The sequence below is a fragment of the Conger conger genome, chromosome 4 (genome assembly GCF_963514075.1).
Source record: "Conger conger chromosome 4, fConCon1.1, whole genome shotgun sequence".
Classification (NCBI taxonomy): Eukaryota; Metazoa; Chordata; class Actinopteri; order Anguilliformes; family Congridae; genus Conger; species Conger conger.
The window spans coordinates 6,975,550-7,045,781 of NC_083763.1; the positions used below are offsets into that span (position 1 = coordinate 6,975,550).

General features: G+C 41.9%; 7 protein-coding genes across 11 annotated transcripts in view; 6 read left to right on the top strand and 1 right to left on the bottom strand.

Annotated features, from left to right (window-relative positions):
- LOC133127695 (solute carrier family 35 member E1-like) overlaps nucleotides 1–2,218 on the top strand; it is a 10,624-nt gene extending 8,406 nt beyond the window's left edge. The window contains exon 7 of the mRNA XM_061240772.1: nucleotides 1–2,218. This exon is cut by the window's left edge and continues 2,001 nt beyond it. The gene's annotated coding sequence lies outside the window, so the exon portion shown is untranslated.
- A 227-nt stretch (nucleotides 2,219–2,445) lies between these two features.
- Nucleotides 2,446–3,739, bottom strand: LOC133125989 (prostaglandin E2 receptor EP4 subtype-like). Its single transcript, XM_061237753.1, has 2 exons — nucleotides 3,005–3,739; nucleotides 2,446–2,781 (listed from the first exon to the last, which is right to left on the bottom strand). Exons 1-2 carry the CDS (start codon nucleotides 3,737–3,739, stop codon nucleotides 2,446–2,448), a joined length of 1,071 nt encoding a protein of 356 aa, XP_061093737.1.
- Nucleotides 3,740–23,912: 20,173 nt separating this feature from the next.
- Nucleotides 23,913–36,903, top strand: si:ch73-40i7.2 (FYN-binding protein 1). Of its 2 annotated transcripts, none has more exons than XM_061239544.1 (16): nucleotides 23,913–24,045; nucleotides 26,779–27,424; nucleotides 28,628–28,724; nucleotides 30,167–30,261; nucleotides 30,871–30,908; nucleotides 31,501–31,538; nucleotides 31,762–31,879; nucleotides 32,293–32,452; nucleotides 33,439–33,586; nucleotides 33,758–33,774; nucleotides 34,138–34,198; nucleotides 34,930–34,993; nucleotides 35,279–35,441; nucleotides 35,917–35,950; nucleotides 36,261–36,295; nucleotides 36,583–36,903. In XM_061239544.1, exons 1-16 carry the CDS (start codon nucleotides 24,043–24,045, stop codon nucleotides 36,636–36,638), a joined length of 1,773 nt encoding a protein of 590 aa, XP_061095528.1. In that variant the 5' UTR covers nucleotides 23,913–24,042; the 3' UTR covers nucleotides 36,639–36,903. The 2 variants fall into 2 exon arrangements, with proteins under 2 accessions (XP_061095528.1, XP_061095527.1); XM_061239543.1 differs by having other exon boundaries at nucleotides 23,915–24,045; nucleotides 33,755–33,774.
- A 744-nt stretch (nucleotides 36,904–37,647) lies between these two features.
- pex11g (peroxisomal biogenesis factor 11 gamma) lies at nucleotides 37,648–40,447 on the top strand. Its single transcript, XM_061238331.1, has 5 exons — nucleotides 37,648–38,439; nucleotides 38,614–38,802; nucleotides 38,975–39,153; nucleotides 39,255–39,326; nucleotides 39,611–40,447. Exons 1-5 carry the CDS (start codon nucleotides 38,377–38,379, stop codon nucleotides 39,837–39,839), a joined length of 732 nt encoding a protein of 243 aa, XP_061094315.1. The 5' UTR covers nucleotides 37,648–38,376; the 3' UTR covers nucleotides 39,840–40,447.
- Nucleotides 40,448–40,993: 546 nt separating this feature from the next.
- On the top strand, nucleotides 40,994–53,387 carry si:ch73-40i7.5 (amyloid-beta A4 precursor protein-binding family A member 3). Of its 4 annotated transcripts, none has more exons than XM_061238329.1 (11): nucleotides 40,994–41,177; nucleotides 42,356–43,918; nucleotides 44,471–44,501; nucleotides 44,797–44,942; nucleotides 45,768–45,854; nucleotides 46,830–47,003; nucleotides 47,680–47,859; nucleotides 48,553–48,765; nucleotides 49,571–49,690; nucleotides 50,143–50,283; nucleotides 51,540–53,387. In XM_061238329.1, the coding sequence occupies exons 2-11, from the start codon at nucleotides 42,476–42,478 to the stop codon at nucleotides 51,609–51,611; spliced, it is 2,607 nt and encodes an 868-aa protein (XP_061094313.1). In that variant the 5' UTR covers nucleotides 40,994–41,177; nucleotides 42,356–42,475; the 3' UTR covers nucleotides 51,612–53,387. The 4 variants fall into 4 exon arrangements, with proteins under 4 accessions (XP_061094313.1, XP_061094311.1, XP_061094312.1 ...); XM_061238327.1 differs by having other exon boundaries at nucleotides 41,161–41,232; XM_061238328.1 differs by lacking the exon at nucleotides 40,994–41,177 and adding an exon at nucleotides 41,242–41,542.
- Nucleotides 53,388–56,066: 2,679 nt separating this feature from the next.
- Nucleotides 56,067–67,577, top strand: LOC133127493 (calponin-2-like). The gene is made up of 7 exons (XM_061240426.1): nucleotides 56,067–56,274; nucleotides 61,099–61,220; nucleotides 62,539–62,605; nucleotides 63,682–63,819; nucleotides 64,224–64,340; nucleotides 64,530–64,676; nucleotides 65,225–67,577. The coding sequence occupies exons 1-7, from the start codon at nucleotides 56,212–56,214 to the stop codon at nucleotides 65,492–65,494; spliced, it is 924 nt and encodes a 307-aa protein (XP_061096410.1). The 5' UTR covers nucleotides 56,067–56,211; the 3' UTR covers nucleotides 65,495–67,577.
- A 1,469-nt stretch (nucleotides 67,578–69,046) lies between these two features.
- The window catches only part of abca7 (ATP-binding cassette, sub-family A (ABC1), member 7), a 31,653-nt gene continuing 30,467 nt past the window's right edge, over nucleotides 69,047–70,232 (top strand). Inside the window, exon 1 of the mRNA XM_061240843.1 lies at nucleotides 69,047–69,139. The gene's annotated coding sequence lies outside the window, so the exon portion shown is untranslated. The remainder of the gene's footprint in view (nucleotides 69,140–70,232) is intronic.

Consider the following 70,232-nt stretch of genomic DNA (forward strand, 5'->3'; position numbering starts at 1 on the left):
TTGACATGTTTCATTAACTCAAAGGGTTCCTTGTTCTAACCTGAAATCAACAATCTTTATGCTTCCTCCTATTTTTTGTACAAAGGAAGGTTTAATTATCAGGCTGCTTAATTTTTTTTTTTTTACCAATAAATTAGTACAAATCGGTGCAATAAAGGCACCCTGCATGGTGCAATTAGAAAAGCAATGGGATTCTACAAGTCTCAGACTTGGAGCTATAGCTTTAAAAAAAGTAGTAGATTCACATTGAGACTGATTGGTTAGTACTGCAGTAATTTGTCATATTTTAAACCTTATTCACTTTCCTACATTGTCATTGAAGGCCGCTATAACTGAGAATCTGCTCATTGACATGTAAAGCTACAGTACCGGTTTGTGCGCGAGTGTGTGTGCATCGGTATACTCCACCTGCCGCACATATTTTAGGCAATGGCACAAATAAGCAACAGTTGATAAAGGAAGCTTAGACGGGCTCTGTCGTCCAAATTAAGTCCAATGCGGCCTTGTTGTGTTGTTTGTATGCATGGAGTGTATATATGTACAGTTTCGCTCGTGTAAATATGCGGTTTTGCCGATTTTTATTTATTTTTATTTTATTTTATTTTCCCGAAAAAAAAAGATCAGCTTTATTGTCGCGATGTTTGAAGGGTTGACCCTTGGTATAGATATATATTTATTTATATTTTGTCGGCACCAACATTTCAGTGAATGACTGGTTTTCTCGATTTTCAAAGATTTGACAGATTGTCCAGGTGAATGTCTGAAATATTCACAAATCAATGAACTCTAAGGCCAGTTAGTAATGTATACATTTCAGGAATTGTTTCAGACAGACGTTAATCTTTGTGCGCCTTCATTTTGCACGTATGAGGACGAGAATAAATTAATTAAGTAATGCACCCCTCTTAATTACAAACAATACAGGATCCGGCAGGCAGGTCGTATTGCTAATGATATTGGTCTCATTGCTGTTGCAACCATCAATTTTCAGAAGTGAACATCAACATTGCGTACATGAAGCGTTTTCAGGAAAAGACGAGTTATTATTGCTGTTTATATTACTTTTAAATGGTGATCAGTCTCTCTCAATGTGAAAAAAAAAAACACAAAAAATGTGAGTGAACTGAAGCCATTGTTTACCATTATCCTCCCCTCAAAGTTGCTTTTATACCTTTTTTCATGTGAAATGTATTCGGGCGTCCAATGTCCGAGTAAAAAAAACACACACAGACCAAAAAAAAAACGTTTGGCAAATACATTATCTAAACTGTGCATATACTGTTTGAAACCTCAACTGTATGATGTGTAGCTATTTGCAAACATCTTATTCATTGTATAACTGAAAGTTGTATGTTGCAGAACTCTACGATTCCGACGTCTGTTTCAGGACATGGCATACTAAATCTTTTATATTAAAAATGACTATTAAATTAACTTCTGATCAAATGGTCTCATTAGTTCCCTAGATTGATTGCATTGACCACGGTTACATGTACGCAATGTTTCAATTTTAAATGCAAATTCTTATCAATTTCTTACATCGTTAGTTTGAGTCCGTTTTACACATTGTGTAACGGACTTCACCGAGTATCTCCGTCGTGACGTTCCCATTCGCCTACCGCATTATATTTCAACACGTGCGCTTGTGAGCGCTTACTGCAAACGTACTACTGGTTACTCTGATCAATAGACCTATGTGTCGCTCGCTACATGCCTGATATTCCAGGTTATTCTGAGTACGTATGAGCAACATCTCATATTCCACTACTGATTTTAGGGGTACAATACTGCATTATTATTAGTATTGCATTAAATAATATGTTTATATTGTCACTTTATATTCGGAATGTATGTGTAGGAAAAGGCGAGATGGTGTATCTGCATGTAAGCGTGGTTTTTGTGAGAATTTTAAGCATCTTCGTCATTTAAAAATAGCGATTCTGGGACTTTTTTGTCATTAAGTTTGTTTCTATTTCCTGGAATGTACATTATTTGCTGATAGTATGGTTTTTTTTTAATGCTATTGTGCAAAATGCAGCTTTAAGTTTGATTTTGTTTCAAAGAAAAGCAAATAGTATTTTTATTAAACCACAGTTTATAGATTTTTATTTACATTGTCTGGGTACTTAAAGTTGTGTAAACCAGTGCATCGGTGCGCTGATCTCTGCTTCAGTTGAGTAAAATACAAATTTTGTCAAAATAAATGATGAATGCAAAAGGTTGTGTAATTATTTTATTGAATAACCTTAAGAATGCACGTTTCATCTGACTATGTGACAAAAATATATTTACACCGCATACAATTAGTTTATAGTTTATTTCTGGAAAATGGCACCATTTATTTTATACATTACATTCACATATTTGCGCTTGCACGTCTTATCTTTGGGAGCAATGATAGGAGACCTCTATGGCAATGGCGTACAATGGAATCAATTACTGAGCCTATTCCTTTTCCTCCACATGCGAAATTGCACCAGTAGTGGATGGCGTGTCATCCAAGTAAACACGACCCAACAGCTCGGTGGAAAGAACTAATGGAGTAGCGCAGTTTTTCTCCATCAGATATTGCGCGGTCGGCCGTGGCCCCGCCGGCAAGATGGACTTTGCCCGGCCGCGCATAACCCGCTTGGAGAGGCTCAGCACTTTATGGAAGACCGTTCGTCTCAGGAGGATGTACACCCATGGGTCGAGGATGGGGTTGACGGACGCGAAGCGAATCGCCTGAAGATCTGCGTCCCAGTCATTTACCAACCACCTCTGATTGACGAATATGCGAACCTGTAACGGAGACTTAAATCAGTTAACCCTGTAATGTGTGTTTAGCATGCTGTTAACTGAACGTTCTAATGCTGACGTAACACATGCTACGGGTATAACGTGGGGCTGTGATCTGTCGGCGTTACACGAGGCATTGACCATAGTTTTATGTGCATACCCTTTACATTTTGGGTTTAATAAATGCAGCTGCTCTGACTACAAAGTGAATAAAAAGCGCCCTTACCACCAGCGGGGTTGAACAAACTAAAACCACCAGAGATGTGACGATCAGCAGCAACATCATCTGAATTTCCACGCCGGACGAGCGCTCCCGCCAGTGCTTCTTGATGCTCGCTCTTGGGACAAGTTTTCCAATCCTCTGACGCATGACCAGCAGTGTCCAACACAGAGCCACATTGCATGCTATTGTTACTAAAATCAAGAGGGAACTAATACCAGCGTATAAGAACGAATAGAAAACATGTAGTGGAATCCGCGACCTCCAGTCAATAAAGCACCAGGTGTAGGGTGGTTGACGTATACTCCTACTGAACCCCAAAAGAGGGAGACAACAAAAGAGAACATTGCCCGCGTAAATGGCAAATAAGCACCAACGTGCCACATGCTGATCAACGGCCCATCTTTTATACGTGTACGGATGGCTTATAGCTAGGTAGCGCTCAGCAGACATGGTGCAGATGATGCTCAGACCTGCCACTCCAAAGAAGAGAAGAAGAAATGAATGGAACTCGCAAAGAGCTTCGGGCCAGGGACTTTGGAGAACGGTCGCTATGGTTATTGGACTGGCAAGACAAGTTCCTAGTAGGTCTGTAACAGCCAAGCCGCACACCAGGGTATAGAAGGCGGACTCCTTCCGCTCTCGCTTAGTTCTGGAAAGCACTGCTATGGCGGTGACATTCCCCACGACCCCAACCGCGAACATTAGCACCGGGATGGCCAGGACGGCTTCCAGTGCCATTTTTTCCCCATTTGAATCTGATGTCGTATACTGATTGTCGCCCATTTCGCGCATTCCAGCACTTATTAAATGTCTTTTCATTCAAGTTTCATTTGAGGATAGTACATTAACGGTTGATTCATTTTAATTCCGTTTCGGTTGCTGTGCTGCGTCGTACTGCAGATCCATAATTCCATGAACGCTTTTTCAGTCCTTACACATGGGCCACCGGGAAGAACAATCTGGTACCCACGGCTACGAGAGAGCGGGGTTTTACGCATGCTGAAATATAACCTACTGCTGGCAGTTTGTGGGAACCCGCCCCTTTGGTTTGCCTTTCCACATTTGGAATGTAAATATATTACATTACAAGTCCCAGACACGTAGCGCAACATTACCGATTTTAGGACTGTAGTTTCTGTTTTGTTGGAACATGTTGGAGCACTCTTAAATAAAGCGTTTTCTATTGTGTTTTATGACAAAAAGAAAAAAACCCAAAAGTCAATTAAATGAATAACACTTATTTTAGTAGCCTTTTCCCCGCGTAAATACGTCTGTCAATGGGCATTTTTGCACAGATGGAATGTATCACTGGCAGTCTTTTAAAGCGTAATGCTGCCAGGTTACGCAATTGCAGATTTAGCAGTAGTCTGCCCTTCTCACTGACACAGGCACTTCGAAGAGAAATGTTTATTGTGCATGCAGTTGTTAAAATTAGCTTCGCCAACGGATACAGTTCCATTAAAATATAATCTTTTTTTGCATAAATGTAATATTATCTATTAATATTAGGCTATTGTGCTGGTGCACAATACAAAATACATAGACTAGGTTACCTATCATTCCTGAAAGAAAAAAATAATGGTAGATTATGAAAATTCTTACGAAATGTTAGTCATTTACAGCTTACTTCAGAAGAAGTAAGCGCAAACTGAAGACGCACCTCTTCAAGCAGCACCTCTCCCCATCCCTCCCTACCTCCCTGTGAACCTTAATTGTTGTCTCTGTGACTTGCTTTGTGTATCGGTATTTTTAGTTGACTAGGTAAGCAGTGTTTGGATAGTTAACTTCGGTCACAAAGATTGGCCCTCGTCCTTATCTTTGTTGTACAGGCAGCAGTTGAAATTGTACTTCCCTCTAGGGTCTTTCAGCGAACTTATCCCTGGTTATGGGTGTGCACTTTGTTGTACGTCGCTCTGGATAAGAGCGTCTGCCAAATGCCAATAATGTAATGTAATGTAAAGTAAAGAAAAGCTATTCGTTTAGCAAGGCAATCAATAAAAAGTTTTAGGATTTAGAAAAAATGAAAACAAATGAAAGTTACTACAAAGCTTTACAATAACTACTCGAAGATCAAAGAAGACCAAGGAATGCTGGACAATCCACAGTCACCTGACCTCAACCCCATTGAATATTTATGGTGGCACTTGAACACTAACAATGATGTTGCATTCAGTAACATCACAAGATGCTCTTTGGAACATTCTCAAGTAAAGCTGGGATAACGTGAATCATCAGGTCCATGCCAGGTTGAGTGCATATTACCATTAAAGCAAAAGGTGGACATACCAAATACTAAGAAATTCTGAAATGAATGCAATTTCTGAATGTTTAATATTTACCCAAACAATTCACACAATTACCTAAATGTTTTATACATTTAAAGAATAGATCAGTTGCATTCTCCAATTTGTTTACTGTCTTATGATAGAACAGGGCAAATTCTGGTTATTCCAGATTTCCTTATCTCAAAGCAGAATTATGTTCAGAAGGCCAATGTGTCAAAGTATTTTCGATTTTGTGGTTTAAGCAGAACTAATCTTAAGCACATGGTTCATTAATAAATTAAGATTTGTGTCAGTTAATATTGGCAATAATTAAGAGGGTGGGAAAACGCATGTCCCCCTTTGTCCTCAGGGAACTGAAGGCAGCCCAGTCTGGGGAGAAAGATATCTCAAAATTCACAGGAAATGTAGAAATGGTAGGGTCTTCTGCAGTGAGTCACAAGTTGCTGTCCATGTGGGAAAGCCTGATCTCAAACAAATCATGTCAGAGGATCAAAAACTCTGTCAGTGTGTTAAATACGCACAATGCAGCTGGCTGCAGTCAATTTGACAGTTTGGGGCTAAAGAGGTTAAAATTGTGTATTTTGCTTTGAAAATGGCTTTATTTTTTTAAAAGTTTTAATGTCCTGCGCAAACAATCAAACATTTAGGTTTTCCTTAGTTCATCTCGTTGATAAATTCGACCATTTATTTGTCACAGTCAACAAACCGACGGGATTAGCATCATACATATGAAAATATGCGCATGGCGACTTAGGGGAACGGGTCAGAGCTTAAAACAGCTGCGATATGGTTCCTCTCTCATGGGTCATGCAGGGGAAATAAGACAGCATGTTCTCATGTTAGTTTTGGAAGTGAACTTGGCTCCGCAAGCACTTTGCAGGACATGGGAATGCCAATGTGAGGACCCATGATTGAAGTCCCAACCTCCACTTGGTATTATTCATTTCTTACATGGTCTGGGTGCAGTGTGTGTGGCTGTGTATGAGCATGTATGTGTGTGTGTGTGTGTGTCCGCACACATGTGTGCCTATGAATGAGTGTGTGTGTGTGTGTGCACGTATGTGTGTGTGTGTGTGTGTGTGGCTGTGTATGAGTGTACGTGTGTGTGCGCGCACGTGTGTGGCTGTGTATGAGCATGTGTGCACACGTGTGTGTATGTGTGTGTGTGTGTGCGCGTGTGGCTGTGTATGAGTGAGTGTGTGCGCACGTGTGTGTGGCTGTGTATGAGTGTCTGTGTGCACGTATGAGTGTGTGTGTGTGTGGCTGTGTATGTGTGTGTATGTGCACATGTGTGTGGCTGCATATGAGTGTGTGTGCACACGTGTGTGTGGCTGTGTATGAGTGTCTGTGTGCACATATGAGCGTGTGTGTGTGGCTGTGTATGTGTGTGTATGTGCACATGTGTGTGGCTGCATATGAGTGTGTGTGCACACATGTGTGTGTGTATGTGTGTGTGCATTTGTGTGTGTACATGAGTGTATGTGTGTGGCTATGTATATGAGTGTGTGCGCGTGCGTGCATGCATGTGTGTGTGTGGCTGTGGCTTTGTATGAGAGTGTGTGTGTGGGTGTGTATATGTGAGTGTGGAACATGGAAAACGCACTTAGTCACTGGGTTTCCCTGCAGGAGTAAATGCCATGTCTCATTGACAGATTTCCCAGTTTTGCCATTGCTGTATATGCAGTTGCAGCTTCCTTAACCTTTCACATGTGTGTTGTTTAAACAACAGTAAGTACTAGAGAGTGCACTGAACACCTGGTCCAAGGAACATATTCTGTACAAATAAATGAATAGCAGTGCCCTACAAGTATAATTATCGAATAAATGTATTCCAACACGCATCAATCATATTTAAGATTTTTCACATACTGGGCTCATTTCTATGCCCGCTGTGTTGTATGTTTTCACCTGAATGAGCTACATTAAAGACTTAAAACACCTTTTGCTCTGCTATTCATAAAACAGTTCGGCTTTGACAGACCTTTTCACTTACTGCTGCGTACGCTATCATGACGTCATGCGGTAGTTCACCCCTTGAGGCCTCAAAATGGAGGTGGCCGGCAACTTCGTACACTCACTGTTTACGCAACGCGTTCCCTCCCTCTGCGCTCAGATTAAACACAGACATCTGTACATGGTCCTGCAAAGGAAAAAAGTAGCAAGCCACCAACACAGACAGTACATTTCTCCCTCCTGTGTACATACAGTAACAAACTTGGTTAACAGGACGGCCCAAGTCTGTTTATACTCCTGCCTTCTGGTAAGGATGTGCCCATTAACGTAAGCGCAGTCCTGCCCTGCAAAGTAAAACACAGGGCACATCTCTTCAGATATCACTGCTTTATGGGCTTTTGTCACACTGTAAATACAGTGCCTCTCTTCCGTACTGTACGGCTTGTTACAGCAAGTCTTCCACAATTACTCACGCAGCACAGAAGGCAGACTCTGTGGTGACTGAGTGAGTTCAATCCATTTTAGGACTCCTTTGAGTCCTGTTGATCTGGCTGGGACAGACATGGAAAGATGTTAGAAGTCAGTCTGTGCTTTCTAATGGAGTGATGAGCTGTCGTTCTGAAGCGTGCGTGAACTTTGTGAACAGGCATTGCTCAAAAATGCTGTGTAACATTCCCTTAAGAAATAGACATTAGCTAAGCAGGAAAGTTTGGTTAATTAAAAAATGATAATTAATTAAAAAAAATACATAAATAGAAAAAAAAGTTAATGTAAATGAAAAAATATGAAAAATAACAAAAAAATGAAAAATATGAAAAATGTGGAGTGAGCTCCATAATGTTTGAAACATTTTTTTACTATATTTGACTCCACAATTTTAGATTTGTAATAAAAAAATTCACATGTGGTTTAAGTGCATTTACAGCTTTTATTTAAGGGAATCTTTGCCCTATCTATATTTTTACTTAGGTTTCAATATGTAGAAAGTACAGCACTTTTTATATGTTCCGAACAGGCAAGCCTATATCTCTCACTGTTTTCTTCTTATTTCACAGCCTTAATAATGGCTTCCTTGGCTTTCATTGGCACAACTCTGGTCCTCATGCTGACAAATGTCAATAACAGACTCCAGAGGCGCTGAAAGGCCTAGAATCAGGGATAGGGATAGTCTCTGAAAGCTCTCTGATACCTGTACTATGGAAGTGATTGAACACATCTGACTAACCAGAAACCATTTATAAATTCCCATTTCTTGAATAATATGCAGCTGCAGTGTATTTTAAAGTGGGCATATAGTATTCTTCCTCATATTGTGTTCTTACCAGTCAGCAATAATAATAAATCAACACATATATTTGCATATTTATCAAGATAAATTCCTCCTTCCTGTAAATAATATGTATACACAGTCAAAGAGTATGTTAACATAAGTCATGCTGCAGTGATATTTCGAAGAGGAATTTGAAGAGGAAACCAAACTAACTCCATGCCACATTTCAGCTATGAGCGTTTGAAATAAATAAAAGTATTGTTTTGCTTTTGCCTCCTGGGACTAATCCAATCCCGCCACTGCTCTCTTGTGTCCACGTCTTTTGCCAGAGGAATGTTTTGACTTTAGTTCTGGGAAGCTCCGGTTCTCAGCGCGAGGCACTCAGCGTTAACGTCATTGGCTGAGGTTTGCTGTCCTGTGATGCTTCCCGCACTTCACGGACCTCCCTCAGTCAAACTCTCTGAGTAAGAGTGATGTGTCAGCGCGTTATAGACCCCCCTCCCATTTTAGCGCATCGCATAATGTGTATGCGTCACTGCTATAGACTCTGTCAAACACGTTATGAAATGCGCACTGCAAGACATAGTAGGGGTTCTGACCAGAATGCTGACTGGGAAATCCATATGATGTGGGAACTGTGTAAGCACAGTCAGTTTAATGGTATACATTAACTGAATGAGTTAATGACCTCCCCGCCTGTTATACAATGGCCACAGATATTAAGTACAAACCCAAAGGGCAGTAAAATAAGAGACTTTTTGGTTTTCTCTATTGTAATTGTTCTGAAGATGTTTTCTGTTTTCACAGGCTATCTTGTACTGACTGCAGGCTAATTTAATATTAAAAATATTCTAAATTAAGACGTAATCCTAATTTCCTGGTAGCATTCATGTCAGGAAAATAAAATAATCCTGTACCTTATGTATACTCACATATTTCTATTGAAGTTGAACTTCATAAAGAAAACCTCCAACATGATAGTAAATTAACCGTTGCTTTTATAACATTAGACATGTTTTAGTTATGTGGTGTAATGAATAAACCTTTAGCCGGAGATCCATGAAACTGTACAACTGGTGATGACAACTGGAGCTCTCTATCAAACTAAGCAATGGTAACAGTTATTATATATAGAGATTTTTTAATCATGGACTTATCCTTCTCTCCACAAAATGTCTGTTTCTAGGGCAGTGTCCAATGTTTTGATGTTCACGGAAGGATGGGATAAAATATTGTATTTCATAGCCAATATGAAAAAGTAGTGTACTATATGAACTTTAATCACACTTCAAGTATCCAAAAGTATAAAACAACAAACTGCAAGCATAGTTCTGCATATTATTTCTAATACTATACACTGTATAAATACAATTTATTTATACTATCCGTGGGAAACTTGCTGATTCATTGTTTAAGACCATTGGCAATTTTACTATTGACGTAATTTTTTCTCTCATTTTGAGGGGATTTCTTTAAAGCTTGATGAAAACTCTACCAAAGCTCTTTTTCCTGGTACCCCTAGAAGCAGCAAATCTGCAAGGATTTGTCTCAAATCTGTTCAATTACTTGCCTCCAGTCAGATATTTGCCCTGTTAAACATTCTAGGTCACTTTGAAATAAATGCAAATGGCAGCTATTGGCATAGAAGAAGTACAGATGATACTTTCATTATTTTATCAGGAAAGTATTTTTCCAGTTGCATTTAGTTCAACAATTTACTGTTAAATTTACTGTTACATTATTTTTAACTAGGAGTAAGCAGTGTAGTGTAGGCATTTTGAAATCATGGGATGTATGAAATGTACACTCACCGAGCACTTTATTAGGAACAATTTATCTTTATTACACCTACTTATTCATGCAATAATCACACGCACTAGTCTCTAGAGTTTGCAAAGAATGGTGAAAAAAAACGCCTTGTGAATGAGAGATGTCAGAGGAGAAAGGCCAGACTGGTCAAATGCATATGACCACGCATATCAACAGTGGTATGCAGAAGAACATCTCTGAACACACAAAGTGTATATGATACAGCAGTAGAAGTCTAAAAAAAAAAGTCCTAATAAAGTGCTCACTGAGTATATCAATACAAATATTTGGTGGTATGAAGGCCCAACTGGTTTGAACCCACTATAGTTTCGAGTTAGGCTCCTCTGTTGAAGTTTATCACCAGTATTGTTACATTAATGCTAATTCTGGATTGAATGGCATTTTTATTGGAACCCAAGTTGATTGCAAAATTTAAGTAGCTCCCAGTGGCGTCTGATTGTACTGCTGGCTGTGATGGAACGCTTTCTTTCCAGATGATTCGGCGCACGACGAGAAGCACTGCTCGGATAATGAATATAACCTGGAGATTGAAGTTCCTGCAATATGAGGAGCAGTGACCTCCAGTCACTAGACTCTCAAAAACAGTAATTTCACATCACTGGTATGCTAGCAACGCACATACCCCAACACTTTCCAAGTGATATGAAGTATTCAGGCACAAGTCATTCATTTTTGTTATTCCATACGTTCAGACTGATATTAATTTACTCTGACCAAGAGACTTCAAGGCCAAGAGAATAAGGCTAGTTCCACACACAGCCCAAGATACCAATGAACTGGAACACACAGGGATTTGCGTAGGAAAAGCAATTCAACTACTCCTACATTCCCAGGAAAGCAAGGCTATGTTCAGATCTTCAATTTTATAAGCCCCGAATCAACGTCAGCGAAACCCCAGGAGATAAAGTGCCATGGAAAAGGAATCTACAGTCATGTGAAAAAATTAGGACACCCTGTTAAATATTCAGTTATTCATTAAGAAATGATCACATATCGATGTCTAATCTTGTTTTTATTTATCTCTGGAAAAGAAAGTGATTTAATTGCAGGTAAACAACAAAAATTAACCTTGTTTTACTCATTAAACAAAAGACATCAACATAAATGCATATTCTAACTGAAGAAAAAAAAGTTAGGACACCCTACCCCAGTGTTTTTCAACCTTGGGGTCGCGACCCCAAGTGGGGTCCCACGGAATTCAAATGGGGTCACCTGAAATGTGTAGTAATTGATAAAAACATTTTTTTAATTTTTATTTTTATCAAGCCTTGTAGCTTACCTAACTGTACATGTATTTCCTGATCAGGGAAAATAAAATGTCACTTTGTGCACTAATCTGGCTACTCTGTATTTGCAACACAGTATAACAAACATGATCAAGAACTAATTCTAGAAAAAAAAAAGTCTCTGGGGTCGCCAGAAATTTGTGATGTCAAATGAGCCAAAAAAGGTAGCCCCTTTGGCTGAAATAACTTCAGTGAGACGCTTCTTGTAACCATATACCAGTCTCTGACATCGGTCTGAGGAAAGTTTGCCCCACTCCTCAACACAGAATTCTTTAACCTGTGAGATGTTTGAGGGGTTGCATGTACAGCCCGTTTCAAGTCAACCCACAGCATCTTAATGGGATTAAGATTGGGGCTTTGACTGGGCCATTCCAGGACTCTCCACTTAGTTTTCAGCCAGTCCTTGGAGGATTTACTGGTATGTTTTGGGTCATTGTCATGTTGCAGGGTCCAGTTCCGCTTCAGCTTTAATTTGTTTAATAGATGGTCTGATGGTATGTGATTGGATGGGTATGAAATGTGTTGTAGGTATGTGATTGGATGGGTATGAAATGTGTTGTGTGTGTATGTGATTGGATGGGTATGAAATGTGTTGTGGGTATGTGATTGGATGGATATGAAATGTGTTGTGGGTATGTGATTGGATGGGTATGAAATCTGCATGTGTGATTGGATGGCTATGAAATGTTTTGTGTATGTGATTGGATGGGTATGAAATCTGCGTATGTGATTGGATGGATATGAGTGTGTAGGACTGCAAGGCCAACCATTGATTGGCTGGCCATAGTAGTTCCCTGTTCCCTGACCAAACTTGAATAGAATAGAATATAATAGCTGTTCCCAGGGGGTACTTTAGGTGCCTGTGTTCTGTAAAGTTCCCCCTACATTTCAGAGACATGATTTATTTTCACATACCACATACGTATGTTAATAGCTGCATGGACAACCTTTTCTGGGACTCAAATTCAAAGGCATGGAAATGTCCCTGGTGTGGATCACAATGAGGGCAAAACAGAAAGAACCAATTGGTGTTGATCTCCATAATGATTAAGGAATTCAAAATTGCACGCCACAACTATTCATTTTAGCTTTCATTTCATTTCGCTTCAGTTGTCAAAACATCTTGAAACAACAAACTCTTAGCGGGCTACAGTCTGTTATTTGAAGATAACTTGCATTTATTCAAATAAAAATGTAATCATAAGAAATGAAGTCATGTGTTCTGGAATATGTCCTGTTTTTTCAGCTCACTCCTGCCGGCCTAATGAACCGTATGTTCTGTAGCTTCCTTGGACTGACCTCATTCTGTGTTCGTCCACCTTGAACAGAGAAATATGTGTCTCTGCTGTAGCTAAACAGAATACTGGCCCAGCCGCTTATACAAACAATTCTACTGGAAAAGTACTACCTACAGTTAGGTATGTTTTGGGTCATTGTCATGTTGCAGGGTCCAGTTCTGCTTCAGCTTTAATTTTTTTAATAGATGGTCTCACATGTTCCTCAAGCACCCGCTGGTACACTGTAGAATTCATGATAGATTCTGTGATGGTGAGCTGGCCAGGTCCTGCTGCAGCAAAGCATCCCCAAACCATGACACTTTCACCTCCATGCTTTACAGTTGGCATGAGGTTCTTTTCCTGGAACGCTGTATTTGGTGTGCACCAAACATGTCCACTGTTCTGGTGTCAATTTTAGACTCATCTGTCCAAAGAACATTATTCCAGAAGTCCTGGTCTTTGTCCATGTTCTCTCTGGCCTTAATGGCCTCTCTGGTCTTTAGTCTGGCCTTAATGTTTCCCTTGGAGAGTAAAGGTTTCCTCCTTGCATACCTCCCATGAAAGTTAAACTTGTGCAGTCTCTTTCTGATTGTAGAGGCATGCACTTTCACATCAACAGTCGCCAGAGCCTGCTGTAGGTCCCATGATGACATTTTAGGGGTTTTGGAGATTTCTATTAGCATCTTGCGGTCTGCTCTCGGGGTGAACTTGCTTGGACGGCCAGACCTGGGCATGTTGGCAGTTGTTTTGAATGTCCTCCACTTGTAGACTATTTTCCGGACAGTGGAATGGCTGATTTCAAAATCTTTTGAGATCTTTTAAAATCCCTTACCAGACTCATAAGCTGCTACAATCTTCTTTCTGAAGGCCTCAGACAGGTCTTTCGATCTCACCATGGTGTTCACTCTCATGTCAACAGTCAGGAGCACACCAAACTAAATGTCTGAGGTTTAAATAGGGCAAGCCTCCTTCAAAATGCTGAGTAACAATGTTCTAATCATGTGCACCTGATGTGATACACCTGTGTGTGATTTCAGCCATTTTAGGTGGGAAAAATGTGGGGGTGTCCTAATTTATTCCTCACCAGAAATAGCTTTTTTTATTTTATTACATTTTACCGAAAGTTTTAAGAAGTTTTACTTGTTTAGTTATATTACTTGAATCTCTCAGTTTAGTTAAAATTGATATTAAATATCCATATGTCTAAAAATGTTTAAAAAACACACAATTTTCCATAGGGTGTCCTAATTTTTTCACATGACTGTAAGTCTGCCAGTGACTCCTGTGGTTGCTGCTGTTAAAACGGAAGTAGTACTGTGAATGAGGGGTGACGCTACCTGGCTGTGTTGACACTTGGTTCCACCATTTCCTTGCTAGTGTTTGCAGTCTCACATTTTCACTGAAGTGTGAGCAGTAGCAGCGCAAGCAAAGGCAAGCCCAGGGATGTCCGTTGATATAAGAAGGCACTCCATTAGTGATGTGTGTGTCACGTTTCATGTTTGTCATGTCATGTTTTATGTTTAGTTATTGTCTTGGTTATGTTATTGTCATGTCACGTATTATGTTAGTCTAGTATCACCACGTTTTTATGTTTCATGTCATGTTATGTTTCATGTTTAGTTGTTGTTATGATTTAATTGTTAGTCTTGCCATGTCATGTTATTTAGTTTATTGTCATATTTCCCAAACTTGTTATGTCACAATTTATGTTTCATGTTACGTTATACTGGTCATTGATTAGCATACACTTTTTCATGTCTTTCTGCAAATCTTGCATTCCTGCTTTCTCTCTCTCCCTTTCTGTCACTCACACCCCAATTGTTTCAATTTCCCTTGTCTACTTACTAATCTACAATGCTAGATCAGGATTGGGTAATACTAACATTCTAATCATGTGTTCATGTTACCTTACGTTTCTTGTGCATGTTATTTATTAATTTACTAATGCTAGGGCAGGATAGGTTTATTACTAACGATTACTAATTACCTTGTTAACTTGTCAATCCTCCACACCTGATTTCCGTTCTCTTGCTGCTCTCAAGCTAATTGTCTACACCTGTCTTCACCTGCATATAAAGTTCAGTTTCATGTCTTGTCTTTGCAAAATTGTTTGCCTTCTGTTGGTCAGTGCAGGGTTTGAGCGGTTTTGGCAAGCCATCGTCTACCTGTTATGGTCCAAGCCTGTTTATTGACCAAAGATTATTGACTTCTGTTTTGTTGACCATTGCCTACCTGTACCATGACTTTGCCTGCTGTTTTTGTACTTTTGCCCCACAGAGCAGACTTCGGTCTTGACTCTTGCACCGTCATCAACCCTGAGCCTGCCTACCGCCCGCCTGTACTTCTGCCCCGCTGACAACTTTCCAGACTGCCTTCTCCCTCAGTACTGCACTTTTTTTTTGGCTGGATTTTTTGTGTATGAACATTGTTTGTTTTTTGACCACGCTCTCTGGATATTCCCCAAATAAAGCCCTGACCTTATTACACCAATGTTTCTGAGTCGTGCATTTTGGGTCCAACCCCCCATGCATCCTTCTCATTGTGCCTGTGATTGGATAGGCATGAAATGCTATGTCTATGTGATTGGATGGGTATGAAATGTGTTGTAGGTATGTGATTGGATGGGTATGAAATGTGTTGTGTGTGTATGTGATTGGATGGGTATGAAATGTGTTGTGGGTATGTGATTGGATGGATATGAAATGTGTTGTGGGTATGTGATTGGATGGGTATGAAATGTGTTGTGGGTATGTGATTGGATGGGTATGAAATCTGCATATGTGATTGGATGGCTATGAAATGTTTTGTGTATGTGATTGTATGGGTATGAAATCTGCGTATGTGATTGGATGGATATGAGTGTGTAGGACTGCAAGGCCAACCATTGATTGGCTGGCCATAGTAGTTCCCTGTTCCCTGACCAAACTTGAATAGAATATAATAGCTGTTCCCAGGGGGTACTTGTGCCAGGTGCCTGTGTTCTGTAAAGTTCCCCCTACATTTCAGAGACATGATTTATTTTCACATACCACATACGTATGTTAATAGCTGCATGGACAACCTTTTCTGGGACTCAAATTCAAAGGCATGGAAATGTCCCTGGTGTGGATCACAATGAGGGCAAAACAGAAAGAACCAATTGGTGTTGATCTCCATAGTGATTAAGGAATTCAAAATTGCACGCCACAACTATTCATTTTAGCTTTCATTTCATTTCGCTTCAGTTGTCAAAACATCTTGAAACAATAAAGTCTTAGCGGGCTACAGTCTGTTATTTGAAGATAACTTGCATTTATTCAAATAAAAATGTAATCATAAGAAATGAAGTCATGTGTTCTGGAATATGTCCTGTTTTTTCAGCTCACTCCTGCCGGCCTAATGAACCGTATGTTCTGTAGCTTCCTTGGACTGACCTCATTCTGTGTTCGTCCACCTTGAACAGAGAAATATGTGTCTCTGCTGTAGCTAAACAGAATACTGGCCCAGCCGCTTATACAAACAATTCTACTAGAAAAGTACTACCGACTACCGAAATGAAATGTGGAGAGATATTACAGTAGCTCAGGAGGTAAGCGCAGACGTCAGGCAGTTCCTGGTTTGATCCCCCACCCTGTGTCGAAATGTCTCTGAATAAGACACCTAATCCCCAATTGTTCCCGATGAGCTGATCATAGCAGCCTATCTCGTGAGTGTGTGTGTGTGTGTGTGTGTGAATGGATGAATGAGAGGCATTAGTTGTAAAGCGCTGTCCATTCGCCATTTAAATGTACATATCTGCATGTGTTTTCCTCTCAGCTCTAAAAATCTACAGACTTGATCCTATAATCTCTCCCTACTGTCAGGTGTGTGCTTTAAAACATTTACACTGAACTGAAAGCCTGGCACCGTCCCAAACCAATATGTTGTCAGGCTTTCTGCACTGGCTTCTATTAACCAGGGGTTAATGAATACGCGCCCCTGGGTGTGAGAAAAGACTGCACTTTTGCATTATGCTTGTCGTGATTTTTACTGTTTGCCATTAATGTAATGGAATGAGCAGTCTAACAGGATTTCTGAAGTAAAAAAATGCTCTCATTCCAGCGGGACAGAGAACTGCACCAGGTCAATGTACTTCAGAAATCATCTAGTAGTAAAAAAAAGAAATCCTCCTTTTTAAGTACATCCATTTACGTACATCCGTTTACATCTGAAAAAGAATTCTGAATTTCTGTCCCAATGCTGGCTATTGCAGTTATTCTACTGAAAGCCTTTGAAAATGATTCACTTCTCAGAATACTTGAAGAAGGGAGAAACCCTCATAATCTTCCTGTCATTACATGGAACATTAATAGGTCACGAGTCTGCAGTGACCTTTGGTCAAATTAAGCTCACAGTTCCCAAGGCTTAAGACAGGCAGGACAGAGAAGACAAAGCTGTTAGCAGGTAAGTAACAATAGGACATTCTCTGTGCCAGTGTACATCAAAGCAGTGTATGTCATACAATGAAGTTCTTTTGAACATTATAATGCAGATGCTGATTTGATCATCTCTTTAATTCTGCATTCTGGGTTCATTTTCAGGTTAAACACGGTGAAAGCGACATCTCTTAGGAACATCATAAGCAGCAGGTGTGCCCGTACCTACTTTATCACCATGGACGTGGAACAAGAGCCTGCCAAGCCGACCTTGAGCAGTCCGGTCCAGACTCAGATCCTCACTAAAGCCTGGCGTTCCGGCAAGAAAGGTGAGAACATACAGAGCTATTCCACACCCTGTTCCAAGAGTCATAAACAGGTGCAGTTAACCTCTCAGTGCAGCCATACTCATCTTGTGTCTTAATTAAATGTTTCATATCTTTTCAGAGTGGTTCATAGTCTTTATTAAATCGAGAGAAATACGAATGAGCTTGAATGAGCAGCTAGTGTGTTCTACATAGCATTATTATTATGTATTATTATTATTATTATTATTATTATTATTATTATTATTATATAATGGAAAATTTTCTTTGCAGCATCTTTGGTAGTGGTTCCCAACCATGTTCCTGCAGATCTACCATCCAAGGTTTTCACTCAAACCCGAACAAAGCCTCAAAACCCTAACCTCATTCAACAGATATCACTGTTGTTGGGCTTCTACATAATAGAATAAGTGTGCCAAAGCAGGGATAAAACGAAAACCCATGGGATGGTAGATTTCCAGGAGCAGGGTTGGGAACCACTGGTCTCAGGGGCTGAGGGAAAGGAAGACAGGGAAGGTATAATAATGTATGAAGTCATTTGTAAGCAATTGTCTTTATTTTCTATTGTTAGAAGTTTGTTTTCTATTATTATTATAATTCTTTGCTTTGATATGACTGCCCCCTAGTGGGCCCACCTGGCTTCATGCTATTCCAAGCATCACAAACTCAGGGCTTTTCACACACAGGTGTAAAACAGTCCACTAAAATCTGCCTCAGTGTCCACGGAGGGCATGAAAACATAAAGATTAAGTGTTCTGTTATTTCTGTGTGCCGGCAAAAGTGCTTGGGAAGCAGGTTAGACATTAACCGGGGAGAGCAGAGTTCTCTTTTTGTGATGTGTCCGAACTTAACACGCTGTTAAGAGAGTTAGCGAAGACTTTACAGGGTGTCCTCCCCTGCTACCTGCTGTGTTAACACACCGTACTCTTGCTGACAGTTTCTGTCCCAGCCCTCGAGAAGACGCCAGAGCAGTTGGCGTCACGTTTCCAAGGAGATGGGGTGCGCTACAAGGCCAAGCTCATTGGGATAGATGAGGTTCCCGAGGCCCAGGGAGACAAGATGTGCGTGGACTCCATGATGAAGCTCAAGGTAACCTGAGACATGGACATGCACTCTACTAATAAAAATAACAATAATTTGGTATTAAGCTGATGGGTTTTTTTTCCAAAGCAAACTTTCAGTTCATTTGACTAAACAGGAGACAATCCCCTTTCGAGCAACGCAGGGTTAGAGGCCTTGCTCAAGGGCCAAACAGCTGGATCTCATTGTGGCTACACCAGGGGCTTGAACCACCAACCTTCTGGGTCCCAGTCCCAGACCCTAGCCACTACAGTAGGCTACAGGCGGCCCCACAGTACCAGAGTCTACAACCCCCTGAACATGAACTGATACACCAATGATGTACCTCTTGACTTTGTATGTGCTTTGTATTTCATTCACACTGAAGCCAATGGCGGGTGGACAGTATTTCATAGCAGTAATGGGAGAGAAAGTGCAGGTCGGTTGCGCGGTTGTTTGCGATTAATAAAAGGGAGTATGGGGTATGCACACGGAGAGGGGGGGAGGGTCGGGATGAAGAGCCAGTACTTCTGAATCTGTGTCCACCTCTTCCCAGGGCTGGGAGGCAGCAGGGAGACGGCAGGGACAGCACAAGCAGAGGGTCTGGCTAAAAGTGTCCAGCGCCGGCCTGAGAATCATCGACGAAAGGACGGGGGTAAGCTTGTGTGTGCGAGTTTCCCCCGCACTGGGAGGTCCCGTCAAGGGGGGGGGTACGCTTCGCGTGGGAAGCAATGAGTCCCCACAGCTGGGCCGGCTGTGCTTGTCCAAGAGAAGTGAGCCCTGCTGAAAAACAGGGCAAGCCAGGTTTTGAAACAGCTGGTAGCTGGCTGGTCCTTTCAAGCTGGTCATAGCTGGAGTTTACACCAGGGAAAGGCTGTGCTCGAGATGTGTGTAAGAGAGTTGTGTGTAAGAGAGGCCAAACACAAGCAATTGCAACTGAAACATACACAACTTGTTCCTGCTGTTTGTAGCAAGTGGGCGTAGAAGGGAAATGCCAAATGTGATGTCAACTAACTAAAATAAGCACTATTATCCAAATATTTTGGTGGAAGTACTTCTTCATTTTTTTATTTAGTCTGGAATACTGTACCACTGTGGCCCAGGAAACGAAATGGGAAATAAATCTCAGCGATGTGTTTTGCACATTAATTTGGTGATACACACATATGTAAGATTGAAACTACAGCAACACTTGGCCTTTGTGGCGAGCTTGGATTCCATTTCCAAAATAGTATTTTCCCAGGATCAGTGGTCATTTATTATGTTTTGACATGTTGAGTGAGGTAGGGCACATATCTCTTCCAATATTTGCTAAAGAATTCAAAAATATTCTCTTATAAAAATTCGTGGCACAAGGAAATGCAGAACAGCAGTTTCATAACTAACCTGGACATAAAACATATTTGTGATATGACTGTTTGCAGACAAAGGCCTTTAAAAAAAAAATCTATTTAACTTAAAGAGTTGATGTGTTTATGCTTTATTTCGATCACCTTAATTGCCTGCTGTTTCAAAAAATGTGGTAGGGGGAGCCCTACAATCACCACTGTGTGTTTGGTTGCGTCTGCACGGAACTGTTTCAAACTGTGAAGTAGCTGTTCTGTTAATCTATGAAACATCTTTGTGCTGGTTGCTACTACATCACGATGTCATTAACCACAATGCTGATGAACTAAAATTGTGTCTGCGTCTCAGGTAGTGGAACATGAACACGAGATTGAGAAGATCAGCTCTGTGAAAAAGGATGATTCGGACCCCAGGGCTTTCTCATACATTTTTGGGCACAATGGGGCCTTCAAGCTGTTTTTCATTAAGATGGCCAATGCGGTAAGACTATGGGTAGAAATACTGCCTAAATGTCCTTATTCTCCCTGCGCTGGAGATGCAGGCAGCAACTGCCCAATCTACCGTCTGTGTCCTGACGGTCCACACTTCCCCACTGTGTGTCCGGCCTAAGGTTCATAACTTAACTTATCTTTATTGAGGTTTTAATAATGCATAGTATTCCAACAAACAGCAAAATTCTCTCGCAACTAGCTTTGCTTTTCAATCCAGAATTGAGCCTAACTTAATTTACCAGAACGTCTGTATTTGTTGTCTATGAGCTATGTATGTAGCCAGGCAGGTCCACACACCTTGTGATATGACCTTGTGAAATAATTGGTTTTTTTTAAAAGGTCATTTTGACTTTTCTCTAATTGCTAGTCAGATACCAAGTACATAAATTAGGTCAGTGGTTCATTTACCATTTACCATTTTACAGAACTGATTTATAAATTCCTGATAAGTGAAATGGAACATTCTTGTTTTTCCTCCCTTAGAAGTAGATTCATTGTTTTTTGGATGTTGGTTAGAATGCATCACAATCTTAGTTCTCAACCAATTTATTTATAAATGACAGTGCTTTAATAACATTAATCAGCTTCCAATAAGCTTTCTGCTGTCTAAACCACACACAGTGAGTGGTTTGGATGGAATACAACCCCTTAGTCCTTGTATTTTGCTTGCTCTCTGTGCGATTTCGCCTGCATAATCAAATTCAATTCATAATTCTTCTTACAATAGGCTGACCCAGTCATCGAGGACATCAGAGATGTTTGCCAGATCATGGCCCAAGTAGAGCCGGTGCCAGAGACTACACTAACGCAGGTGAGTTGCGGTTTTAATTCTGGTTTCTCTTTATCTCCAAGACACATTATTTTGACAGTTTGATGAGTCATGAGAGGCTGATATAGACTGTCTTTATCTATGCCTCATAGAATGGGACTTCTCTGCTTCTGGACGAACAAGTGGTCACTCCTGAGAAGGTCGGGCGAATGAAGGATCACATCCAGTTCATGGGCTACTCTGACATTTTACTTCCTGTGCTGATTTTTGTTGAATATTTGCATAACTTCACAAAGTCTGGTTATGCAACCTCCTCTGTTTTGGGAAGGGGATGGGTCCTGGGAAAATGTTGATAAAATGTTTACTTTAGTTAACTGACATAGGCAAAGCTTTGCCTTAGTTAATTTACATAGAGAATACACTCGACCTTTTGTTGACTGAGCCCCTCAAGGCCTGGTTCTGCATTTCCGAAAAGGAACAGAAAACTGCTCATAACTGAAATATTTTTGCTAGATCAGGTGATATCACATGCGAGGAAAAATAGTGCATAGAAGTACACTTGTATAGAAGTATATGATGTTATAATATGGAGTACTGACATGTCTTGTCTTCAGTCCCTGTGCCATGATGACCTCACCGTTTTATTCACCCCCTGCACTGGGACCCAGGCCCCCGCCTCTCCAAGCACACCCAGTTACCACTTCACCAGTCCCCCAGGTGAGATAATGTAATAAGCACGTCAGGCTCGTTAAAAGTATTGCTCTACTATTAATGTTCACAAAACTTGAACCATAAATATTTAACCATAGTATTTTCCCCAGGATCAGCTGATTATATCAGTTGATTAACACTGATTATGTTTTGGCATGTCAAGTGAATTAGAACACATATCCCTTTGGAAATGTGCAAATGAATTGTAAAATATTGTCATAGAAACGTCATGGCACAAGGAAATGCAGGACAACATGTCATTCGCCCCCTCTGCTGGGACCCAGAGCCCCACTTCTCCAAGCACACCTAGTTACCACTTCAGCAGTCCACCAGGTGAGATAATGTAATGAATTCACTCAGAGTTTCATTCAATTTATTGTTATTTATGTATTTTATATTTGTGCCATCACTTTCGACTATCCACAATAGGTAGACATTTTTGTAAACAAATGCATTTCAATTGGTCTAGGTTTTTAATTAGAGTTACGCATGCCCTTTGATTCATCTCTGAGTTTGCAAACTGGTAAAACAGAAGGCATTGTTTTTGTGTGAATACTGTGCTTGATTTTAATGTCATTTTCAACTTCTTACAGGATGCCCACCGCAGAACCCCTGGGCTTCTCCCCAGACACCCCCTGCCTTTCCTGGCCAGACACTAGGAGCCGCGCCCTTCAGTGTACCATCTGCAACAGCGTGGAGCCAACAGGGGAATCTTGGGGCCCCATACCCCGGTTTCAATAGCCCCTGGACTACCCAGCAAGCTGGGTCAAGCTGGGGCCAGCCCAACCTGGTGCCACCCGTGGGCCCGGGGCCCCAGTCACCTGGTGCGGTGATATTGCCTGGAGCGGCTTGGGGCCAAGGCCCATCTGCTTATACCCCTGCTGCTGCCGTCACCTTCGGGTCCGTTGGTGGAGAGCGCTTCCCAGACCTGCACCTCGGCACAACCGCCCGCACCCAGCAAAACTGAGAGAGTTCAGGTGGGCGCTTGAGCAGAGCAAAGCTCATACACTGGGGGGGGGGGGGGGGGGGGGGGGGGCTGGGGGGAGACGATAGCTGTCCTTTGTATGCGGTTTTGAGTGATTACGGCATTGGAAACGCCGACATTCCGGGGTTCGGATCGTATGAGTTATTAGTACTCGTTTGACGTGGCCATTTGTGCGGTTAACTTACTACGCCCTCTGCCTTTTTGTAGGTCACATGTCCATTCAACGGTGATGCTGGAGAAGAACAATTCAACCCATATTACAGGAATCCTGATATCGCTTTAAAAAATGGACAAAACATATTCTGTCTGTCTGTCTGTCTGTCTGTCTGGATCTATCTATCTCTCACTAGTGCACATTATCTACAAGAACCAAGTACAAATTGTAAATACATACAGACTACATCAATAACAATAAAAATATAATGCCCTACACAATGTAATATAAAGTTTAAAAAATACCACAATCTAAATTAAGTATTACTCCTAAACAGTATATATACACTGTATATAGTCCCCTTTCTGCTGGAAAGACATAATCTACTTTAACATAATCTACTTCATCATACAAGGAAAATTCATTTCACACGATCTCTGTAGAATAAACTATTACAAAACATAAGGGTCACGTGATGTCAAGTGTATTTTGATTGAACAATTGTGTCTCGCTCGTGCTTTGTGTTAAAATGAGAATACTGAATTTACTGGCGAGTCCAAGTTCGACGGGAGAAAAAAACGAACTATGTCCAAATCTATTCAAGAACGGAAAATATTACTCATCTTAATTTTATTGATGCACATTTATATATGTATAGTTCTTCACGCCTTGAAACAAACATAACATTTGAAGAGACACTCATAAAGTAACTACCTGTAAGTCCTGACGTGGCAACAGCTCGCTATTTGTGGTAATGTGGGTCAGTTTATGGGTAAAGCGGAACAGCAGAGCTACGAGTTAGCACCTATGAGAGAGAATAACTTTCGAAAATGCCGTCTGAATTTTAATCAGTTGACTGGAAAACTCCTAGCTACTGGGAATAATTAAGGATACACAAGAAGATATGGTAAGACACTGCCCCTTCAGGCTCGCATTTGCTTTCTTGGGTTACGAATAAAAGAAGTAGGCGGGATTTAATATATTAGTAGGATACATTCTGCAGCTCTATCGACAATCTCTAGCTATCTATTTCAGTTAGGCGCACTATATATAAACCATTTACGGCCATTTCATGATCCGCTGTAAAAATCAATTGCATTTCCAGCCCAAAGTTAAGTCCGTTGACAGCAGTTAATTGTGTGCTCCAACGGCACAGACAGTCGTGATGAGCAGGGCATTCATGCTGTTTTTCAGACACCTAATTCTTGAAATAGTCCACCACACAATGACTTGAGGTTACTGTGCTTCGGTCAGTTTAGCTATACCCTGTAATAAGCGCACAGAAATACTAACCGATGTCACGCGCCCCGAGTTAATGTGTACATCTTTTATTTGCCTACTACTGTTTACCTGTGATGGAATGCATGCTCTGTCTGCAGTTTCTCTTTGTTATTGTTAATGTTTAGTGTGCTGTGTAGTGCACTGGATTTTTAAAAATGGAAATATTGCTAGGAATTCCATGTAGTTTATATATCAACTTATTATATTATATTAACTTATTAACTTATATACTTATTATTGCCCAATCCAGTATTTCTAACCATAATTATTTCTGTACTTGTACAGTTTATTATTAATAACATTAGTATAAATCCTGTCTGAGCAATGCTTCATGTTTATCTGCAAATTTGCATAATTATTTGGGAGAATTGTGGGAACATAAATAGACTTGTTGTGCACTGTGGTCAATTTTGCATAATTATCTTTGGTACAATTCTGGACTATCCCCTATGTGACCCCCTTAACGGAATGGGACACCGCATCAGGGTTTTTTTAAATTATATAATACTCTTTACAAAAATTGCCTTAGTCCTTTGCAAGTGATTTTTGCCATGAGACAGTACTGAAAGGTGTGTCTGTACTTCACCCCAATTCTGTACAATAAATACCCAATTATTGGTCCCATCCACAACATGTCATCCAAACAACAGCACTGATAACTTTTAAAACTTTCCTGAGCCTAGATACATGGAGTAAAAATGAGAGCAAATGTTTTGAGCAAGCAATCATTTGCAGAAGCATGCTATTCCCTCTATGTATTGTGAGGCGGAGATAAGAAAACCTTGCTTGTTTCCTGCTGAAAAAAATTCTCTAGTAGCAAATGCACCGATCTCATTGGTCAAAAGGGAAACATTATGACTGTTGTCGCTATGACTACGTGGTTATTGAAGGTGATAGGTTTGTGAGCGCATCTGTGTGGTTATGGGTGCTTCCTGCTTGCCTGATTGTTCAAATTGCGCTTAAGTAATTGCTAAACTGAGATGTTTAACACGAGTAAGGCCACATTTTTAGGGAGAAATTCTTCCTGGTGTTAGATTCTCAGATGTACTTATTTGCTCTTAGAAAGAAAGAATTCCTGCCTGTCTCGGTCACTTACCATTACCATGCTGAAAAAACAGATTCAGTGCTGGGTACTCTTTCGGTTAAACCTGTGACCTCCTTTTTTCAGAGAAACTGACGTTTTCTCTCTCAGCTGCTGTGGCTGCCTTGACAACAGGTGGTCTCTCTGCCATGTTATGATAGATATGTTCAGTATATCGCTTTGATTACAGCAGGCATTCTTGGCCTGCTTTTATTCTTTCTGGAGAGTTTTAGGTTGACATGCTGAGATGAAGACTTTATTGGTTTAAAATGAATTTAATGAAACTGGCTGTGTCGCATTCTTCTAACTTCCAATACATCCAAATAAATGAAATGTACAGTGACAAGAGTATGGAGCGGGAGACCCCAGAAAAACAGTGATGGGAGGCATCCTATATGGAAAATAAAAACATTTAAAATCCATTTTAATATGGATTTCTGACGCATTCATAAATGTATGATGAATATATTTTCAAAAGACATTTCTGAATAGTGTTACAAATATATTTCAAAATACAATGCAGATGCATGTCAAATGTATTGTGAAATGTGGAATATTATTTACAAATTTGGTTGATAAATGCAGTGAAAATACATTTACATTTCACATTTCTGAATATATGAAACAGGCAATTTACAAATTTTTATATGCATCAGAAATGCACATTAAAATGTATTTGAAATGTATTTATTTTCCAAATGAGATGTAGATACAAAAAGATTGAACCCAATTGTACTGGCCCTACCCTGAACTAGCATAGCCCTTTATTGTTTTATCACAGAATTGTATATTCTCAAGGGCATGACAGTGACTTACACCAGGGCTAACAATGAATACTATGAAAATTTTTGTCACGAAACAGCTAATCTTTGTCATGAAACAGCTAAAAAAAAACAGTATTTGGTTTCTGGGTTCCTCATGTGTACAAAAAAAAGCCTGTTTGAGTGTGGTTTATCACCTTGGCTTCATACAGGAGCTTAGAAAAGTCTATTTCCTCTGCGTGTGATGTGCTAAACACTGTCATTTGACAAAGGCTTTTTTCTAAGGTAGTCTTTAAGAAAGGCATTGTCTGGCTCTTCTCTCGGAGCGTTTGCTCTTGCTGTTAGTGAACTTACATTGCCTTTTTTCTAGCTACGCCGTGAGTAATGTGGGTTGTCTTTTGCTTTCTTTGATGAATTTGAGTGGAGGTTCAAGGGGAGGGGTAGCTGTGACTGTTTCCTCATCCGCAGCCTTCTGACAAAGAGCTGAGCACGTCAGTGTCCTGTTCTTCTCTGGCAGGAGGAGGGTGTGGATGTCAAGGCCTTGAGGGCTAGGTTTCACGACCAGGCTAGCATGGCTGCTGTCGGTGGCGGTGGCGGTCCCCCGAGGAGCTTGCTGCCAGGAGTTGGGAGAGCAGGATCACCGATGGCGTTCAACTTGCCCGTGAACGGAGCCGTCAGACCCAAGATGTCGCCCGTCAGTCCCAAACCACTGCCGGGAGTTCGCCTGCCTTCAGACCTGAGGTTCCCAGGGCCCCCATTGGCCGATCCCAGGGGCCCGGCCTCTGTGAGGAACCAGCCTCCGCTGGGCGTCTTCCCGAGACCTCCGCCATCTCACCGCGCCGGCTCCCAAGAGTTCAAAATGGCCGCGCCGGTGGCAGAGAGGCCAGGGAATGTCAAAGCAACGGGGGAGCTGTTGCAGAACATGATGCTGAAGCAGGTCCCTGTCCAGGACCGGCCCGCGCCCAAACAGCCCCTTCCCAGCACCCTGGGCCTGCGCAGCCAGCGCAGCATGACGGAGGTCCCGCCCCTCAGGAGGACTCTGCCCCCGGAGGGACCCAGGCCCATCAAACCCAAACGTCCGCCTGTCGTCAACCTGGATGGTTTCAGGAAGGCTCCCCGCTTCTCCACGATGCCCAGGCATCCGACGCCAGGGAAGATTCACGGTACGCTTCTCTGTTCAGTTCTCTGTGCTGGCTACCTCTACTTCTTCTCCCCCCCCCCATCAAGCAGAAATATTGCTTCATGAAAATGAATGGCCTGCGATTAAGACGATGGATGTTGCAGAAATTCCAGTGATTTCTCTTGCTGTGGCAACTAAAGAAATATACTTTTCATTGCATGTATTATAAATGTATTTACTTGACTAAAATATCACTGTGATGAAGTTTCTGTATCTTGGCAATGAGGGCAATGAGACTTATTTTTTCTGACTTATTGGTCTCTGCTGCTCGTGTCCATTGACTTCAAGGTTTAAAATATGCTCTATTGCATACTCGGCCATACTGTTGTAAATAACCACTGCATGGTTATTTGAGGTCCTGTCAGCTTCCTGTCACCAACCAGCCTGGCCCTTCTGAGGCACTCTCATTAACACTCTCAACACTTTCAATTTCACCCACAGAACTGGCGCTCACTGGATGTTTTTTGGTTTTGCTTTTCAGACTAGTCTCTGTAAACTCTAGGGACTGTTGTGTGTAAAAAAATCCCAGGAGATCAGCAGTTTCTGCTGAGATGTTCAGACCACCCCGTCTGACTCCAACAATCATTCCATGGTCAAAGTCATTTAGATCACATTTCTTCCTCATTCTGATGTTTGGTCTGAAGAATAACTGAAACTCTTGACCATGTCTGCATGCTAATTATGCATTGATTTGCTACCACGTGATTAGGTGATTAGATATTTGCATAAACAAGCTGGTGTACATGTGTACCTCTTAAAGTAGTCATTGAGTTTATCTCTTGCTGAGATCAAAGCAGGTGAAAGCCTTGCAGATATTTATTCACATAGAACCAAATTATTTGTAACATCCAGGATTGGAGACATTCTTGAACACCCTAAAAAATAGTGGTATGGAAACTGCCTAAATAGGTATTGTTTGTCGCTGGGGCGGTACCCAAAAGGTACATAAAATTGTACCCCTAGCCAGCAGTATATAATTAATTTGTATGTTTTTTTTGCTTGGAGAACATACTCATGTGTACCCAAAGAGAACATTATGACTTTCAGGGTATATTTGGGAAATTTAAGAACAGAAATGTACCTCCACTGTCACTGCATGTATGAGAGTGAAGGAGGCTTTGTATTTGCATTTGTATAAGGCATACAGGTCCTCCTGCGTTTCTGAGGATTTATTTTTCATTCTCAGGCGGCAGCAGTCCGGCTCTCCCTGGGTCAGGTAGTCCGTCGGGTCCACCCAGGCTCCCGGCGAGACTCAGCGTCCGGACCCCACAACCCTCCGCTGTGTGAGTTACTCCTCCATTACAATGCTGACAGGACTTTAGGGTGACGGGAAGTTTCATAGCTTCATAGAGTCATCCATTGAAGGGTGGGGGGGGGGGGGGTCATGAATAGTGCAATATCGTTGTTTTGGAAGCATCTTCCGGAATGTTCTCTGACTGGAGTTCACTTGCAATCATCAAGTTAACCCGATAATCTCATAGAAAATGGGTTACCATGAAGCTTACAGGCTTACACTGGCGGCAGTCGTGATGCCCAGGTGTTTTTCTTTTAAAGCGTAGGCAATTGTACTCACAGCAATTGCTCTAATTTGCATTTCTATCAAACTTCATTGGAACCTGGATGGGGATTTTTTTTTTTTTTCTGTCTCATTTTCAGATTTTACATTAAACGCCCCGGCCCTGTGTCTGCAATTGTCTTATGTAGTGGGGATATGTGGGTGGATAAAGCGGAGGCATCTTCCTTTTCAGTTTCTTTTGTTTCATGCTGAACCTGTTTGAGGTTTGTTTTGGAGCAGAGGCTTGCAGCATCCTGCTGCATTACACTTTGGCTTGTTCAGATGCAGCATCATGATCAGCCAATGAGATCTAGACAGGGTACTGGAATAACACAATCACACAAAGAAGAAAACAACGCTGAATTCTGACCTCTTTCACTCGGCACTAAATATACAGAATTGAAATGCCATTGTGTACCAATCAACAAGGCTGAATTTTCATGTATTTGCCGTTACGTTGGATGACATAAAAAGTCAGCTTTGAAATGTTGACTATTCAAGGAAATGCTAGGCTACCTGCCTCAACACCATTTTGTGAACTAGTTTGAGTAAAAACAGCAAAGGAAGCATACAGCATGGAGGCAGAGAAAAGGGTCATGTTTTTATCAGTGCTGTAATGCTCATCCCTGCTGCACCTTATATTAACATTTACTAACTTCACTTAGAAGTAAACATTTTACATTTTTAAAAGCACGTTTCATAAACACAGTTTGGCAAGTTCAGTAATCACTGAAACTAAGTTGCTTCACAGAGTATAAAAGGTAGCTTTTAAATATAACTCAAAGTTAAGGACAAATGTTTACTGAATCCCAGCCTAAGGGACTGGAAGTTGTTCTAATTTACTGTATGCCAAAATAACAAGACACGTATTCAAGATAATAAAACGTGTATTCAAGTAGTTATTTATGTTTTATTCACAGTACCAAAGGCAATACACATGATCACTCACTGTAAGCTGTCTCTCGAGGGTAGTTAGGAAGGAAACGTAACCACAAAGAAAGTATTTTCTGCTTCCAATTTGTCAACCATAGTTAACCATTATATTTTTACTCTACTGAAACTGATGGCTTTACTGACTTTATAAAGAACTGACTTAATCATTATGAATGTATTTATGTTCTCTTCCTTGCGGTTTTTTTTTTTTTTTTTTTTACAATTTTCTTTCCGCAGTATTGATGATAATGACGACCAGGACACTTATGATGACATAGACGTGCTACCCCCTCCCCCTCCCCCTCCACCAAAGCATCCTGGAAGTAGAGATGGTAATGTGTGAAGGGAGAGTATGAAACATTCTCATTGCTCCAATGATACAAGAGCACCTCTCTGTTCCTCTCAGAGTTTCCCTACAAAACCAGCATTGTGTATCTGCAGATATACTTGTACAACATTGCTAGTGCAGGTAGTGTCATTAATCAGTGAACCAAATTAATAATAACTGAACTCAAACGTTAAGTCTAGCTTTCTGAATACTGCTCATGGCCATGCCCAACATTTTAAATGTATCAAAATAAGCATAATTGAGACTTTTAGACAAGGGTACTATATGTGTACATATACATGTATTATAAAATGTATTATATACATTCTATCTGCATTCTCTGATTCAGGAAATGTTTTATGCACTGCTGAAACATTGTCACTTATGTTTACGACACTTAACTGCAGCTCAAATGTTTTTTCTGAGAAATGCCATAGATGTCAGAATATTATCCGGGCCCCAGTGTAACTATCATTTAGTTTTGGCTTAACCCAGGTCTCGTTGTCTTTAGTTATTCCAACTCTAGATGCATATGTTTTAGGCATAGATCAGTATTCTCTGATAAATTTCTTTAGGAATTATTTGTGGTGATGAAATGTAACTGTATTCACAGACTCCTGGCCTGACCATGGTTCCACACGAGGAAATGAGGTGATCACCAGGCCTTTCTTACAGTGTATTCAGTGATGTGTGCAATGCAACCTGAACATATGTGTGCTCTGGTTAAATTGTGTTATATGTGCAGAGACTGCCTACCCTCAAAAATGCTAACTTAATAAAATGATTGACAGTAGTTGCTCAAGGTATATGGGACATCAACTGATTACATACTTGCACCATCAGTTTAAGTCACATATTCTTAATAATATTGCATACAACCACTTTCAATGATTTTTAAAAAGTAAATCCAGTTATTCATTTTAACAGGAAACTGAATTGTTGCAGTAGTTTTGTTGCTTTTCTTCATGAAAAACATCTTGCTACAAATGACTGTATAACTTTGTGGTTTCATACACGGTATATTTCATCATTGTTTGAACCCGTATGACATCTGAAGCTGCTCTTTCCACCCACTCTTCCTTCTCCTTCGTCAACAATTCTTGTAAATCATTGCAGGGATTTCTAGCCATTTTTATTACCTTATTTCTAAATCTTTTTCCTGATTTATACCTAAGTATGTTGCTTTCTGTTTGCACGAATCACTAGATAACCTGCTGTTTCATCTGTCTATGTTTTCCCAAAGGAAAGTGACGAAAGTGAAATATATGAACCTATTGATGAGTAAGTATTGTCTTTATGCCTTGGATACTATGGTATATGACCCTGTATGTCCATACCGTGAGAGGAGGGAAATGTGTATATGTGTGAATATCCAAAAGGCTTAGGGTTTATATCTTTGCAGAGCAATATTTATCACCAACCAGGGCAGCAAAGCTGGTGCTCAGGTGTGACACAGTAAGAGTTACTGTAGAGCCACTTTTTATATCTTCTCTTATTACACCAGACCTGAAGGGCCACCCAATCCCATCAAGAAGAAGGATCTAAAGACACAGCTTGAGCTGAAAAATAAAGAAGAGAAGTTGAAACAAAAGAAAGAGATCGAATACAGGAAGAGATTTAAGGTTGGCTACCACACCACTCACTCTCACCTGCCTTAAAAGACCCAACATGTCCCATTAAATGATGTGTTCTGCTTGCCTCACGTAAAATGGTAAATGGTCGGCATTTATATAGCACCTTTAGCCAAAGCGCTGCACAATTGATGCTTCTCATTCACCCTTTCATACACACACTCATGGCGATTGGCTGCCATGCAACGCACCAACCAGCTCCTCAGGCGCATTTGGGTGTCTTGCTCAGGGCCACTTCGACACACCCAGGGCGGGATCGAACCGGCGACTCTCCGACTGCCAGATAGACCACTGCTCTTACCACCTGAGCCAATAATTATTGCCATTGCTATAGTACATTCAAGAAGGAGGCCATGACGTCATTGTCTTGACGAATTTGAATTCTGTGCTCTGCTCTTCTCTAGCTGACTGACCCGGTGGAGGTCTTACATATAGCCCGGGTTCGACACGACTGGCAAGGGGGCAAGAATGATCTGTCCGTGCAACAGGGCGACAACGTGGAGATCATCCGGATCAAAAACAACCCCGAGGGAAAATGGCTTGCCCGCACACCGAACGGCACCTGTGAGTTAAGCCCGTTTCACTCTGGCGATATCGGTTTTTTTTTATCGTAGTATCGTCTCAAATCATGCACTCAAACAGCAGCTTGTACGTGAAAACAGCTTCTAACTACCAGTTAGCCAGCTGCCCATGAAATACATAGGGGTTTCCAGCTGGATTCAGTCCAAGTATAGTAATGTATAGTTCTAATTATTATGTGTGGAAATGTAATATCGGGTTAGCGTTTAGCATAAACATATTTGAAACTTCTGGTTTCTGTCTGGACGGTATGGCGACTGCATTTACACAATAGGCATAACTGAGATATGGTGTGCAGTTGCAATCGTGCTAGCTGTGTAAAATAGCTAAATACACGGAGCCAAGAATCAATTGATTTACATATCATATTGCTAAACAAAGGAATTGGTAGTTTTTTCTAACTTCCCTGTGTATGCATAGCTTACTCTCTCTTTTTCTTGAGCTCTTGTATGTATAAATTAGTGTGTATAAATTCATTTTCAGAAAACAGAAACCAAGTTAAGTTACAAATAAGATTATCTTTATACCCAGTGATAGCCAGCACTCTCAAATCACACCTCAGGCAGTACAGTACAGTGCAGTACATACTATAGACCCTGTTCCCAAACCTGTATGAATGAAACAGAATGAGGTGGAGAAAAGCTCAAAGCAGGATGTGGATGTGGCAGTCATGAACATAAACTACATCTGCTCTAATTGCATTCCAGTTATTTAGACAGAGTTGACAGTTGATTAGACTATGCAGGAGCCAATCCCCCCCCCCCCCCCCGGAGCGATGCAGGGTTAAGGGCCTTACTCAAGGGCCCTACTCAAGGGCCCAACAGCTGCACTGACCTTATTGTAGCCATGCTGGGGCTTGACCCACCAACATCCGGGTCCCAGTCCAACACCTTAGGCCACTAGGCTGTCAGCGAATGGATTTTGGTTGGTGGGAAGGACGTTACAGAGCCGTTTTGATTTGTGATGTACAGATGGGTACATCAGCAACACGTGCGTGGACCTGGACTACGAGGCGGTGAAGCGAAGCTTCCTTTGTAAAAAAGCAGAGGCCCCTCACCCCCCACCGCCACCTCCTGTCCCTGACGATGACTTCTACGATGATGTGGGCTCCTCGCAACAGTTGAGTTATTACAGCCCTGTCATATCTGGCAAAAATTGAATTGAGTTGCAGAGGATTGCAGTGTAAACCTCTCGGTTACTCCTAAGCCAGAACAGTCATTTTCATAGAAAACAGGCAGGCTACCGGTGGAATTAATTGTTGTTGTTTTTTTTCTTCTTCTTTTACAGCAGCATAGAATTGGACAGTGGTAAGTTGGGGGGGACAGTGGGTCTTTTAATGCAAAATAACTAAGGACCTTTAAATAACTGTACCTTAATCTAGGACTTTTGAATTTGTATTCGTCCTGGTACTGTAGTCCCTGAAGTTGTAGATGTCTTGTTATGGTAGTTACAGACTTGGCCTATCTACCTTGTGTACTGGACTTATGTTCTTGGCCTTACAACCAATCATATATGAATTGTGTCTTATTTGCCTTGTTCGGTTGTTTATTGTATGACCTTGATGTGCAGTTTTGTATGTCGCTTTGGGTAAAAGCGTCTACTAAATAAAATGTGATATAATGTAACTTATGTTTGTGAATGTTATGTAATGTCTTTTTTCTCCCTCACAGAAGAAGTGTATGATGATGTGCAGGTACCTGACGAGTTCCCCCCTCCACCTCCAGAGGCAAGGTATCTCAGTCCTCTTAAAACCTTTCCCTTTTCATTGTACAAAAGGAACTGAAAAGGTCATACAAATGAACTTTCAACTTATAAGAGAGAGTGTACTGTGTTAGAAGTTGAAAGTGACCATATGAGTCACCTTTTGTTAGGCTTGTTGGTTTCAGTTCTACCATTTCTTCTAAAACAACAGCAATACATTGTTGCAATAAAATGCCTAATGTATTGTTTGAGGGAGGCATGGCATGGGTAGCACTGCCGCCTCACAGCAAGGAGGTCCTGGGTTCGAATCCCCGTCAACCGGGGCCTCTCTGTGTGGAGTTTGCATGTTCTCCCCGTGTTTGTGTGGGTTTCCTCCGGGTACTCCGGTTTCCTCCCACAGTCCAAAGACATGCAGGTTAGGCTGATTGGAGAGTCTAAATTGCCCGTGGGTATGAGTGTGTGAGTGAATGGTGTGTGTGCCCTGCGATGGACTGGCGACCTGTCCAGGGTGTATTCCTGCCTTTCGCCCAATGTATGCTGGGATAGGCTCCAGCCCCACTACAACCCTGTTCAGGATATGCAGGTTAGGATAATGGATGGATGGATGGATGTATTGTTTCAATGGGTGAATATGTGTATGTGAAAATTTTATTTGAGAAGTATGTTGCTGAATGCAAATATTTACGATGCAGAAATAAGAATGTGTTGTTACACAGTGCTGTTTACATACTGAAGCTAACTACTGTATTTTGATTTTCCAGCCTAGATCCTAAAAAGGCCAAAAAACAGGAAAAGGAAGAGAAAGAATTTCGAAAAAAGTTCAAGGTGAATTGTTGATTTTAATTCTTGTTTTTTTTTCTGTAGTGATAAATGGTTTATATGGGTACATTTTATTTTTACCAGTATAATGGGTTTGTGTGAAAACTGTAACCATGTGAACATAGTGCTAGTGCTAGTGAACATAACAGCTGCCATTCCCACACCAAATGGTATTATAGGCACAGTCTTATATTATCTGTGGGTGGACAGATTTTCAGTCAATAGGCTAATGAGGGTAATATTTTAAAATAAGAACCAAATTAAATGAAGTGTGTCTGTGTATGTCAACAGTTTGAAGGGCCTATTAATGTAATCTGGAACATGATGGTTGACCCCAACGCCAGCATCAAAAAGGGAGGTGGAAAGGATCTATCCTTAAATCGCGGAGAGATCCTGGAAGTCATTCAGTTCACCAACGACAAGAAGGCATTGTGCCGAAATCTTCAGGGGAAATGTACGTGAATGTCGCCCTCTTGTGTCAAGAACCTGCATCGTGTGGTGGATATTTTCTTTCATTTTGATTGAACACAAACCGATTTTGACAAGACCAAAACATATCTCCCTATAGAATTGCTTTAATTGTCCAGTAAATATCTAAGCGTTCAAAACTGTGTTGGTGATATAACCATGATAAAGTGAGAAAGTCAGTTAAGTCATTGCTTGCAAACATTGCTTCTCAAATTTCAGTATGTTCTGACTTTCTCTCCAACCTCTGTTCAGTTAATCTGAATTTATTGAGCTGTTTACTGAATACTGAATTTCATTGGACACCTCCATGTGTAATCTGGAGCTTGAAATATTTGTGAAAGAAATGCAGAAGTGGAAGTTAGTGGTGCTGTCTTAGCCTATCCCAGCATGCATTGGGTAAAGCAGTGGTCTTTTTTAAAAGATGTTTTCCCCCTAAACCTTTTTTCCCTTTGTTTTTGCAGATGGATATGTTCCACGTTCTGTCCTTCTGCAAGCGTAAGTATCTCACAAATTTCAAATAACCCAACAACTAGCCCTTATATCTCATGATACAGGCTGATCATGAGAGAATGTGATTATTCTCCGAGAGGAAGGAAATCGTTCCTAAAACAGCCAAATTTGAAACCAGTTGTCCTGACCAATGTCCTGTTAGCAAATGAATCATCGTCCAACTGTAACTCCTGGATAGAGTTGTGTCATAGTTGTCTAGATTCACTTCCTTAGGAAGCCATCTTCCTCATCAAGTATACACAGTCTTGGTTTATTTTAATATTAAGTGTTTTTGACTCTTTCAATTTTGTTACAGGGAAGGTGACATTTATGATGATGTTGATAACCAAGGTTTGTAACTTTAGATTTAAAGTTGATTTCTTTTTTTAATGATCATTTTTATTTATAATTTTTCATCATGTATATATACATATATTTTTACGTCTTTGTTACGCTATTTCCCTTCAGTTGTGAATTAAATGTGACATGAAAAAAATTATATAGGGATGATAATATTCAGTGCAATCTGTATTTTAAATGGAAATTGTGTCAAAAATACTTACAACCTGGTAATCATAGTATTTACCTGTAGTCAGGTGTAAATATATATTTTCTTGTTTGTTTCTCTTTCTGTGCAGTTGTTTATGACAACGATACCAGCACAAGCCCTGGTCCTGAAGACAGTCGTTATTAGAAGGATGGATGCCGGCTTTTTGAAGTCTAACCTGAGAAAATATTTATTTCTTCCAGAGAGGGATCTCTTTCAATATCTATTGGTTACATCTGGTTTACAGAAAGCCCTCAAAATAAACTTTTTATTTTTTTATTCTTTGTTTTCTAGCATTTGTAAATAAATGGCTTTCAGTTTCAGAAACTATTTGTTTTGTACAGTGCTTGTTGTATTTTTGCACTTAAGAGTTAAAATACGTAGGCAAATAAAGGTTTTACTCTTTTATTCATATGTTTTCTGTGGTATATACTGTACTATACATGACAGAGCTGAGAACTCTATTGCATTATAAAACAGTGTTTCTTGACCATCCTCTTTGAATCATGTTCTAGCTTTCTGGCATTGCATGTGCTTCCTGCGTGCACGGGAGTATCTTCAGAGCTGCCGATCTCTGCTTCAAGTTGAGTCAAGCATTTCTTCTGTAGTTCTTCCTACCCCCATAATAAATTAATTAATTTAACAGTTTTCTGTACTAATCATAAAACAATTTAACTACTTGTGGATGTTTTAGAAAAGTTCAAGTTCTGGAAATCATGAATGTAGTTATTTCAGCTTTGAGGACAGCAGCACAGGGTAAGCGACATTTTGACTTTGCATAAGTGTGACGTCAGTCTCGTTCACATTTACTGGACAAAGGTGATGAGGCTGTTATGAGGCTGTTGGTCTGGTAAACACCACGGGCAGGCATCATATTTAGTGATCCTCTCAGAAAAAGAATGAGGGCTATATGCTTCTTGGTATTTGCGATTGTACTACACTTGAAGGCCCCAGCTATGAATTATTAGGCCCAGGACCCCCCCATGTATTCTTTTACAAATTAAAAATAGTTACACCCCTTAACCCCCCTCAGCCCCAGGACCCAGGATAAACTGTCCCAATCCCCCCCCTCCCCCCCCATCTGCGGTCCTGCTGTTCTTGCTGCCTGGAAACAGGAAGTTATATCTGGGTCACAGCACTTTACTAGAATTGGGTCCACTGCACGACCATTTAGCACGCTATTTGTTCTTGGCTGGAATGGAAGCTGTGCAACACCAGACAAATGCAGGCTTTGTTTTCCAATTAAGTTGATTTATAACCAGTCGCCTGGCTGTAGTTCCCGAATTGTTTCACAGGCTACGGTGCCAAAAAACGGGTTTGATCATGTATTGCGCAAGACTACCGCTCGTGTTCAATTGGCTCGTCTTTTTCTCAAACCTTCCGCCCAGGAGTACGGTATTTGCTTAAAATACTGTCGATCAGCCTTTCAGTCTTACCTTATTGGTAGTCAAATTATGACGTCACACCCGCGACGCTTGCAGCCTGAAATTTACGGTGTTTTGATAGTTTCTCGTGTATTTTGGAGTCTAAATCCAGCATAGTGATGGAAATGAAACTGACTACAGTTGATACTTCATTCATGTTATTTCTCAATTCAGGTCTAGTTTAGTTTACATGACTGGATAAGTTGCTGGAGAGAAGTTATAATGTTGTCTTCAAGGTTTGGGTTGTAGCTATTAACTATTGTAATGTCAAAGTCCACTTTATGGCAGTATTTTGTGGATTGTAGCACAGATGGTTAGCGGGATGAGTTAACTTGTCTATTCGGCTAGTTGTCAGTTGTTGTTTTTTTGCAAACATTGGTGGCATTTGCCACTTCTATTTTGACTGATTATTGAGCTGATTATTGCTAACGAGATACACGACTCAAGATTGGTTGCTAAACATGAATGATCCCGTACACTCATTAGTCAAGGTCCTCGAGTCCTACAGGGGAAGAGATAAAGTGGTAAGTTTTTTGAACGAGTACGTCTTTGTTGTGATTTGACAGTTTAGGCTGTCTGTACAGACTAAATTTATGTATCCGTATTATGATCAACTATAACACTTCTGAGTGTTAGAAGTGTGAAAAGATAGATAAAACTAGCGAATAAGCATGATCTAATCCGTATGTCTGCTTCAGATACGGACACTTTGCTATGGGTCCCAACTTGTTGGTGGAGCCCTGTCTGAGAAGACAGCCGGATCCTCACAGATGGGGAAAAGTCTCTTGCTGTTCTCGGCCCAGCTTAGCCACTGCCGTACTGTACTCCGGCTCTTCGATGACCTGTCGATGTTCGCTTATTCCAGGAGCTATGGTTTAGGGGGCACGGTGAGGAGGCCGTTCAAAATACCTATATAATAATAATAATAATAATAATAATAATAATAATAATAATAATAATAATTATTATTATTATTATTATACAATTATTGATTTGCCTAATTAGAATCAAAATTCACGAAGAGCTAAGCTAAACGTGAGCACTCTTCTGTCCACTTAGGAGGCAGACCGGGTGTTGCGCTGGATGTCCGTGCTAACGAACGTGGCCGACCAGCTATACTACCCCTGTGAGCACGTTGCATGGGCCGCTGATGCCCAGCTCATCAGAGTCGAGTCGGACAAGTGGTGGACCTTAAGCACTTTGATGTGGGGTCTATCGTTGCTGTTTGGCATTCTGAGGTAAAACGCACGCTAACATGGGCCTGGACCTACTGCCACTGCACTGGCATACAGAAGGCTCAATACAGCACAGTCCAGATAAAATACCATATTTCCCTCAGATCTGTCAGAGTGCTACTACTGCTGAAGAGAAGACTGAGGAAACCAGGGCATACCAGACAGATTGATATCAGGTTGGTAATACTGTTCATTACTGCATTAAACCAGCATGAAAATCATGTGATTATATGTGGTTCCAGGATTGTTGTGTGGTGTCAGTAAATATTGTTCATTTCTACAGTATGGGGATCGACTATTGTCGTCGAAGGTGGATTTTAATTTCTGACTACTGTATAACTAGGAAATAAATCTAGGTTAATCTTCAGAACGCTTGTAGTGGATGACACATTACTTTTTTTTTTTTTTAGCAAATGTGAGCAAAGGCTGCTTGTGCCACTGTTTTTGTTTTCCCCTCCAGCGAGGCACATGTGAACAGGAGCTCTGAAGTTCGACTCCAGCTACAAGCAGAAGTACTTAATATTCTCAGCAGCATGGCAGACCTGAGCAATGCCATTCATTGGATGCCCCCTGGCTTCCTGTGGGCAGGACGCTTCCCTGATTGGCTAGTGGGACTTCTGGGTACCACTTCCTCTTTGATTGGGTTGTACCAGATGACCTCATCTTCTGAGGGAGAAACTACAAACTGAGGGTCTTTGTTTAGAACACAGGTGTCAAACTCCAGTCCTGGAGGGCCGGAGTGTCTGCTGGTTTTTGGGGTGTTCTGGGTTCATTGAAGTCACTGATTGGTTAAAATATCCACACGCCTTGTTCTCAAGGCCTTAATTGGCAGCTGATTGAAAGGAAACCGCAAAAACCCGCATACACTGTGGCCCCCTGGGGATTCAGTTTGACACCCCTTGTTTAGAATATACAATACTTTGTTAGATGTATGTTTGATTGTCTGAAATCATGTCAATACAACCTGATAGGTTTGTTTAGGGAAGTGATTTCAGTTATGTCGCCCATGTGCTGAGGCTAATTGGGTTGTACATTTTTTAATTGTCACTTAATTAGCTGAATATGCACAGTTAGGTGTTGATTTTAAAATACCTTTTAGAATAAATGAGCTATTTATGATTTAGAACTTGCAAAAGTCAGTGAATGTATTGCAATAATCACAGAAGAGGACTCTATGTATGTAAGTGCATGTAAGGCTGGGACTTGATTGTGGACCTCAGCTACATATTTAGGTGGTAGCTCTAAATTGCTACTTGTGCCCACTTCAAGATGAAATAAAAATGTGGGACTGATTTAAGTTTTGTATTTAATGCTGTGATTTGTGCCTCTGGACCAATTGCTGCAGTTTCTTCCAGTTATGTTTCAGTTTTTGTTATGCACTTAACATTTTCTTTTTTTCATTCATTACATTGCTCATCTTGCATTACTTGTTTTAAATCGAATGTTTTCATGTAAACTGGTAAACTGAATTTACATTTGATGTGCATATTGGAATAATCGTTTGAGTCTGACTGAATCTGACATTTAATGTGGCCGATAATATGTAAATACTGGCAATGTGCACTGCGTTGAACAGACACGGAAGAGTATTATTAAACAGGGAAGAGCATTAAGCGTAAATGACAGCAGTACCTCAGTGCTACACTGCGATTTTCCACAAGGTGGAATAGATGACTTGTACAATAAAAAAAAAATTCTGTAAACCTGTATCAAACACTTGTAATTACTTTACCATGATTTTTTCATTTTGTTTCACGAACCTTCGTATATTTTCGTATATTGTTTTTCGTATTACATTTGTTGCAAATTGTGAACAGAAGGACTTGTATTCTGATGATGATGATGATGATGATGATGATGATGATAATAATAATTAATTCGTTGTAGTAGTAGAGAAACGTACTCAGAAGGAAGTTTAAATGAAAGGGCAACACACGAATCGAGTTCGATGTTTGATGATTTGGGGATAGATTGAGCTCGACTTGTCTACTGAACGCATGCGCGATTATTGCTCGTCTTTGTCACTTGTAAGTACACCAACTACCAAGTAAACTGCAACATTTGTGGCTAGATTGATGATGGGTATGTGGTTTGTGTGCTTCTCGCTTTAATAAACTATAGGTGCGGGCCGCGATGTCTTACGGTGTGAGACTTTATTTTTAAAACCCAGAACAATACAAGAGTACTTGGCAGATTTATGTCTTCAACAGTGGCTACTGGTGTTTTGTTAGCTAAAGCTAACGTTAAAAAAAGCTAGCTAGTTATCTAGTTAGTTAATTGATGTGAGCGTGTTCTCGTATGCGTCAACTTTAGTCAGTGGAGTTTGGGTCAAGGAACGTTTAACGACAGACGAATGCCGGGCTGTGTAGAAATGTGATCAATTAACCAAAGAGTAAGTCTACACATTCCTACACTTGCCATTGCATATCGATAGTAACTCAGCCAGTTGATTGTGAATCGCCGCAGACACTTAAATAAGCCGCAATGTTAAATAAGGATCATACTCAAAATGTTTTGCTTTGAAAGGTCATCTGTATTCTTGATCAACTTTGGCTATTATTTGTTAATCAACAAGCTATGACATTATAGTCTAGTTTTCCTGAATTGGTGAGTAGACGAATCGCGTAACTTCACGCACCACGTTGGAACCGATTTCAGCCAGAATGCGTGACAGTTGAGCTGACCTTGTCAACAAAAAATGTATTTTAAATCGCGTGAAATGTTCTTGTTCTGTTATGGGGATGCGTCGCAGAATTTCCCTGCCACTGTTTAATGTCCAGATAAGACGGTTTGAATTCGCCTGCACAAAATATCAGTTTAATCTGATGTGTTTAATGAAACTTATTTCAGACGTCGTGTAGCTTCTAAAGTAGATTGGATTTTTAAATGCAGTCTGAAACTGATATATTTTTTAACGTATTTTACGTAATGGACAGCTATTGGTATATGTTATCGTAATCGTACGCACTTTGAACCAGAAATGAGCTGATACAAGCTTCTCCTCTCACTGTTTGACGAGCAGAGATAACACTACGCACGGGAACATGTACAACCTATTATGCGCATTATTTCGATGACATAATAGGTACCAGTGGAACCACAGATAGCAGTTCAGGTATCTGCTTATAGGTAACGGAGTGGTAGCACACACTGCCTACTCGGTTCGGCACAGACGACTCATTTTTATCGTGCTTTCCTTTGACAGGAGTGAAAAGTGAACGCTATACCCGCTGCATGGCTAGAGCTCTGAATAGGCACTCCGAGAGAGAGCGGCTGTAGCATCGCTAACAGTTCCCAGCCCCTGTTATCCCACTGTACAATCTGGATGGAGGAACAGGAAGAAGCTGTTTGCAATGGCAGTGAGGCATCCAGCCAGGGGGAAAGCAGCCAGCCAATCAGGCCTGTCTCTCCCAAAACGGTACCGCCTGATGAAGTGCCTTTGCTGACTGGAGATGTCATGTCTGAGAGTGAAGATGTGGATGGTAAGGGGCCTGAGGGAGCCCCTGAGAACATCCTAGACCAGGAACAGCCAAGTCCCCCTCCCCCAGATATCGCGGGGCCTAAAGCCATCTCTGCAGAAGAAGAACAACTCCTCCAGAACCTAGAGGAAGGGCCTAAAACCTCTTATATGGATGACTTGGATTCCTTCAATCTAATAGAGCCCCCTCCCCTGGACTGGAGGTCAGACTCCTCCAGTGACACTGCCTCCGTGGGAGGGATGGATGACAACGGCTTCCTCCAGCCGGACATGATGGACGCTCCAGAAGACGAGCCAAGCCGAGCCAGTGCCACCGACCTCGATGTTCACGAGGACACCGGCGATGCAGCTGGGAACTACACAGAGGATCAAGGAGGGGTGCAGATGGAGCAGGAAGAGCAGCAGGTCCACCGGAATGTCTACCAGGACCCTGGGGATATGACTGGGGACTACACCGAGGATCAAGAGGGTGTGGGGAAGGAAGAAGAAGAAGAGGAGCAGGAGGAAGAAGAGGAGGAGGAGGAAGAGCGGCAGGTCCACCAGAATGTCCACCAGGACGCTGGGGATACGACTGGGGACTACGCCGAGGATCAAGAGGGTGTGGGGAAGGAAGAGGAGGAGGAGCAGGAGGAAGAGGAGGAGGAAGAGCAGCAGGTCCACCAGAATGTCCACCAGGACCCTGGGGATACGACTGGGGACTACACCGAGGATCAAGAGGGCGTGGGGAAGGAAGAGGAAGAGGAGGAGGAGCAGGAGGAAGAGCGGCGGGAAAGCAGGCCAGGCGACGTTGACCACTCTCACATTCAGACACTACTGACTCAGCTCCAGCATCTCAAACCGACGCCCCTCTCCAAACCCCCCGCCCTCGCCCCTTCCGGCCCCCTCTCTGGCCCTCCGTCGGAGAGAGGTCCTACCCCACCTCTGGAGCCTGACGCCCGCACGGAGCATCCGGAGGCTGAGGGGCACCGCCAGGGCTCCGGCCTCCTGTTCTCTGAGCGCAATCAGAGGGATCTGCTGGGTCTCCTGGACGACGGGAGGGTGGAGACGCCTCCACTGCGGGCCTCTCCTGCCCGGTACAGCACGCACGGTGGGGGGGTGGATGCGGTGGTCTCTGTTTCCTACAGCCACGAAGATGGGGAACGGTTTTGGGATCACTTTGCGAACGGGCACCCGGGTGACGGGGAGGACCTGACCTCCCCCGATGACGAGGTCATGGAGCCGGTGTGGCTGAAGAGAGAAGGGGGCTGCCCTACCGAGGAGGAGGCTGCGGCCGCTGAAATCGGAGACACGGTCAGTTTTGGGGAGTTTTGATGTCCTGCGTTCCACTCCGTGGGAGCTGCGGGTCCCGATTTGAGTTTCGCAACTTGCACACTGTAATACCGAAAGTGTAAGCACTTCATTTGAAGGCTGTATGCATAATGCTTGCATGAAACCTACGTAAACACTACCTGACACCCACATAAAAGCTATGTGATACCTATGCAAACGCTAGATGACACCTACGTGAATGCTACATGACACCTACATAAATACTATATGACACCCACGTAAATACTACATGACTCCTGACCTACATAACCATTCATAAATGTCTGTTCCACTTGGTATCAACTGTCATAAAGGGTCATTATGCTATCATGTCTATTTGACATTGAAAGTGACAGAATGACCCCTAATGACAGTTGACACCAATTGGAACTGACATTTATGAATGGTTATGTTTGTTTATGTCAGGTGTTATATAAGCATTATGCATACGACATTCAAATAAAACTGTTAACTTGAAACTGTCAGTAAGGCAAGTTTCTTATTTGACCTTTCAACACTTTTATTTGATTACAGGACACAGAAACTCAGCTAACATACAAAGATGGTGAGTGAATTATTTCCAGGAAATTAATGTAATTTATTCTCAATTACTTTATAGTATACTTATAGTATAATTATTGTTTTTTTATAACCCCACTTGCATCCGAAATGTTGGCTGATATAGATTTTAGCCTATAAACAATTTTATCGCTGCATTTGATAAACACATGTAGGCCACTTAAAAATAAGTTGCGCAATACACAAGCAGCAAAAACATTTTTTGTTGCATTTTCTCAAAATGGTGGCAAACATCTGCCGTGAGCTGAAGAACCGATGTTTGGCCTTGTGGTCTCTCACAGTGCCTGGTCCCTGTGACCCAGAGGACCTCCTGGATGGAGTGATTTTCGGGGCCAAATACTTGGGCTCCACTCAGCTTCAGACGGAGAAGAACCCTTCCACCAACGCTCGCATGACCCAAGCACAAGAAGCTGTGGACAGGATCAAGGTGATGGAGTCCTTCAGCTGGGGCAGTGGAGTCGCATCATGGTCACGGTCCTGGGCTTGCAATTCCAAGGATTTATAGTGGCAGCCTATAGCCTAATGCCGTGTTTCTCAACTCCTGTCCTCCACACCCACTTGCCAGAAGGTTTTTGTTGTAACCAGGAACTCACACGTCCCTTTCTGATATCCCTATCCCTCTTGTCTAACCCCCCCAAAAAAATAGAATTGCACTTACGATGACTATATGTTTAGAACAACACTTCATGTGTATTTTACTAGTTATGGATGTGATGCTTTAACTTGTGGAAGAACCTATGCACTTGTAAGTCGCTTTGGATTAAAAGCGTCTGCCAAATGACAAAAATGTAAAATGTAATGCCTGGACCAATGAAACTAACAAAAATGCCCTTGATTGGTTAAATCCGGTGTGCAAGTTCCTTGGGCAAGATCCTTAACCCCACATTAGTCCAGGGGGGATTGGCGCCTGCTTAGTCTAATCAACTGTAAGTCATCTTTGTATATGAGCATCAGCTAAATAAGTTTCCGTGTGAGATATTGCCTTTGTACCCTTCAGCAAGATACTTCAAATACATCAAATATCCTGCTGCATGAATGGGTTGCGTGTACAGAATCTAAGTTGTGTGAGTCAGTCCGCTAAATGCCCAAAGTCTGGACTGTAAATCTCCTGACAGTTCTCCAAGTGAAAGTCTGCCAGACATACATTTTCAAAGTGGATTCTTCCTGATGACCCAGACAACAGTCATAAGATGATACAAATGATTATCCAGATGTGCTTGAAAAGGACACAAATGATCTGAATGATTTGCAGGCCCCAGAAGGGGAGACTCAGCCCATGACAGAAGTTGACCTCTTCATCTCAACGCAGCGCATCAAAGTGCTGAGCGCAGACACACAGGTGCGTAATGGGTTCACAAGTGTGTGTGTGTGTGCGTGTGTGTGTATGTATGTACTGGGTTCACAGGTGCGTAATGGGTTCACAGGTGTGTGTGTGTATAATAGGTTCACAGGTGTGTGTGTGTGTGTGTGTAATGGGATCACAGGTGTGTGTGTGTATAATAGGTTCACAGGTGTGTGTGTGTGTGTGTGTATAATGGGATCACGTGTGTGTGTGTGTAATGGGTTCACAGGTGTGTGTAATGGGTTCAGTGTGAGTTAACAGGCTTGGCATATCTGTCCTCCGCATGCTTAACATGCATTGGCCCATGTGGTGCTGCACATGACAGGATGCAGCAGACATGCTCAGTGATCAATTTTCTCCTGCATTTAGTGGTGGTCATTCCTTCAACTGCAGTTCTTTCAACTCGCACAACAGGCCCTTGCAGCTGTGCAGTCTCCGTCATCAAACTGGGTCAGCTGATGACGACTGTGAGCTGCTTTTTCTCCGGTTATTCTTAGAAAGAGAGTAATTGGTCGTCACACTTCAGCCTGTGAAGGACATGAAACTTAAATCATTGCGAAAAACTATCTTTATGCACATTAGTTATAATAATTCTGTCAATGTTATTGTATAATCATTTGTTATCATCAGGTGGCTAAGGTGCATGACTGGGACCCGGAAGGTCGGTGGGTCAAGCCGCTGTGTAGAGCCCACGACGAGATTTGCACAACTGTTGGGACCTTCGGGTTTCAAAATGTACAGTTGACGGCCCGACACTCTATACCAAAACACTGTATAACTGTACAATAAGTCAAGCTCATTGGTTGAAAATCGGTTCTAATTGCCACAGCCGATGGCGTTTCAACATCAGCATGTTTACAGAGAAGGGGGAGGGATAAACAGTGTTGTTGGTTTGAAGGTGTTTGTTGCTGCTGTTCCTCTCTTGACCGTTAGAAATCCGGACCTTTAACAAATGATTTACCGTATGTTTAGGAAGCGATGATGGACCACTCGCTGCAGATGATCTCCTACATCGCCGACATCGGCGCCGTCGTCGTCCTGATGGCTCGAAGGAAGCAGTCCGGGCGGAAAGGGGCGGAAGGGGCCGACCCCCCGGCCAATCGGAAGAAGTACTGCATGATCTGCCACGTCTTCTCCTCCGAGGACGTGAGTCGGGGCCCGCCGCGGCACCGCGGGAAGGGCGTGTTAGCCTGCGGAAGACTTTGCGGATTCTTCCCGCCCTTTTCATTTCTAAAGTGTTCTTATCGATGAGGTCGCGATTCCATGTCAACAGACGTTGCAACTGCCAGATATTGTGTGTGATAAATAATAGAGACTGATATAAGCTTCCGTCATTCCGTCGTCTCTTTTGTAGCTCTGTTGGACTTTACCGGACAGATATACTGCATTTGTAATGTCGGTTAACGTGGAATTGCCCATGTGTTTCGATTGGTCTGATTGAGAAGTTACTTAAGTCTAAAGGATTGTTTTTCAAAAATATATTCTAAAATGTATTTCCATCTTCCAGTCCATGTACTGTAAGCTCTAGAACTGTTCTCTCTTCCTGTTGATGTTGATGGCATACCTGCAAATCCGGTCCGTAGTCAGTCGGGTGGTAGTCCGCAGATGGGAGGAAATGGCTTTGGAAACAATACACAAAGTCTGCAAACCAGGCTGTCCGTGTTAGATGTGCAGTGATGACTTTGATTATGTAACGTGGAACTTGCCAAACACTTGACCTCAATAGAACCGAGTTTGTTTCTCGGTATTCTGCCTTGTCTGGAACTGGACTGCCTCTGACCTCACCTGGTTTTGGTCAGCATTTTTTTGGGTTGTGCCACAGGCGCAGATTATCGCCCAGGCGATTGGACAGGCGTTCGGGGTGGCCTACCGGCAGTTCCTGCAGGTCAATGGGATCAAGGCCACCGAACTGCGGCCCGGAGATTACAGCGACTACCTGGGCACCCAGGAGCAGTACAACGGAGACCTCGTCCACTTCTCCCGCTCCGAGAATATCCGAGAGGTTATTCTTCTTTTTTTCAAATTTCTTAGGGCTGGTATTTCCCTTGGTGTTACTCTGTAAAGCGTCTTTGTGACAGTCCCCTGTGAAAAGCGCTATACAAACAAAATTGTATCGCTGAACTGAGAATTCTACTCCCCCAATTGAGTTTGATTTGAGTTGATGTCGTACAGTACTTTAGGTTGTTTTTTTTTGTGTGCTCTCTGCTAAACTTGAATGAACCATTTCAGAGAATATACTCATACTCAGCTGCAGTATTGTACAATATGTGTGAAATTTATGAGTGGGTGAATGTCTTGGTCTTAATTATTTTACTCTGCTTTTAGGAAACCCAACAGGAAAGGAAGTAAGAGTCAAAGAGCTACATTCACAAATTTCACACACAAGACTGCATATGAATTACTATATTTAACTTGTGGAAGTCACACTTGTAAGTCACTTTGGATTAAAAGCGTCTGCCAAATGACTAAAATGTAAATGTAAATATTATCTGTAATGGTTCATTCAAGTTTAATAACAACACCGTCAAAGCATTGGCTTGCATCGACTCAACAGGACCGCGAAAGAGGCGTGTGTGAAATTTGTGGATGTGAGAAAGTCTGGCCTCTTTCACTCTTGTTTTTCGGGAAACCCACCAGGACGGGAAGTAGATTTAATGGGTTTTGTCCTTCCTTCTCCCCCCCCCCCCCCGGGCAGGTGTGCATCCCCAAGGCCGCGGGGGAGATCCTGGGCCTGGCGGTGGTGGAGTCGGGCTGGGGCTCCATCCTGCCCACCGTGGTGGTGGCTAACCTGCTCCACGGGGGTCCCGCGGAGCGCAGCGGGGAGCTGAGCATCGGGGATCGCGTCATGGCCGTCAACGGGGTCAGCCTGGTGGGCCTGCCCATCGCCAGCTGCCAGAGCATCATCCGGGTGAGCGGTCCGGGGCGACAGGGGGGCGAGAAGCCTGCTCAGACTGGGGGCTGTTCATCATCATCATCATCATCATCATCATCATCATCTATCCTCCCTCGCGGAGCACCTGGGCAACATTGGCTCGGGCAGTAAGAGCGGTCGTCTGGCAGTCGGAGGGTTGCTGGTTCGATTCCCACCCTGGGTGTGTCCCTGAGCAGGACATCTAACCCCCAAATGCATCTAACCCCCAAATGAGCTTCTTGCACGGCAGCCAATCGCCGTTGATGTGTGAGTGTGTATATGAAGTGCTGAATGAGAAGCATGAATTGTACACCACTTCGGATAAAGGCGCTATATGAATGCCAATATAGTCAGGAAATGCCTCCCTCGAGAAAAGACTGCAAGAGGAAACCGTTAAAGTGGAATTGAAACCAGCCTGATTGTTCCTTTCTTTGGGGAAGTATTTTTTCAGAAAGTCTATAAATGCCATGCAAAGTACCAGTCAGCTCGTCAGGTGCAATTGGGGGTTAGGTGTCTTGCTCGGGGACACTTTGACACACCCAGGGTGGTATCGAACCGGCAGAAGGCCTAGAACACCGTGGGCATAGGAATCCTATTGGCTGTCATGTTCCCAAGAGTGGTTGGCTTGGTAGGATTAACATGATGCATGTTGTTAACATGGTGGGACTTCCGTCTTTACTAAGGTTGACCATCTTGTGGCAGCCACTGAGACTGGGCCAATTACAGGCCATGCCTTCTTGTTGCCTTGTATGTATGCTTCAGGTTTAACCTACTTTTGTTCTTTGTTTGTTTGTTTTGCCAGGATCTGAAAAGTCAAACGGAAGTGAAGCTCAGAATTGTCCACTGTCCTCCTGTTACCATGGCCATAATCAAACGACCAGACCCCAAATATCAGCTGGGTTTCAGTGTGGAGGATGGTATTGTGAGTGTCAGCATTCTGTCTGTCTCCATGTAGTTGGGAGACCTCTGCAGTCAGTAAAACTTGGTCAGACATAATAACCTACATATGTATCCTATACGGAGTGCTTCTCTGGGACCTGGAAAGTTGGTGGTTCAAGCCCTAATGCAGCCACAATAAGATGTGTGCATGTGTTCTTAACCCCACAGTGCTTTGGGGGGGATTTGGCCCCTGCTTAGTCTAATCACTTGTAAGTCGCTTTGGATAAAAGCATTATCTAAATAACTAATGTAATGTAATGTAATAATATTCTGGCGTGCATTTAATACAATACAGTATTTAATTGTGTTTTTCATTCTTCAAGAACGAAAGGTGATTTCCGATGTGTTTTTCCTCTGATATTCCCTAGCGATGGTTGTATTAACACTTTATTTTAACTTTCTCCATATCTGCCCCTCTCTCCTGCCCCTGTGCAGATATGCAGCCTGATGCGGGGGGGCATTGCTGAGAGGGGGGGTATCCGCGTGGGTCACCGCATCATCGAGATCAACGGGCAGAGCGTGGTGGCCACGCCCCACGAGAAGATCATCCACATCCTGACCCACGCAGTCGGAGAGGTGAGGCCGGCTGGCACACACGAGTCCTGGGCAGGCTGGCCGCTATAAATCCCCGTTCTCTGCGGGTTCCCCAGAAAGATTGCGCAAACATGTGTTTGCCATGAATGAATGATTGGCTTGCTGCCTTTTTATTAATGCTTGGCACCAAAACAGCAGAAAACGCATCAGAAAAATTAGAAAACAAGAAGCAAAAAAATAAATAAATCTGTCTGCAGGAAAAGCCGAGCGAAATGTCCACAGAAAAGATCCAAAGGCAGAAAGCACCAACACACCTCAATCATCAGGCCCAAAACGGTCCTCATTCAGGCCTGAGGACCAGGCCTTTTATTCGGCACAGTTGGTGGTAATAGGCAGCAGCTGGGGTGATTATAACCAGCCGCAGCTGCTGCCACACACGTGCGCTGTGACCAGCACTCCAGTTCCCTTTCTGGCATCGCTCCCTGAGCGATTATTATTGAATTTATTATTTATTTATTATTATTGATTAATTCTATGTGTGATGCACAACAGCAGAGGCACTGGTATCCTCTTCATTTTAATTTTTTTTCCTTTCTCCTGACTGAGAAATAGATGGAGGTCCGCCATCTTCAGGGACATTCCAACCTGTTAAATGTCCCTTCTAGGAGATAGAAGTTAGGACCTCGCAAACTTTCCTTTGAGCAAGGAAGTATTCCTTCCTTTGCGAAAGTATTTTTTCCATAAAGTGTACAAGCGATTGGCCTGTGGCTCCCCATCTGCCATGCGTCTGCTGACGTTGGTAACCGATGTGGCTTTTGAAGGAGCAAGAACATGATAACTAAGAAAGAGAACAAGAACAGAAATAGTTCTCCTTTCCCCCGTCTTCATTTCTTTTTCTGGCCTCGCCAGGTGGTAAATCCATCAATTTTATCCAATGCGCTGTACAGTTGATGCCTCTTATTCACCCATGCACACATTCACACACCAACAGCGATTGGCTGCCATGCAAGGCACCGACCAGCTCGTCAGGAGAAAGTGGGGGGTTAGGCGTCTTGCTCAGGGACACTTTGACACACCCGGGATGGGATCGAACGGACTGCTCTTACCTCCTGAGCCAATATCGAGTAGGAAAAAATGAGCAAGGGAAAGAAAAAAAACTGGATGGGAGCCCCTTGTTATGCAAAGAAAGAAAAGTTGGCTTTAGTGTTAAAGGTCACACATTATCCTTCCTCTTTGTGAACAAGTAAATTGTTCTCTGTTGGTTCCAAGTGTTTTTTTCTTTTTTTCTTATAACACAGATCCACTTGAAGACCATGCCTGCATCTACGTATCGCCTGCTGACTGGCCAGGAGCAGCCGGTGTTTCTCTGAGAGCGTTCGGGACGGAGGACAGATCACCACTGCCTACAGGGAGAAAATCAGGAAGCCAGGATCACCGTGTCAACACTCGCTGCATCGTTGGAGCCAGGCACTTGCGTGCGGCGTCACATTAACATTAACGACCGCTGCGGGGGACATAGGAGTGTTTTCTGCCGCCATATATTAGAAAGCACCTCGTCTGCACAATCCCAAGGTGTTGAAATTGTGGATCCTTCACATTTAGATTTTGTTTTAATTGTTTTTAAATGAGGGGATAGTGAGGGGTGTCTGTACAGAGCGTTAGGAAGTTCCGCATTCACTCGACAGGCTAGTTCTCGCTGACTGATACGGTACAGCACGAGTACCTGTTGCAACCTGTCTTTCATCGTCACGCCATCTTGTGCCTCAGCTCTGTCCTTGGGGGAGGACGCTTCTTCTGCCTGTCGCTCGGCTCTGTAGCAGCCGCCCGGAGCGTTCCGGTAACACAAACTAGTGAAAAAAATTCCATCCGTGTACTTTGGCGTTAACGTTAGCATTGTCGCTGTCGCAGTGCTTTGTCTATGCATTGGGAAGCCTTGCAGCTTGCATGCTAAAACCATTGACGCTCAAATCCCTGTGCTTGTGAAGGCACAGAGAGCACCTTAGGTTCCCTGTCATAGCAATATAACAAGGTATATTTTTGATAAGCCCTAAATGGAGTATTGGATGTTTATTAAAAAAGATTTATCAACTAGTTATGTTCTCTCATTGTTTTCACTGGGGACAAACTCACAAAGTGATTCTTAGATTAATTAGACTCATTATGGAACATGCTACAGACGGGGTAGAAAATTGTTTACTGTTGTTATTTAAAGTCAGCAACATTAAGAAGGGCGCGCTCTTTGAATGGTAATGACAGATACAATTTTATGTTTATAAATTCACATTAAAACCGTCCATACTTGTATTATCCAGAGAAATATTTAAAAATATTTAATTTAGTATTTCTTGCTGTATTTGCAGTTATATCCCTTACACATAGGGGTTGCTTTCAGACTTGTTTTGGACAGACGAAATGGGTGACGAGCGCTTGCTTCATGCAAGAGTTTCGATCATTGAAGGAATCTGGGGCGATGACACAGGCCTGCTTTCATTTACCCAGTATCACTCTTGGTTTAAGCTCCGCTGCAAATCTGCCAAGCGCTTTCATTGAAAGAGCTGCCCAAAAAATGTGGCAGTGAGTGTGAACAGCTGTGTGTTTCCATGCATGAGCCGAGCTGTGCCTGAAGAAAAGACCGTTCTCCGCAGAGAGGCTTTCACATGTTGCTCTGCTCGAGGAGTGAAGTGTGAAATGGTTCTCTCTTTCCATTTGGTCCGCTTCTGCTGAGCGATAACCACAAACCATGATGTGCCATTCATGCTGACTTTCAGCACTTTCTGTTTGCCCGTTTGTGATCTCACACCATCTTATTGTCATGGACTAGATGCAGTGAGAACCAAAAATTACTTTCACTTGAAATTGTTCTGCCATCTTCTCAGATCTTATCTGCTTATCTTACTTTACTGCGTCCTTTACAATATTTCCCTTGCTTTTCTGGTACAATTCAGTTGGTACAGGAATAAGTCTTGACTAAACAGGGTTAACCACAGTCTAATTATTGCTGGTACAACTGGCAGTCTTGTTGCACCACCCGGTTTTTCCACCATCTTCTCTCTGCACTCTTTGCACTGTGTGATGCAACAATTTAGTATTGGTACCTGTTCAAAATAATAACAGGTGGTGCACTTAATAAAACATGGTCATCTTGCTTTGTTTGTGAAAATACAAGTGCATTCGCATTTATATGTAACCCTTTGCTCTCTCTGTTGATTCCGGTTGTTTCGATGTAGTTAAATGTGCACAGCTAGCACAGGCTAATCGTGACAGCAGCTGACAATTAGTGCGTGAAGTCATTGCTTGAGAATGCGGTGAGAATGTGCATTGTTTACCCGAAGCTTGGTCTCCTGGGCAACTGAGACACAGGCTTAGGCAATCAACACCTTGAAGTGCAGTTTGCTGTGTTCTGGAGAACCGGATCCCTCGGCTGACTGTGTGTGCCCATTGTGAATGTGTTATGATTAGCCACTTCCCTTTGTGAACCGGTCGAGTTATAGTTTTTCCAGCATACTTCCTGCTTCAACTAGAGCAGCAGTGTTCCTATTTGCTGTTTATTCACCCCCCCCCCGCCCCCCCATACAATGAACAGGCTTTGTCTGATAAAAAATGTTCTAACCAAATTCCAACCTGACCTCGACCCGTTTTTCCCTGTTTAATTGGACGAATAAATCCCTCCCTATCCACCTCAGCTGATTTTTGTTTTTCTGAGTGTTCTGCTACAAAACGAAAGGGCTTGTGCCAATTGGTGGCAGTTGACAGGCCACCCTTATACTTGCAAGATATATAAGAAAGCCACTTTATGAATTCAGTCCATTAGTATGATCATTGGGAGTAGTCGTATGTTTGTGGCTGGTTTTAGTCAGGGTTTTTTTTTCCCCTGAGTTGAGCAAGAAACTAGTAACAACATTTCTCTTAGTGGGCACGGCATCAAAAATGTCACCTGGCATTCATCGGTTGGAAAAAAAAAAGCTGTGAGTTTCAGACACGTCTCTCAAAAGCCAAACCAAGAAGAGCGCATGTAGATACCTGTTACACGATGCCCATAACGACGCAAAAGTACTAAAAACATGAATCGGTCATTTGTGGTCAATGAATTTGGTATTTCTGTTGTTTCGGAAAGGAGAAATCACAAGATGTACTCCTCTCCACTCCACCCCCTGCCCTGTTGTTGTTCCAGGGTGTCTGGGGATAAGATCTTTAAGAAGTCGTTGAGACCTTTCCCTCATAGCAGATTCCCACAAACGGTGATCCTGCGCCTAAAACACAGGCTCATTGGCTCCCATCTGTCTGTTTTTTTTATTACATGAACACACAACCCCTCCCTCTCCTCTCTCCTCTCATCCAACCACAGGAATGTGCTTCTTTAACAGAAGGCCTTGTGCTTAACCAGGGGAAAATTCAGGCTTATAAAAAAAAAATTCAAAAAAGGTGAGAGGAATTAGTTTCATTATGACAGCTGTATGACGATGTGTCGAAAGGGGAATTGTAGTAGTCAACACTAGTACAGCCGCCTAAAATGTGCTGTATGTGAACTACACTTACACTTAACAGTACAGTTACAACACTGGTTTCTATGGTGACATGCAGATTCAACAGGAACAATTTGGTTGTGCAGACACGCTAGTCCTGTAAAATGCTAACCCCAAGCCCAAGGAGGAGCAATGTGGACACTTATCTAATCTGACATTTGCCCTGTGAGAAGTGCTTGATGTGCAGAAGAAACAGATCCAGGTGTTTTCAGTTTAGTGTGCAATAATAACACTTAGAACCACGCGCCGAACCTCACGTTAAGTCTACTGCATTGCCACATCAGTAGCCTTGTCGCACCAAGGTGCTGGAAACGTAACTTGAGATGCATGGAAACAAAACACGTTCTGTGCACATAACAAATAGAAAAAATGCATACTTTCCCTTCTGGAGAAGCCTGTGTTTTTGCATAGTAATGTCCTCCAGGTATAACCGTCCTTGAGAAGCAGAGTACATGCCTCCGCTTGCGGGCCTCACCCTGATGCGCGTTCCGTGTTAACTGCTGCTGTACCACAATCCCGTTCTCCTCCACACCGTCTAAACTGTCACACTGAATGCGATGTGCCGATTCAGTCGTTCGTTCGCTGTCATCAAACGTAGGCTATATTTATCGGTTTATCCATGTGTAATGGCTCGCCAATTGTTTGACCCCCTACTTTATAGCCACAGGCTATTGTTGACAATTCTATTGATGTAATATGCACATCTCATTACAGTTGTAAAACAGGTGATTCAATTGGGTTTTTGGCTTAGGTACCCTCATTTGAGCACAGAAAGCATTAGAAAAAAATACAAATTTTCGTTTACCAAATTGTTTATATACAGTCGGATTGATCTCCCTGATCCCCCATTCTATAATCCCCTTTTAGGCTAAATGATGTCACAAATTATATTCGGTATGTATTACAGCCAGTCTCGTAGAGTTGAAATGCAGACAATCTGGTCCCTAACAATGTGAGGCTCGCACCTGATCTTTTATAAATATATTCTAAATATTTGAAATCCTTTCACTGTTTAATCACGCTTACACACCCATGTAAATTTAATAGCATATGTAAATGAAATCTATTCCGGGGTTGGATTTCACAAAAAGGAAACCAATGCTGGCGAATGTTTTTGTCCAAGTCTGTAGACCCCCCTAACCGACCGATTCCAGTGTCTTGCCAGAGTGGGATCAGAGGGAACTCCCATCCTGTAGGAATTTTGGCCGCCTTACCCATATATGGAGTTTTTGCCGTGAATCAGAAATGAGAAGTAGAGGAGGAGCATGCACGTAGTGAACTGGGTGTACAGCGGCCCGTGCGAAACCGATTTGGTTAGAAGAAAAAAAAGCATTTGACGAGGAAGTCATTCAGACGGCAAAGCAGCAATCTCGTGTCATTGAGAGAATATAAGTAGGCTACGCACACGTTAATTTCATCACATTAAAAACCACGGAATAAAGTAACAATGTCGTCCCCACACTTTAACAAGGGACCGTGTTATGGATTTTCTGCAGAAGTCAAAAACAAAGTAAGTATAATTCCAGATAAAATTCCCGATGAGCAGAGAACTTATTTTTCTCTCAGTGCAGGCTATCTACTGTATGCCGACGTAAGCGCTACCGTAGCGTATAGCTACACGTGTGAAAACACTATGTAGGCCGGCAAACTTCAACTTAAAATTCAAGTCGATTAGCCTACTCAAGCAAATATCACGAGCCTAACTCAAATTATTTTTGACTGGATTTTTGGTTTTACATCATCCAATCAAATCAGTCTTGGCTATTCGCCTAAATAAACTTCATGGGCGTCGGCCAGTGTGTTTCGATTGCGAGCTGCTATGCTTCGTTAAAAGTGAATAGCTATATGGTGAGCTACAGCCTATTTTAGGTTTTTAAAGTTTCAAAGGTTCTCTTAGCGATGCCCGTATTTATTTGCAATTAAAATATATAACATGTTTTCCTTTAGATACAATTTAGACCACAATTACACGGGACTTCCCGTGAACTGTAACTTCAGTTTTTCAATTAGTTCTTCCATAAGGTCACATTTCCGTCATTAAGTTAACTTTAGCATCGGCATTCTTTAGCCAATATAGGCTGCATTTAGCCAAGTATCAGCCTACGTTATCATGAGCAATCCGTTGTTAAGGTATGTTGTCCTTTTGGAATGAATGCTGAAGTAATTCTATACATGGATGTGAAATGAAAATGTCATAAATATGATATGGTGGAATAGCATAATCTTATTTAATTCCTATTCACCGATTATTTGATAAAGCAAAGGTTAGTTTTTACAAAAACCTTGAAGTACGGTCTGCACTTGCAGAGCGAGCTCTCGGTCTGCATGTGCTGGTGACCATACCTGTATCGTTGCTGCTGCGCGTGGCTGCAAGGACACGAGAAAAAGCGCTTATTTTACCCTGTGACATACGTTTAAATTAAAATGTGAGATTACAAAATTTAAAGGGTCTACAAGTCGCTATAGCGCAGTTCCACCCCATTGCTGTGCGTGAGCCCGTGGATACATGTCTGAACACTAAATATTGACAAAGACTCTTGGTAAGAACTGTAATCAACCCGGAGGCCAGGGCAGGATAGCCATCTCAGCAATATGTGGTACGTTGTTGATGTACAAACATCAATGTACTCCCTTTACTTCATGGTTGTATCAGAAACAAAATGACTTCTGCTTTTGAGAGTCCCTTGAGAATTAGAATTTGATTTGCATAATTCTGCCCGTTTTGGCATCATTACTGGCGTATCAGGTTGCTGGCAAATTACTAGCAAATTCGCTGAAATGTGCCGAATTTTCATTGTGTCATGCTCGCGACTTGGTGTTATTCAAGCATCAAATGGAACACTTTTCTCTCGGGCTTGAGTAAACAGAAAATGGCTGACAAAACTGATTCTGTAGTCCCCAGAGACTGGCCCTGAAATTCCAGTCTCTGCTCCGACAGAAAAGGCCAGGTCTTTTCCCACAGAGCAAATACACTCGCTGAGCTTACCTGTACCCCTACTTATTCATTTGATTATCTAATCAGCCAATCATGTGGCAGCAGTGCAGTGCATATAGTCATGCAGATACGGGTCAGGAGCTTCAGTTAATGTTCACATCAACCATCAGGGTGGGGAAACATGTGATCGAAGTGACTTTGACCGCAGAATGATTGTTGGCGCCAGACAGGGTGGTTTCAGTATCTCAGAAATGGCTGATCTCCTCGGATTTTCACACACAACAGTCTCTAGAGTTCTCAGAGAATTGTGTGAAAAACTAATAATATCCGGTGAGGGGAAGTACTGCGGGCAGAAACACCCTGTTGATGAGAGAGGTCCGAGGAGAATGGCTTGACTGGTCAAAGCTGACTGGAAGGTGACAGTATCCAAAATTACAACAGTGGTATGCAGACGAGAATCTCTGAACACACATGTCAAACCTCTTAACTGGATAGGCTCCAGCAGCAGAAGACTTAATAAGTCTAAAAAATAAGTAATAAAATGGTCACTGAGTGTAGACTGCTTTAAGCCTTCTGCAAGCAGCTGAGGATGCTTTAGCCTTCCTGAACTGCACACATTCTGTTCATTAAAGTTACACTCCCTGCATTTTAGTGATGGCACTTGGATTGCCTTGTACCATTCCACACACTTTTTATGGCCAGATGAAAGTTTTCTGCTTTCCATCTGTTAGCCGAAAGCATATGTCTTTTGTTTCAAAATAAACGGAAAGCTGCCGCAAATACAGTCAGCTTTTTCTAATGAACAGCATTTGAAAATAATTAATGGATTTTGCCTGTGTTGTTGAAACATGGCATGGTGTATATTTTGTGTATACGCATGTATATCATAGGGGCGCAACAAATCCGGTTCAGGATTTTGTCCCAACTTCTGCTGTTAATGACTTAATTTGCTCAATCATATCTTGATCTGACATTCGTATGAGCACTAGCTGCGGACTGCAAGTGTATCCTAAAGTTTGTCCTGTGCTCAAGTACCAGAGTGAACCAGCATAGCTCATAGAATCGTCTGAAAACGAAAAAATGCCCTCCTGGACCGGAGTTGTGAACCCATGATTCTTATGCTTTCATAACGAAACCGAAGATAGGCAGTAGGGGTTTTTTATGGGAAGTTTATAAAACAAATCCATTACTCATCATAATTCCGCCACTCATGGAAGTCATGGGTTCCCGAGAGTCTGTGTATTCACGTTTTTGTGGGAAATATGATGTAAACATCTTTCTTATGCACATGCAATGGTTTTGAGGGATTGTAGTAGTTTTTGGTTAACCAGTCTGGAATTTTGAGTGTTTAACCTTTGATTTCATCAGGATTACAACACATCTATGTATTGAACCCTTTATCACAAGATGCATTCTGTAGGATCTGCATTCCCTGTGGAGGAAATCTCTAAAATTCCTTGTTTGTGGTTCAGCCTTGCTGTTTTTGCAGTCAGATAATCAGATGATGTAATCGCAATCAATGATGTAAAGAGATCAAACCCCTAAGTACATGTTAAATGTTCTGTTAATTAGTACCATTTACGCCTTGCGTTACATAGTTATAAAACAAGTAATAAACTTCTATTGGTTGGGTTCTTTAATGCCACATCACGTATTGTGTTGTTGAGGACTATTGACTATGACATGATTACAGATTTGTTCTTTATTTAAATTTAAATTGATTTATTTAATAACCATTTAAAACTCCCATGTGCAGTTTACCACTCACTTCACAACAATCGCTGTACTTCACCAAAATTACGAAGTTTCTTATTTTAACCATATTTATACTTATATTTCAGTTGTATCAAAGCTATTATAGTGAGTCATACTCATTGCTAGTAAGCTCTCAAAAAGGGAAATGATTCAAAAAGGGAGATCCCCAACGCGCTTCAAGCCAGCTACCTATATGACGACTATAAGGTGCACAACAGCCAAGAAAATAAAGCTGTAAGTACTCCTTACCTGGACAACTTCACTGGGAGTAGCCTGAAATGCAGAACACTGGAGCACACAGAGATCAGGGCAAAACACATTGTTTAATGCAACAGGGAAATTATTCGATATGTATTCTAATTGTTTTACTGTAGACTGTGAACACTGATGTGTTTGACGAGTTTATTGAATATATTTTTTGCAAATGAGTTTCTTTTACTGTTTTTACATCAGCACACATTTGCAGAAGGGCTTGTGTATCCAGCTTAGTCTTGCTCTGGGCTGTGCTGTGAAGATATTTTGTGCCGGCAACCTACAGTAGTTGATTCTGCTTCAGGTTGACTCATGTTGAGACCCCACCTTTGGCCCTCCCATTTCCTGCATCAAATAAGGCACACAGGATGTGCGGATTTACCCGACAGGATGTAATCGTGTTTCTGAGAATTACTGAGAGCAGCTTGGCCCTTCTTGATCAATATGACTCAAGGGATAACATGTCATTATTTGTATCTCAAATTACCCTAATGGTATAGCTAAGAAGCTAGAGGAGGCTTTGACTGTGACTCTTTGTGGACTTTTAGTGGTCTTCATTTAGTGTTACACCATGAATGAACGTCCCAGGACGTAGGAGGCAGCGTTCTCTGCGGACAGCTCGGTGAATAAACGGTGGTGCCGGAGAACTCTCCGGAGTGTGAGATCATCTTTCCCGTACGGCTTCCTCCCGGGGGCCTGCTGGCGAGGAAACCAGCGCGTCCCCGTTTTCCGGAGACCTCCGTGATTAATTACGCGCTTCCCACCTTCCGGTAGAAGCTGAGGACAGTATCTTTGTGTGCGGATTGCACCGTCTTAATGCTTTTCCCCTTTGAGACTGCATGCAGGAATATGTAATGGCTGAATTCTAACTGCGTATCTTTCGGTTTTCTGACCCCATGTAATTCAGTTATGCTTAATTGGTAGGGCATGCCAAAGCAGTGTTGACAAAGTGGTCATTTAAATGATAAACACTTGCTTTAAAATATTTGCTATGAACACATTAAATAGCAACTGTTGACTACAGTAATGAACAGGAATGAATGTGTGTATGGCTTAATGAAAACAAAATAATTTAAACATTTTCAAGAAAAGGCTATGTATTTAAGAAAAGGTTATTATCATATCAAAATACCAACAGTAAAAAAAACTACAATAACTCTCTTCCCTTCTCTCACACACAAACACACACACACACACTGGATGGTCTTCCTGTGTGGAGTTTGTGTTCTGTTGTGTGTTTTCCCCGTTCCCGGTGTGTGTTCTGCCCGGGTTATCCAGGCTCCTCCCACCGCTGCTGTAAATGTCACAAGTGTGCTCAGTCGTCCTAGCCTGTATAAATAATGGTTAAGTAAAGAAAAAGCACTAATTCGCGCTCGGTGTCTCTCGGTTCAGATTGCCCAGAAGTACGACCACCAGAAGGAGGAGGAGTTGCGGACCTGGATCGAGGATGTGACCGGCTGCCCCATCGGGGATGACTTTCAGAAGGGCCTGAAGAACGGAGTCATTCTCTGCCAGTGCGTACCTGCAGCAAGCATACGGGCATTTGGACACTGATACATTTGTGTAGTTTTGGGGGGCGGAAATGAAACCATAAATATTATTGAGGTTAAAATGCAGACTGTCAGCTTTGGGTAATCTGTATCAGGTGATCCGTGAATTACAACCACTTTTAAACATATTTCCCTCTTTTTTTGGGGTCCAAATGTCATCCGTTTACATTTAGTATATTTATTCAGTGTTTGGTTGTGAATCCTTTGTATTTGGTCACCCGCTGAAGTCTGAGACCCATAGATCTCACCTGACGCTAGGTGTCTTCCCTGGTGATGCTCTGCCAGGCCTGTAGTGCTGCCAACTTCCTGTTTCTGTTCCTGTTTCTTTTGCCTTCAGTCTTGTCTTCAGCAAGTGAAACATGAGTTAAACTGGATTCAGGTCGAGTGATTGACTTGTCCAGTCTAGAACATTCCACTTTTTGGCCCTGAAAAACTCCTTTGTTTAGTTAGCAGTACGCTTGGACTCATTGTCCTGCTGCAAGGTGGGAGTGCCATCCAATGAGCAGATTAGATGTTTCTCTACTCTTCAGAATTCGTCTTGCTACTGCTATCAGAAGCCATGCCATCAATAACGATAAGGTTCTCCATACATTGCTCTTTCTATCACTTTGGTATGGGGTACTACTCATCTCATCTATTCGTGAGACTTCAGAATACAGCAGTATTTTGTGTACTTTATATTCCAAACTCAAACTTGTTTTCTTCTTATCAGTGGTTTACATTTAATGATGAACCCTCTGGCATCCTTGATTAACAATGGACCAGACAGTTGATTTTGACACGCCTGATGTTTTGGCTGTGTCGCCCATAAATGTATTATATGTCAACCTCACGATTGACAGCCTGATTTACTGGCTCTGACACTTCTTTTCTTTTGTCCTTGTTGAGAGATAATAGCGACAGACTCCAAATGCAAATTCCACACCTAGAATCTGCTCTAGAACTTTTGTTAGCTTTCTCGAGCTAATGATACAGCAACAGACATCTTGTAAGTAGCAGTCAGCTGCAAAAAAAACTGTGACTATAAGGGCAGTCTTACACTGATCGCAGTTGAGTTTGGATGCAAATGCGCTCAAATTAAAGCTGTCAGTCTGCACTTTAACATCATAGTCATTGTTCCATTTCAAATCCAGTGTCATGGTGTACAGAGCCAAAACTACAAAATTGGTGACGCTAGGTAGCCAATTGCACCGTAGGTAATATGTGCCGTGTATTATCAGTTCACTTGCTTTTGAGTTTCTCTCAGCCATCCTGAAACTGAATCTGTCATTTTCTTTTGCAGACTGATCAATAAACTGCAGCCTGGTTCTGTGAAGAAAGTAAGCCAGTCTTCTCAAAACTGGCATCAGGTGAGCCACTCTCTCTCTCTCTCCCTTTCTTTCTCTCTTTTGTGAATCCACACAAATTCAAATATGGCAATCCGCAAGTAAAAATGCCACATTCTTCAATTCATGAATACTTGAAAATTGGCTTCAGAGAAGAGGCCCTTCATGTTGTGTTGTGCTGGATTTAGCGCTTACTGTTCAAAGTGGAATTGGCATTCTGAGTCTGCATGGTTAGAGCTCTCCGCATCACAGGAGAAGGCCTGACATGTAAAACCCATTTCTTTGGTCTCGTTTTTTTTTTTTGGGAGCCTCACTTGTAATTTGGAACGGCTGTGGTCATTTGGTTTTGTGTGAGCGCATGTGTGGGTTGATTTTATTTTTATTTTAACGGTCCTACGTAATTAAAAGGGTGCAATTTCACCGGGTTTCAGCCTGCGCACCAAGAGTGGAAAAGATATTTCATAGAACTGTAGAAGGAATGGAAGTATAGACCATCACTAAGAGAGGCGGTTTAATAATATCCTTTCTGGCGTTTCGCGATGCGTTTTCTGAGCTGGTACGCATAATTTGGGAGGCATTATAAGTTAAAACTCTCATTTAACTTGACCGCTGTCTGCTGCCGCAGTCTTATTCTGAAATGTCGTTTTCGTTTAAAATACGGCTTTATTCATAGATTATATTCGGTTCTTACAGTTACAGTGTAGCCTTACGGTTAGAGAACGGGGCTGAAACTACTCCACTGCGGGACTGCTGCTGTACCCTAGAACAAGGTGCTTAACCTGAATTAATTCCATAATACATGATTGTAATTATTAATGAAAGCGACTTAGTCCATTGGCTCAAAATCCTCATCTTCCAGTTGATAGACGGAAGTTTTTAAACCCCATTTTATTACATTACATTACATTACATTAATGGCATTTGGCAGACGCTCTTATCCAGAGCGACTTACAGTTGATTTTAGACTAAGCAGGAGACAATCCTCCCCTGGAGCAATGCAGGGTTAAGGGCCTTGCTCAAGGGCCCAAAGGCTGTGCAGATCATTTTATTTTTTTAATCTATTTGTATTTTTTAAATCATTTTTATTTTCCTCTTCCAAGCTGGAGAACGTGTCCAACTTCATCAAAGCCATAACATCGTATGGGCTGAAGCCTCACGATATTTTCGAAGCCAACGACCTGTTTGAGAGTGGGAACATGACCCAGGTCCAGACCACTCTCCTGGCCCTCGCCAGCATGGTAAGGCCTTCAGGATTTACTATCCCTGCTAGAAAGTGTGACCGTCCAAAAGTATCTAATGGCCTCTCACATGGAACAATTCCTTGTTTTCATATTGCTTTTGTTTAGTTTTTTTGCAGTACTGTAAAGCAGTAGTACCAAACCCTGTTCCTAGAGATCTACCGTCCTGTAGGTTTTCAACCATACCTTAATTTGGCACACCTGATTCTACTAATTAGCAGCTCAACAGGATCTCTAGCTGTTGAACAAGGTGTGCTTTGTTATGGTTGGGAGTGAAAACCTACAGGACAGTAGATCTCCAGGAACAAGGGTTGGTTACCCCTGCTGTAAAGCTATCTAATATCACGGTTTGTATGTTTGTACGTCGACGACCTTTTCTATGATCACCTCTGTTTTCACCTCAGGCTAAGACCAAAGGCCAGCAGTCCAGTGTGGACATAGGGGTGAAGTATGCTGACAAACAGGCGAGGGCTTTTGATGAGGAGAAGATGAAGGCTGGAAACTGTGTCATTGGCCTGCAGGTATGAAGAATCACCGACCACAGAAAGGGGTCTGTATGCCGATGGGGAAAATTCCAGGCACCTTTCTGCTCTTAACAGAGTGATAAACATGGGAGTGGAATGTGTGACAGGAGTGTCTTATTTTACTGGATTTTGCTGTCTTGTGTGCCTGCCGATTGGTTCCTCACAACCGCCCTGTTCATTCTCCAGATGGGTACCAACAAGGGTGCCAGCCAGGCAGGCATGAACGCCTACGGCACCAGGAGACATCTGTTTGACCCAAAATCCAACATACAGCCGCCTATGGACAACTCCACCATCAGTCTGCAGATGGGTACCAACAAAGGGGCCAGCCAGGTGTGTCCCTCACTGCACTGCCTCTAGGGGCCACAAGGGGGAGCCCAACCCCCAACTGTCACAGATCTACTGAGGATTGAACATTTGATCGTTTATGAATGACTGAGCCTTATGCTCATTGTGTATTGTACAGTGTAGTATTCATACCCAAATAAGAATTACAGGTTATTTGGGGCAGGCTGGTTAGCCTATTGGCTAATTTAGGAATCCAGAAGGTTGGCAGTTCAAGCCCCAGTGTAGCCACGATAAGATCTGCACAGCGCAGTTTAGTGTACAAAGTATACCTGGGGCAGCAAAGCAGACCTAGAGCATATATGAAATTGTTTTGGATTCAAATATTTTTCTGTGCTTTACTGAGCTCGTCTGGTGTATCAGAACCCATGAAATCCTATCAAAAACTGCAAAGCCCACCTCTTGGTTGACTCGATTGCACCAGGCAAGATCAATTGAGTGCAGAAAGGTATTTGAATCCAAAAAAATTGCATATTTGAAAAAGAAAAGCTCTCAGGTCCAGACAAAGTGCTAACTGTATTTTCCGTCTCCTGCAGGCTGGAATGACCTGCCCTGGAACGAGACGCGCCGTCTACGACCCGAAGACGGGCACAGACAAGTGCGACAACAGCACCATGTCCCTGCAGATGGGCTACACCCAGGGCGCCAACCAGAGCGGGCAGAACTTCGGACTCGGCCGCCAGATCTACGACGCCAAGTACTGCCCCCAGGGCGAGCGGGAAGAGGGGGCAGAGGCTGGCGCCTGCACCCAGGACTACCAGGACGAGGGCTACCAAGGGTACCAAGATGATGGGACGGAGTACTGAAGGAGCGAACAGGTTGAAGTTGCTTGGCAACGGGACTGTATTTCCCCTTTTTTATTTAGTGATTTCCCCCCCCCAGACATAATTATGTTCCAAGACATAATTTTGATCCAAAGGAATCTGATTTTCTCCCCCACTCATTGTCACTCGCACATGAATTGACTGCAACCCCCCCTGACCAAGGCAGAGACGAAGAGGAAGAGGTCAGATAGATTCCACAAATATGTCTGGAAAACAAGTATTACTGTTCAACGTTCCTTCCTAGCCTGCTACGCTGTATTTAAGAAAAGGAACCTCCTTTTAATAATGGGAATGGCAGTAGGCTGTTTTGTAATTGCACACAGATAGTTTTTTCTTTTGAAATTATTATTACAGGTTGCAATGTTATAAATGACAGAGATGCACCTCATATTTATGCAACATATTTTTCAATATCATTGTTGGCAAAGATGATGGGTCTGCATTAGCACTGGTAACACTTCTGCCCTGTTACTGCAAAACCATGGAAACGTGCCCAACATTTTGTTACAATTTCCCATGATCCTTGGTAACCCAAGAATGTCATATTTGCCCTGTTTCACTACAGTGCCTCATCATGAAAGTCAGAGAGCATCCATAGTGACCCAAGGACCTGGGTATCTCCCTTATCATTCCAGCTCCTGCCATGAAGATCATGGTTTGTGTTAGTATGGTTGTCCATGTGAATGGGGTAGAGTTACAGTGTGACTGCCTGAAATGTGTTTCAGTATGACAGCTGTGAGATCTGTTACAGTATGACAGCCTGAAATGTGTTACAGTATGACAGCCTGAAATGTGTTTCAGTATGACAGCCGTGAGATCTGTTACAGTATGACAGCCGTGAGATCTGTTACAGTATGACAGCCGTGAGATCTGTTACAGTATGACAGCCTGAAATGTGTTACAGTATGACAGCCTGAAATGTGTTTCAGTATGACGGCCTGAAATGGCTTTGTTCTTCCTGTTTGTCCTGCCCTTTGTGTGTGTTCTCATCATTCAAAGTATTCACAATAAACAATTTGTTTCTGCTTCCATGAAAATAACCACGGTGATTCATAAATACTTTTGCTAAAGTGACCACATTTTTTACAAAGTAGGATTCATTATAATCGGTGCCAGTGTCTTTCTTGTTTGTTTTTTGTCTTTTTTACAATAATCCTTTAAGCAATTTTAAATGTGGCCATTTGTTGTTTTGTTTTTTCTTATTCCTGATATTTGTTTTTAGCTGTCGGCAGTCCAAAAACCAACCAGCACTATATTGCTCATTCTGGATCATTCCTTTACTTCCTGTGAATTTTTGTATGCATTTATGTTTTTAGATTGTATATTTTACAAGCCTGTAATGGATACCAATTGAACATTTTTGAACTTTGAAAAAGAAGGGAAGAAATTGTAATAAATTGTGTATATACTGCAACTCTGGTGTGGATATGGGTTTGTGTGAGTACTGAAAAATACAGTATTCAAAATACAGTTGTTTAACGTTCTATTCAGTTAAGGTATTTTTCTGATAGATTAGACTTCAGTACCAGGTAAGGTACTGAGATAAAGGTTTATTATGTAGGTTAATCTCAAGCAGTGCATTGTAATGGAACTGATGTTTGGCCTTAGTAAGTATGTGTATTTGCATGAATTATTTGCAGGTATTTGGCCTTAACCATTATTTATCTGGTATCTTAGAATATTTGGAGACATTATTGGTCAGCGCTGGAGAAAAGTCAGTTGCAAGCCTTTATTTTGCCTACTTTCAGGAGTATTTGTTCCAGTGTTTCTAGTTGATAGGCTGCCACCAAGTGGTGACTTGCGATAATATTCACTCTCTTCGGTGGAGCTGTATTATAAGTAAATATCAGACTCACATTTTGATATAGCTGTTCTCTTTCTCTGTTGGACATTTGTGTATTGCGTTCTTATGTTACTGTTCTGCTCAAATCATGAGCAAAAATGATTTTTATGGACGATGGTGCCAAGCAAATTGCAATTCCAGGTCCTACATAAATACATGTCCCAAAATGAGCAATATGTCTTATGAATAAAAGGAAAATAAAAACAAAATTACCACCCATAATTGCGAATTGAGCATTCTTTTTCTTTCCACTTGTTTTCACAATTCAACAGAGACTAACTATGTTATCCAACAGGAACTTTAAAATTCAGCATAAATAAATTCAACATTTCTTGTATATGTGACTGCACATCTATATATGTTTATAATATAATCTATTCTTAATACTAAGGTTATATTAGATTCTACCTTGCATCAGATGCCAATAAGAAGTTGAAGAAAGAAACATTTAAATGCTTAAATGAAATTTCAACAGGATGCAGTCCTTGCTAATTGTGTTCTATGCCAAAATACATTTAATTGAAGTCAAACAAAATCTAACCTGACAATATTGAGGTCCTATATGACTTGTCCAGGGCAGCATCTAGACACCTCTTTCATCCCTCTGCATATGCAAGCACCTGCAGAAAGCCATCAGTCAACAGTCCCTGATGGAAATACCTTTGACCTTAGCCACGTTTAGACAATGATTCCACAGAGGCTCCCTGCATAATACATGCATGTTCACACGATCAAATATGTTGTGTAAAATAAACTGGAAATAAGTTGTGCCTTTAATAGGTCGGCTACCAAAATGATCTCCGTCTCATTCAGGGTTTTAACATAAATTGCAGGATGGGCGTCTCAGCTCTGAGCCTATGGTTTTGCCTTTCAAGTGGGGTCAGTATTTGAAAATGAAAATATGCTTTACATACACCATTTAAAAAAAAAATCTGAGTTGTGTGAATTAAAGGTACAATAGGTAGTGTTAAAACATTGTTACAAGACCATTGTAAATCCCTTCCTATCATTGGAAAATTGACACGTTGACTCACCCTATGCCTATGTTTGTATTCCTTAAATTCGGGTTTCAAAATATACAGTTGATGGACCACCACTCTATACAAAAACTTTGTATAGCTGTACAATAATTCAAGCTCATTAGTTGGTTCTAATTGCCACAGTGTTGTGGTTTGAGGGTGTTTGTTGTTGCAATTCCTCTCTTGGCCGTTAGAAGTCCGAAATTATCTATTGTACCATTAATTTCGATTCCTTCAAATAGCTACACGGCAAAATTCGATCCAATGTAAAAGCTATGATGTTGTCTGAGTTATATTTTCTGTCGGTTGATTAATCCCAATTGTAGGTACAGGTACAGCCGTTGCAAATCAACATTAGCCGTTTTTGAGATTAATGCCTAAATGAATATGAAACTGTCGATTCGATCCTACTCGGAATTCCCTACATTAAAATCCCAGCTAGGTCTCATAGATTATACCGGCCCCTGCGTGTAGCCTACTGTAATCCAGTCAACCTGTCAGTGGATCCAACAGCTTTGTTTATATGTCAAAATAGAACACTCTAAAGCCGCGGACTAGCCAATCAGAATTGAAACCGGTGCCTCTGAACCGTGCCCACATTCTCAACCGCCCAATCAGCGTTTGCAAATTGAGCTGGGACATGGTAGATATTATTACCAACTGAAAGAGAATGGAACGACGACTTCGAGCACTTAATTCCGGTAAGGGACAATACTACATCAACTAGGCAACTGTCAAGAAGGTACATTCCGGCGGACCCCAAAGGTGAATGGACATTTGTAACCTGACTGGAACATTATGTGAGAGAATGCTCTCTTTTTCTGAATTCGTAGCATTCCCTGTCGGCTACTGTTTAATATTTTATAATAGCCACTTTTCGCACCATCCTAGTAGAGGAAGTGACTTCATTAAATATTGGAAACCACTCCTGTGTTGTTTTATTTATTTGTATATGCTATTTCGACGACATTGTTGTAATAATTGTTGCTTGCCAAAAGCGTTCAGCCTGTATTAGATTTACCTGGCCTGCATTAGTTGCATTTATAAGCATTTCGCATAGTTTTGAGTATTCGCCTGACCAGTATCGATGCATCATGTTTGCTATTATTAGACGGTTAAATGATCAAGTCGTCTACCGTTACCAAGACTACATTTTGACTAACGAGACTTTACCTAAAATGCGTGTTGTATCCTGTTGTGGATGGACTGATAAAAATACAAAAGATCTTACGATAATAGTATAATACTAATACAAAAAGTGTTGTGCATGGCGTAATTTGTAGACCATTTCCTGGTTTAAATAGCCCTTGAAGTCAGTGATAAACTGATGAATTTCAGCAAAATACGTAATACGACCACAGTCGCATACTAACGTTAAATGTCAGCAAAGAAGACAGAGACATATCATTGTAGAACTCTTTTCCTGCGTAAGGTACACTGACTTTACTGAAAGACATGAATGTGATCCCAAGCTGAGTACAATGGTGGGTAGATGCAAATTGCCTTATCTCAGAGTTAGTGTTTCACTTTCTTGGATAGAAACTGCCTTGAAAACACGCTGCTTTTCACAGTGATTCAGGACAATACTAGTTTAATTGTGGTGGGGTTTTTTTTTAACCTTTTTTTAAATTCGTATGCAGTTTCCTGTCCTGTCATAATTATCAAGGAAGATGGACTGCTGCTCTTCAAGCAGATGTGAAAAATATTTATCGATGTTTTTTGGTTTTTACCCCACACAGTTGAGTAATAAAACAGCCATGACTGTGGGCTTCAGTTCCACTGAATATTAAAACAATATTTGTCAGTTATAGCACTGGATTGGTGATCTTACATGTATGTCAACTGAAGCCTTTTAAAC

Bases quoted from the DNA above. Each gene is read 5' to 3' on its own strand.
- LOC133125989 (XM_061237753.1), bottom strand. From the start codon at position 3,739: ATGGCACTGGAAGCCGTCCTGGCCATCCCGGTGCTAATGTTCGCGGTT. The intron at 2,782-3,004 runs GTAAGGGCGCTT...TCTCCGTTACAG, and splicing joins TTTGTTCAACCCCGCTGGTG to GTTCGCATATTCGTCAATCA.
- si:ch73-40i7.2 (XM_061239543.1), top strand. The intron at 31,880-32,292 runs GTTGGCTACCAC...GCTCTTCTCTAG, and splicing joins AATACAGGAAGAGATTTAAG to CTGACTGACCCGGTGGAGGT. The intron at 33,587-33,754 runs GTTGAGTTATTA...CTTCTTTTACAG, and splicing joins GATGTGGGCTCCTCGCAACA to CAGCATAGAATTGGACAGTG.
- pex11g (XM_061238331.1), top strand. From the start codon at position 38,377: ATGAATGATCCCGTACACTCATTAGTCAAGGTCCTCGAGTCCTACAGG. The intron at 38,803-38,974 runs GTGAGGAGGCCG...CTGTCCACTTAG, and splicing joins GCTATGGTTTAGGGGGCACG to GAGGCAGACCGGGTGTTGCG. The intron at 39,154-39,254 runs GTAAAACGCACG...TATTTCCCTCAG, and splicing joins TTGCTGTTTGGCATTCTGAG to ATCTGTCAGAGTGCTACTAC.
- si:ch73-40i7.5 (XM_061238329.1), top strand. From the start codon at position 42,476: ATGGAGGAACAGGAAGAAGCTGTTTGCAATGGCAGTGAGGCATCCAGC. The intron at 44,502-44,796 runs GTGAGTGAATTA...GGTCTCTCACAG, and splicing joins TCAGCTAACATACAAAGATG to TGCCTGGTCCCTGTGACCCA. The intron at 44,943-45,767 runs GTGATGGAGTCC...AATGATTTGCAG, and splicing joins AAGCTGTGGACAGGATCAAG to GCCCCAGAAGGGGAGACTCA.
- LOC133127493 (XM_061240426.1), top strand. From the start codon at position 56,212: ATGTCGTCCCCACACTTTAACAAGGGACCGTGTTATGGATTTTCTGCA. The intron at 64,341-64,529 runs GTATGAAGAATC...TTCATTCTCCAG, and splicing joins ACTGTGTCATTGGCCTGCAG to ATGGGTACCAACAAGGGTGC. The intron at 64,677-65,224 runs GTGTGTCCCTCA...CGTCTCCTGCAG, and splicing joins CCAACAAAGGGGCCAGCCAG to GCTGGAATGACCTGCCCTGG.